This window comes from Cavia porcellus, unplaced genomic scaffold (genome assembly GCF_034190915.1).
Source record: "Cavia porcellus strain 051 isolate PalLab524CR breed Dunkin Hartley unplaced genomic scaffold, mCavPor4.1 scaffold_24, whole genome shotgun sequence".
NCBI classification, from domain to species: Eukaryota; Metazoa; Chordata; class Mammalia; order Rodentia; family Caviidae; genus Cavia; species Cavia porcellus.
The window spans coordinates 25,278,856-25,350,944 of record NW_026947507.1 but is presented as its reverse complement, the minus strand read 5'-3'; the positions used below and the strand labels follow the sequence as shown (position 1 = coordinate 25,350,944).

Below are 72,089 nucleotides of genomic sequence, written 5' to 3'. Positions count from 1 at the left end.
AAATACTGCCTTACTAGGTTGGGGACCCAGCAGAACTCACAGAAGAAATGATGTTTGGGATGCATCCTGAAGACAAACAGATGCTTGCTGGGAGAAATGGCCTATATCAGTTTTACCACTGCTGCAACCAAACACCTGACACACACAATTTTAGGAGGAGAGGTTTGTGGGCTGTCTGCAAAGCAGGAACATCATGGCCAAACAGTATGGTACAGCAAAGCTGCTTAGTTCATGGGGCTAGGAAGCAGAATTGAAGTACAGCCCCAGGGAGAAAAGAGCCAGAGACCATAAAACAATCACAATCTCATGTCACCCCCCCATGACCACCCAGACACACCTAGAAATGTGTTTTACTAACCCAGGGGTCACTGAAGCAAATGACATTGACAGTTACGTTTAATAATCACATTCCACCCCTTGTCAACTTGATGTGCAAATACAATTCCTTAAGCTATGTTTAATACCAAAATAAACACAGTTATATATTAATAATTCATAATAAATTCATACTGCATACAACCCAAACCACAATAATCCTTTCACTAAAGTTTCAACTGTTCCAGCATTGCTCAAAAGTAAAAGTCAAAAATCACATCTTAGATTTTAGGCAACCTCTTACTGTGAATCCCTAAAACAATAAAAAAAAAAAGTAAGTTACAAATAGCACACATGCGTCTCCCTTGAGCTAGCTCTGTTTGGTTCCTTGGAAGACGTTCTATATTCCTGACACCTTTGACTTCCTGAGGTCTCTTCTGTACCTTTGGTTTCATTCCCACAGATCTATGCACTTCCACCGCAGGAACACATTATTGGTCTCTTAGTCTTCCTTTGAAATCTGGGAAGAAGTCTCAAGTTCTTACAACTCTTGCTTCCTGCATATCAATAAATTCAGTATCATGTAGACAATGCTGAAGTCTGCTACCAGCTTGAGCAGAAGCCAGTCCTCTTTGAACCACAGCTACAGTGGCCTCTGAGTGCCTGGATGGCTGAGTGCCTGCATGAAATGAAAATGGAGAACCAATTTCATAGTTAGTCATTCTTGAGCAGAGTGCCTAGCATTTTCTTTTCAAATGAAAGGCTTATATTTTTGCACTCTTGAATCTGTGATAGGTGGGCTCTCGGTGATTCCTGAGATGCCCTCAAGGCATCTTTCTTCTTGTCTTCTTGTCAAAGTGCTTGGAATTTATTTATTTATTTTTTACTGGAAAAAGTACAGCTATATTTGTTTGCAAATGACATGATACCCCCCCCCAATATCTGATATTGGTTTCTTTTTAAAGGCACTAAAATCTTTAGCAATTCTATCTCTTTGACCCCAACTTTACATGTGGTTTTTTTGGGAAGGGCTAAAATTTAAGTGTTTCTGCTCTGATTTTTGCCCCCATTTCTCATAATGCATCTGCCTAAAAGCAAGCAGTATTATCTATGCCATAACCTGAACATAGGGCTGCCTTGAAATTTCCCCTGGAGGTTAATTAGTCCACTGTCCTTAAAACTCAGCCATCCTCAGAAAAATTGGAAAAGTTCTTGTGAGAGTGTAACACACATGGCCTCTACTCCAATTCTTGAAAGAGTCCATGTTCCTAAATGAAGCCTTCTATGCCCAGCTTTTATTGTCCCTATTCCTATCAGAATGCTACTGTTTTGAGTTCTGATCAAAATAAACCAGCAATTTCTGCTTACAGCACTCTGGACTTTCTCTAGCCCATTTCTTTGAAGTTTTCCAAACTTCTCCCACAAATCAGTTCCAATGGTTTCTGAACCACATGGTCAGGTTTAGGTAGTCACAGCAACAACTCCACTTCTTTACCAGTTTTCTATATTAGCTAGCTTTCCTGTTGCTGGTACCAATTACCTGACACTCATAATTTAAGGCAGAGAGATTTAATTAGGCTTACTGTTTTGAAAGATTTAGTCTGTGGTTAGCTAGCTAAAAGGCAGGAACGTTATGGTGGAGCAAATTTGTTTGGTCCATGGCTGCTGGGAAGCAGACCAGGAGAACAGCACTAGAGAGGAAGGGGTCAGGGGTCAGGGGCCAGGGGTTAGGTATAGACATCAAGGTCATGCCTTCATGATCCACCCAGAAACACACAAGGGTGATTTACTAAGCCCTTAGGTGGCCTCCAAACCAGTCAACCTGACAGGTAAGCTTGACATTGGTAAGGAAGTAGGAAGGAAGTGATTCTATGTAGGGAATAGCACCCTGTAGGTTCATAGATGCACGAAGACTAGAAATGCAAGAGAAAGAGATCCAAGTGTGACTATGAAGTGGATCAAGTATCAAAGGGAAGTCAGACTCACATATTTTCAGACACCTTGAATATATGATCATACCCAAACTAGTAATTCAACTCATCAACTGTCCATTGATTTTTAAACCATATATGGTCAAGTGCCACACTGTAATTCCATTAGTCCTGAATCTTAAATAGCACACTGGTACCATAAGCTTATAATGGAACTAAAGAATTCTTGTTACATAGTGTTTCTGTAGCCATCATAGTGTCTGAGAGCAACACATTATACATGTGTTTTAGTAATGAACAAACTTCTGGTTGAATAAAGATGTAACACATATAATTGTATACACTACATAATATTTGGTAATAACAGTGTTACTGGTTTAAGTACAGTGTTTACTATGCTACATTTTTTTTGGTAAGTACTGGAGACCAAACACAGGGCCTTGTGTATACTAGACAAGTGGTTTACCAGTGAGCTACATTTTCAACCCTCTATTAGACTTTTAATTTTGATCTTAGAGTATACTTCTACTTGCATTTTTAAAAGTTAACTGTAAGAGAACCTCAGGAAGCTTCCTTGGGAGGTATTCCAGAAGAAGACATTATTGTTATTAAGAGAGAACAGCTTCATGCATGTTACTACCCCTCAAAGCCCTGCCAGAGGGTATTGTCCATGGACTGACTTGAGGTAGGCCTAAGCTAATATGTGTGTTTTTGTCTTAGTGTTTTAAAAAAAAGATAAGAAAAAGTTTATAGAATATACACATAAAGAAAATATTTTGCACAATTGTATAATGAGTTTATTCCTTAAGCTAAGTGTTACATAAAAAGAGTGAAAATGCTTCTTCATAAAATTAAACACTTTACAAAATGAAGTTATGGTAAACTAAATTCAATTTATTAATGAAAACCATTTTTTTAAGTTTAGTGTAGCCTAAGTGTACAGTGTGAAGTCCACCGTAGTGTAGAGTAACATCCTGGGTCTTCACATCCATGTGCTGCTCACTCACAGGGCAATTTCCAGTCTTGCAAGCTCCATTCATGGCAAACGCACCCTCTAGCTAGACTATACTTTATCATTTTTATTGTATTTCTGTGCCTAGATATGTTTAGATATATGAATACTTAATCATCTACTTTACAATTGCTAGTGACTTGCTAGGAGCAGTCGGTTACAGCACGTAGTGCAGGTGTATAGTGGGCAATACCATCTAGGTTTGTGCAAGTACACTTTATGATGCTCACACCACAATGAAATCACATGTACAGTGAAGCAATGCATAACTACATTTATTGGGAGAAAACATTGTGAAGCAGGTAGGTTTTAAGTAAATGAAGGGGCTACTTTTCCTTGATCATTGTACTGTTGGTCAGGTGCTTTTACTAAGCACATAACAATTTCAACTCAATCCTCATCATAGTCATATAAAGTAACTATTGATATTGTTCAGTTCCATATTAGGAAATTGAATTCTGGAGAGATCAAAAACTTGCACAAGGCCATTGGCTGGTTGGCGGCAAAACCTAGGATCCAGTGGCAGGTTGTTTGGTTTTAGAGTCTGGGCACCACACCAATGCTATTGATTACCCTCAGATGACTGGAGCATGTCAGTGGTTGGAGTCGAAGCAGCACTGGGAGCTTAAATTTGATTTGTATTGTAGTTGGGAGCCACTTAAGCACATCTGAAGGGGTAATAATTGTGACCTAAATTGTGCTCACATAGCTAGTTATTGGCTGGTCCAGATGAGGAAACCAGTCTCTGGCTTCTTGATGCAGTGTTCTTCACTACTCCATAACCCTTTGGCACTTGGAGATAATATTTTTGGTTCTGCACAAATTCTGAATTTCTTAAATAATGACTGAGGATGGGGCTGGGGATTTAGCTCAGCGGCATTAAGTACCTGCCTTGCAAGCAGGCAGTCGTGAGTTCGATCCCTGGTACCGGTAAAAACGAAAAAAGACAAAAAAAAAAAAAAAAAAAAAGACTGAGGACATGGATTCTTGAAGTAACTAATTATCTGCCATTTAGGTTTCATCTATAGGGCACTTCAATACCAGTTACGATAGATCAGTTTTCTTACCTACACAATTGTCTTAAGGTTAGCCTACAACTGTGGAAAGCACACTTCTGCAGTTTGATGCTTGACGATGAAATACAAGATGCAGCTTAATTTCCCCAAAAGTTCAGCCTGTTTTTTACTGTCATGAGCTGCTGCTGAGCTCATATTTTCCTGCATGGCCCGGTTCCCTTTAAGCATCCATACTGACATCAGTCAGGACAGACAGTGCTAATTAGGCAATATTTCTGAATAAAAACACATTACATAATCAACATAAAAATGGTTATATCAACAAACTGAGTCTTAGGGAGAGAGGCTGAGTAAAAGAACATTAATTTTGCATTTAGTTTTAGTCTCATAAATCCCTTGTGCACTTAATATAGAGCTGAAGATTCACCCTCATTAACAACAGCCACGCACCCTATCATGGTTACCCCAGAGAAATGGAAGGAGCACTTGGCAGCGTATTTTCTGGAAATAATGTTAAATAAACTTCGTGTTGATCATTTTCTGTAATAAATTTAAACATTTTACTTTGGGATGACTTCATATTTTCACTAAGATACATTGGAAAGTGATAAGGATAATAATTACAATGAAAATCAAACTCCTATCTCAGAAATATCCGCCAAGCAGATTTAGCAAAAATGGCTGAGATAGGATAAGTTGGTCATTTTTCAAATTAAGGTAGTTTTAAAAAGCAAAATAATATGTTTAGAATTTATATGTGCAGTATATTAAGATATGATATGGGAAAAATCAGAAGTACAAACACTTGGGATGGAATGAAATCATTGAGAGTTGAAGTGGACACATAAGAATATATGAAATTGACTATCAAATAACAAGCCCTTAAAACTATGTTTCTGAAACAGAGTGTGATATGTGCTGTCATTGTAGCACTCAAGAGGCTGGGGCAGAAGGACTGTAAAGTTTGTCAAGCATGACTCTGACTCAGCCAATCAACCAACCAACCAACCAAGCAAACAAAAAAACCAAGTATGCTTCCTCTATGTGTGCACACATGAATAAACATGAACTCAAACTTCTTTCTCTGAAGAAATTATCTGTATGATCCTATCTCCCTAGCTCCATTATAACTGGCAACAGGATTTAAGAAAGGAAACCAATACTGGTTTGTAAACAAGACCAGTGGCTACAGGGGACCTCCTTTTCTTTCTGGAGCTCTTTATGCATGCTGTGGTGTGTGTGTGTGTGTGTGTGTGTGTGTGTGTCCATGTGAAGAGTGAAAGAAAGGCAGGAATACACATACACACATTTGTATGCCACAATTCTCTACAGACTATTATTTAAAAGAGGCATTCAAACTCACTATGTTCAACTTCTGGATAAGCTAATGAGACTGTTCACGGATTTCTAAGCTGTTACTTCAAAGACACAATGAGGGGAAATTGACCTATAAGTATTAAACCATTCTTGGTATTGCTGCATTAAGGTGACATGAAAAGATCACATATTCTCTTTTAGACAAGAATACATTAAGTACTTATTTGAGTCTATCATAGCCACATTTCTCTTTAGAATGTCTTTCTGACTGACACACAAAGCTAGTGTGTCATGAACAATAGAATATAAAAATTTCTACTTACATAGGCCCAAAGCATGTGTAAAAGGAAATACTGAGCCTTTCTATTTATCTATAAGTTATGCAGACAACCAGGACTTATGGAGAATGTTACCATGGCCAGGGAATTCAAATCACCATTGTTTCCACCACTCACTCCCCAAGATTTTCACACTTATAAACCTTGGTGAGCACTATAGTCATTCTACGCTGAGTCCATACATAGAATGTTCGGGAACATATTATTATTTAGTAGGTTGAATTTTGGGAATGAGTTAGTTTTATCTTCCAGAATGAATTGTTTATAAGAAAAATCGGCTATTTTTGGATTCTTTTTTATTCTATTAATATCAGCTCTATTGAAACTCTTTGAATCTTCCATCCTGTTGCTTAGAAACATTTTATTAAATGTTGTCAGTGCTTCAGTCTGATCTGATTTTAAATGTTACTTTTATGTGTCACTGTAGAATGATCTCTTTGCTTTGCCATTTTCCAGTAACTGTGTTCTCAGTTATTTATAACTATGAAAATGTTTTATTGACAGAAGAATGATAGGTTGGGGTGAAGCAACATTCTGGATTATCTATTTTAAGGGTATTGGGTGGGGTTGGTTTGGCAGGAGTTTGTAATAGTCAAAAACAGAAATGATGGGATATTTTTAACATTCTTGACCTTTGACACCTAGACACTAAGCCTACACAGAATGGGGAATGGTATTCCTTAATAAAATTCCCTCCAGTCACTCATTTAAATGCTGATTCCCATCTGCCAGAAATTCTCCCACTAAGAGACATCACTTTGATCTTCTTTAGTGAATTACCAGATTCAAACTCAATTGGATATTTGTTGAGTATTTGGATGAATACAAGATCTCCTGATATGGATATAAGATAAGAAGTGGGTGAAAGCAGAGGGCTCAGGAATGGTTGATGGGAGTAAAAAGGAGATAGCAAAGGAACAAAAGGAAAAATCAGCTGTTCAACTTTTTCTCCTTACCCTGTTGCACAGCAGGCCTGGTCCTCAGGCTGGGGAGGGATATGCTTCAGGGAGAGGGAGGAAGGGCAAATTTATCTGAGCCTTGGTGACTTCTGCTTACAGGAACACATTCTGTGAGGTCCGGCTGGGAAGTAGCAATTAGAGCTATTAGATTCCTGCTCTCGTGATGTAACGAAAGTACTTGTAGTAGGTGCTTAATGAAATTTGACTCAACTGTATGCTTTTACTGGCACACACACACACACACACACACACACACACACACATACACACACACGAACATATGCATTTTAAATTTGTCTTTTTGGTTTTGGTTCTGAGAATCAAACTCAGAATTTTGTGTTTGCCAAGCAGGAGCTGTGCTGCTGAGCTATATCCCTTGCAATTTGTCTAATTTCCACAAAGAAATACTTTATAGCAGGGGATTAATTTGACCAGTAATTCAATTAATCATGCAATGCTAGTCTGAGACAGCACCTAATGTTGTAAAAGTAACCCATGCATATCTTCTGAATAATGAAGTGACTTTGGTTGTTATAGCTCTACTTCAAATTAATGTATTATATTCACTAACAGATTTTTAGGTGCCTTAGGATTGTTGAATTAGGCCTTGAATCTTATGTCAAATGAATGGAGATGAAACATATCAAGCAATCACTTCAATTACACACTCACACACCCACACACATACACACACATACACACACAGTTCACAATTTAGGTAATGATTTCTGTATTTCATGTTCCCCAACAGATAAATATTATCTTCTATTATCACTATGGACTTGATTGTTCTGTATAATACATAATTCTCACTTCAAAACCTGTTTTCCTGCTGGGTGACTGGTTTTAATTTCAGAACTTTAGACCTAAAATAATAAACAATAGCTATGTCCAATACTAACATTTGTAGTAGCGAGCATGATACTAAAGGATACATTGTAACAGTGGAGTACCTGAAAGGTTTAAGTTTTATGGGCAAACTGATTGTGCTTAATTAAAGAAATTTTGTTTATGAAAGGATTTCTAACTCATATTGTGCTAGTAATAAAGGGCACAGACTAGAAAAAATTCAGATCGATTATAATTTGATTATGTCAATATAACTTCTAAAAACACATAAGTTGTAGCCATGATTCAGGCAGCAACAGCTAATAATAACATGCTGTAGAATCACTATTTTTCTACATATGCATCTGGGTGGTTGCAGCAATCTGATTGTATGATTAGGCATGAGTCCAATCTATGACAAATACTATTACCTAAAATGGTGACATGGGAAACCATTGGAAATGTATTTCAGTCTCAAAGAGATTTCAACCTGGTGAATCAGAACATTTCTCCTTGCTATTTGATATTTATACTTCATCTGGATAAAAATACACAAAAAGAGAAAGAAACAAATAAAAGGTATATTTCTTGGTATTCTATATTAATGGCCACAGTCATGGTTGGTAACGCTTTCTGGTTTTCTGAGAAGCTTGTGATGTTTGACAGTTGTATTTGCTCACTGATCCCTAAAAGACAGATATTCTTGAAAAGTATGAGGTAATGGCAAGATGCTATTTCCAGACAAAACATGAGCCATTTAAGTGGAAAGTTATTCATAAATAATAAATCAGTATATAGGTGAGATTTAAGAACATGATCCTCCCTGTAAAACATTGCTATTTGTATGGTTAACTTTCAACTTGTACATTTCAAAATGTGCAGCAGAATACACTCTGAGTTAGTTTAAAAAATAATTGTACTTTGACATCTCTAGTGACATGGCTTGCTTAATTGACCTGACTTACTGAAAATGGTTGGAGGTTTCAAACCTGGAGGGAACTTTTGGAATTTTTTTTCTCCTCAGCAGCACTGGGGAGGCAGTAAAAATACTAGGTCAGAGAAAAAGGAGAAATGCACATACAATTTTAACAGACACAAAGCTCTAGGATCACAAAAATCATAAGCTGATTTTAGAGACGATGATGGTAATAGACATGCATTGGAAGGAGAGAATTCAAGTATTTCCTAGAACACACAGAAAGTCAGTAATATGTTATAAGACCTTGAACTATGCCAGCCAAGATGGCACCATATGAGGAAGGTGCCATTATTCACTAAATATGCCTCCTGTCATTATTTAATTCCATCTCTTTCTGGTTAAAAAAAAAAAGAAGAAGAGTAAACCTCAGTGACTGAAGGACATTAGTGGTTTCACTGTGTTCTATGTTTGTTTAATCATAAAGAAGCCTGAGACAATTGAGTACAAGTTCAATCATGCACTGTGTCCAGGTTTACTAGAGGAAAAGATTTAATATAAACATATATGTGCACAAATATTATAATATATACAGTATATGATATGTAATGAATTTACAAGGTAGGCCTACAATGAGCCCCCCCCAACCCCCTGAATCAGGTGTGGAAGAATGCAAAAGGGCTGTCTGCTTACTGGAGAGCCGAAGGATCCTGTCATACATCTAAGGCCTGGAGGTCACTGCAGAGTTCTGCGTGAGTCAGTGTCAGAAAGTCTAGAGGTCTGCGCTGGAAGCCTGGAGATGATGTCCAAAAGTGGTGGTGAAGACTGGAGCTCCTCCAGAGAAGCTAGACTTCCTTCTTTCCCTTTTACTCCCTTCAGGCTCCAAGCCTATTGGCTGATGCCATCCACAACCAAGGTGACAGGGTAAACCCTCTTCAATGAGTTAATCATCCAGACACACCCAGCACTGTGCTACAGCAATCAGCTAGGTATTGCTTATTCGAGGTGACATGGTAGTTAACTACTGTAGACATACAACCCACTGCCTGTTTATGAACAGATGTAATATGCTAACCATATTCCCCGAGCTGTTCAAAGGAGAGGGGGTACCAGCATGGATTAAGAAGAAAGGGAAGGTCTCCAGAGGTGATCCAGAGTGAACAGGAGTTAATCAGAAATAGGGGGAGCTTAGAGAAGACAGGGGGAAGAAACTCCAGTAGAGGGACTCTCAGGAAAAGACACAGAAGGAAGGGGCACAAGGGTATTTAAGCTATTTGTTGGTCTTTAAGTATAAAACTAGAGACAGGTACAAGACTGGAGGGGGAGAGATAAGTTTAGTAGGGCTGAGATAAACATGGGGAGAGCGTTCAACAGGAGAAAGGTCCTTAGGAGCATTGGAGGCAGTAAGGAAGGTTTTAAGTAAATGGTAATATTGCTGAGTACATGTTTCTGTGAGCAAACTGAAGAAGAGACTTGAAAGGGACAAATTTCTAGGCAGGAAGGTAAGACATGGAGGGGAAATAAGTAATAAAGTATGGGAGATGAGTTTAATAAGAGCTAGACTGTCAGAAGTTGACCCCATGTGAGGGCTTGTTTTCCAGGAATGAGGGGGTTAGCTATGACCTATTGCCTCTAGGTCATTTGAATATGTCATATTTTATTGAATTATTTAGAGAGGGATAAATCTTCAGGTGATGTAGATTTTTGTGCTAATAAGAATATTTAGAGACAGCAAAAAATGAAACTCTGGATGATTTTTATCTATCTATCTATCTATTTATTCATTTGATATTGGAGATCCTTGAAAGTCTTTCAGACTTTCTAAGGGTGGCCAACTATCCAGATTTAGGAGCTGCATATCCAGGGATAACCTTATGACACCTGGTTTAATAAAGATCCTTGTGACTTTTAAACACAGCTCCAAAGAAGGAAGGAAGTAAGAAGTAGGATCTAGCCAGGCATGGTGGTTTACATCTATAACTCTAGTGTCTGTAAGGCTAAGGAAGGAGAAGCAAAATTCCAATCCAGCCAGGGCAATTTAGTGACTTAGTAAGACCCTGTCTCAAAAGAAAGAAGAAAGAGGGCTGGAGAAATAGCTCAGTGTGAATTTCTTGGGTTCAAACTCCATGACTGGAAAAAAAAAAGTAGAGCCCATTTGCTTTCTCCTTGACTCAGATGACCTTATGACTGATTTGGAAAATAGAACATGGCAGAAGTGATACTCTGTGACTTTCTAGACTAGGTCACTGAGCTACCATGTACAAACTCTGTGTTCCCCGAAGTTTTGCAGAGGTACTCCAAGGAGAGGTCCTATGACTACAGAGAGAAAGATAGGTGGTGAATCCTTAGATTTTAAGGATCTCAGCTCAGCCCCAGACATGTACAAGCAGAATCCTCCAAATGCTTGCAATCCCCAGGCATTAAACTCATCCCCAGACAGTATGGAGTCCCATTCAAGTGGCCAGATATCATGGAATGAGAACGTGCCACCCTCAGTGTGCTCTGCCCAAATTCCCGACTCACAGAATCTGTGAGTATAATGAAATAGGTGTTACTGAGTGGTTTGTTGTGTAGTGGTAAAAAACCAGCAATAGAAAGTCATCCATAGTGGCTGACTGCAGACACCGCCCCTTGTACCACTATAACTACATATGTGGCATGGGTGACGGAATCTCTAATACTGCTGTCTTGGGAACAGTGGAGGTGCTGCCATGCTACCTCATGGAAAAATAGATGCTTGATGGCCCCTGATTCCTGGGTCACTGTCCTCTTGTTTATCCTCTGGGGGAGAAAATGTCTTATTTGTGGAACCATGTGTAAATTGTAAGCGAAGCTGAGCTGGTAGGGTTATCAGACTTTCTCAGCTTCTAGCGAGAAGCAAGCTCTGTTGTTTGGGGAAGGGAATTCCTGAAACACAGGAAAAGGTGTTAGACACTGCACTGCTGAAAGAGGTCATTGCCAGTGCTAGTGGGAAAACAGGCATAGTAAATGACTCCTGGCAAGACTTCACACAGAACGGGGCAAAGATGCTGGGTTAGGAAGGCACAGGGTTCCAAGAAGGACGTGCTATGCTCTCGTAGGACCAGTTTAGTGAAGGCAAGACCTTAGGGGCCTTTTCTCCCACACTTTCATTTTAACCTTCCGACTAAGTCAGTATTCAAGTTATTTCCCATTCTGCAGACGTCTAGCTCATGTTATTTCCGTGACCAAAAAACTCTCCAAAGGTTTCTCATCTTAAAGTCACAGTTCTTAACAGTGAAGGCCCTGCAAGCTCTTCCTGTCTTCTGTTCCCCATTTTATCTGTTGCTAATTCCCTGTCACTGATTTCGGACCCTTGCTATTATCAAATATCCCATGCATTATTCTCTCCAGGGATTTTTAAATTTCTTGCTATTATTGAGACCTTCCTATGGAGCTACCATATATGAAATAGGGGTTGGCCCCCACCTACATTCTTTTTCTCTTCATTATCACCATCTAATATGCTATATATTTATCACTTTGTTTAATGGCTCTTTCTTCCCCCAGAATGTTAGATTTTTCTTCCCACTGGTATAGACTTTCTAGCTTCCACCACTGACTTTTGGGTCTTTCCAGTACAGATACTTGATATAGACTTGTGTGAGACATTGTTGTGAGCTCTAGGCCTTTAGTTGGCCTCTTGGAAGACATTGCCATGGACTCTAGGTCTTCAGCTTCAGAAGACCTAAGGATACTGCTGTGGGATCCAGGCTCTCAGTTGGATTCCTTGGGTCTCTAATGTGTGGACAGTTCTACATTCTTTTGCATTTGACTCCTTGAGTTAATATTATAAAATAATCTTATAAATTATGTGTCCTGTATTAAATTTTTCCCTTGTAAACCCCTAGCATCTAGTGATGAGAAATGTACAAATCATAGGAACATGTTAAAGATACCATATCCATTGATATGAAGGTACCAAGAGCACAGCTGTGTATATAATATTTATCTTACCCCCAAAACTATACACATATCAGCCATCCTTAATCATGTAAGGGAAGTCTTGGAGGTGAGACAAATGGAAATGAAAATCAGATTCGCAGATAAATATTTCATGAATCTGAGATGGATGGACTTAAATGAACCCAAGATGGTCTAATTTATCAGGATGCTTTTCTCAAAGGTGTAAATGGAATCCACAGGGAGAAAGCCAGTAGCTTTTTAGGCTTCAGAAGCTGCATTTCTGTTCAAAAGCACGACATCTTTTTTTTTCTTTTTTTTTTTGTATCGGGATCAAACTCATGACCTGGCACTTGGCAGGCAGGCACTTATGCTGCTGAACTAAATCCCTGGTCCAAAGGCACAACATCTTGATCATTATTATTCAAGACAGAAACCAATGATTCTACTTTTCTGATAGCATCTGCTCACTGTTTCCGGGACCTGCCTTTTCCCTTCCCTCAAGAGCCCATTTAGAGTTAAGAATTTCTCCCTCAGCTGTTTATTGTGCGCGGTTCATTTGTGGAGTGGCTGCAGTGTCCCGTGCCAGTTTGGCATCGTGAGGAGGGTTTGCTCTCACATTCTCCCAAGAATAAGCATTCACTCAATCTCTGGCGACTTGGAACTCCTTCCAAATCATGTCTGTGGCTGCAGAGGCCAAGAACTTATGCCAACCAATCCTAGTTTCTATGACTACAAAAGTACCCTGAAACAGTGACAGAAAATAAAAGAAAATTGTTCTTAATTTTTGATATAAAATATTAAAGAAAAATCCATCCTCTATGGCCTCTTATACTGGTTCCTTTTTTGTTCTCTCTCTCTCTCTCTCTCTCTCTCTCTCTCTCTCTCTCTCTCTTTACATTGATTGTACCCAATTACCATGTTCTTACTCTCCTTAGTAGCTATTGACTTCAGAGAGATGAGCCTACCTCAGGGTGTTTTTTATCATTTGAATAAGCCAGTGATAGACATTTCACTCGCTCTGGGCAATGTGATTTGAGGGGCTAGATATACTTATGAAATAGATTTCTCTTTCTCAAAAAAAGACAAACAAGAATAAGAAGGAATAGCCCTTTTATCTGTTCTCTTTCTAGATGGCACTTGTGAAGAGATGGTGTGCAGCTTTTTGTCATCTGGAGGTCATGAAGAAATTTAGTTGAAGGGGAGCATGAGACTGTTGAAGACTGGAGACAACCTTGGTACTTAATTATGCTGATGATTTCAGCTGCGTGAGAATCTTTCCATCTCCAGACTTCTTACATGAGATTTTTAAAAATCCCAATATATTTAAATCATTTTTAGCTGGAGTTTCTACTGATAGCTGAAAGATCTTTACTAAGCCATTTCCTGTTTGCTCAACGTGTCTCCATAATTCTCTTTTTTTCACTGGTTTGGGGGCTTTCTAGTCACTACTTTGTCATGATATCATAGATGGCAAGTCTTTATTTCTAACAGAAGACAAAATATTTGTTCTATTTTTAAGTGCTATAAAAGTCAATGTTTTTGTGTTTAACTTTCAGTGTACAAAATGCCATTACATAATTTCATATCCCAGTAGGCTCTTAAAGTCTTTCCATAGTGAAGGATATTTTATAGTTCCAAATGTTCAGAGGAAAAAAAAAACATTTCTGTCTGATTACAGGGTTCACATACACATGTATCTCAGCTTAAGTAGCTAAAATGCCTTTCTCCAGATCATACTAGTAACATCTCATTATTCTAAATGTTTTCTTTTCTTTACGTTACCCTCCCCATTTATTCTAATGGCACTATCATTCTCTTAGTCATCCAGGCTTAAAATTTCTGACTTATTTTTGGTTCCTCCCTCTCTTTTGCTCCAGCCTGTTTGTGTGCCAAGACCCTGATGGTGCCATTTTAGACTTTTCCCTTAATTCCTTCCTTTGGCTCTGCTCTTGTTGCCACCAACCTGGTTCAGACATTCATCAATAAACCATCACTCTTGCAGTCAAGTCACGAAACGGAGGAGGGTGAATTTCCCTCTGTGCTTCTGCTTTCTGTCCATCTATCTTTCTGAAGCAGGGATCTGTCATGCTCATCCTGTCCTTGACGGGGTCCTGTTGCCCAGGATAAAGCCAGGGCTCTGCACACTGGCCGACAGGGGCCCACGTATGGGCTCCAGCAGGCCTTCCGCTCTTCTCACTGTTGCCGCTCTTGCATTTTGTGTCTAGGCCAGGTATAATAGCGGTGACTCCCTGTGTTACACAGTTTACAAAAGTCTTTGAGGACAGTGACTATTTTTGTGCATTTTTCCATTCTCCTTGGAGCCTATTATTTCCTTGGTTATTGTAAACACCCGCTAAGTAAAGCTGAATTACTGAAGAGTGACTGGCTGTCTGTTAAATCTTCTTCTGTGGATCAAACTTCGTCATCTGATTCAATTAAATGTAATGGAATTTTGTAAAAAAGGAAAGATGATTTGTTTCAGCTGATGAGTCAGAGATGGCACAAGAATGTGCACCCAGCATGTTCAATCTGGAGCCTGGAACCATTTGCCCTCTTGCTCTTCTAATGTAATAAGAATGGGTATTAAAACTATTTTATCACTTACATACATTAACTATATTACGTATTTTTTATGTATGGCCCAAAACATTTCTAAACTCAGAGAGACTGAGGCAAGCCAAAAGGGTGGCCATGCCTTACTTAGTCAGGGGTGATGGATCCAGAAGGTGAACTGCAAAATAAGAGAAATGCCTTAGCTTTTTCTTCCAGAGAAGCTCTTATTTATATATTTGTTTGTTTATTAAATTTTGAGAAAGATTCTCACTAAATTTCACGACCTTGCACAGTGCTGGGATTACTGGCATGTACTATCACCCTTAGATCAGTGATACTCTTTCTAGTGGAAAAGAAAACTCAAAAACCAGACAAATGCTCAGGATTAGTCTCTAAATTCATACATTCTTTCAGGCCTTTCATCTGAAGGCCTGAGAGCTTATTGAACAGTGCCACTTCTTGAAAAACGAAGAGTTCCTATGCTCTAGCATCATAAGGATGGATACTTATGCAAAAACCAATGCCTGTCCTTACCCCTGGCAGAATATATTTATTGAGATCAGTGCATGTGTGCTCGTTTGTAGGGATCCTGAGGAGTTACATAATCACTGTTACCAATTAACCAAGAAACACCCACAAAACCTTAGAAATCTCAAATCAGCTGGTCTTCAGAAGAACAGAAAAATGTATACCCACGCAGGAATTCTGAGAAATATGTAGAATTAGTTTATATGTTATCTTGTCTTTAAATTTCCCCCCAAACTGTTTATGTTAAATCTGATACACAGCATAAAATAGAAGTAGACCCAAAGAATTAGATTAGGAACACCGAATAGTAAACACACTGTGTTCATTTTGATGAATTTATTGCTTGCTGGATAAGAAAATAATGAAGTGCTCTATTATAGTAGGATTTGTTCCGATCCAGGAAGAACAGATTACAAAATAAGTACTTTCAATAACTGGCAAAATTTTCTAAGATTTTTCTTTTACTTACTGAGGATTGAACTAAGGACTGAGCTACGTCCCAAGCCTTTTTCAAATTTTGAGACAAAATTTTGTTACATTTCTAAATTGCCCAGGGTAGGACTCAACCACTGTGATCCTCCTGCCTCAGTCTCCCAGAGTGCTGGGATTATGGCAAACACCACTTTGCTGGGGTTGGGGTATGATTTTATTTGCACAATATTCTCACAAAAATAAACAGTGGCCACAACAACAGGGCCCTTCAGCCTATGTCTGGATTAATCCATTCCTTTATCATTGGTGATAAGAAAGAAAAAGGTGCTTAAGGAAACACAGCAAATGAGCAATATTTACAAAGATGGTTAGAAAGGATTTCCACCATTTTAGATAATCAGTGTCTCAAAGCCAGCTCCTTGTGATTCTGGGGCTATCAGAGAAGATGCTCTGTGATGCTGGGTTGATGTTACACCAGAAGGCAGCATGAGCTGCATTGCCAGACACCAGGCCAACAAGAGCTCTGTGGTCCTCGATCCTTCTCAGACTTGTGAAGCAGTGGGTTAAGAACTCAGCCTTTCATGACAGTGCGTCAGAGAGGCGTAAATGAGCTTTCTGACTCCATCCTCACTACGGCCTCTGGAATTTTTTAAACGTTAGCATGGGAGTGTAGTTTTAGAACAAGACCAAGGCATGGCTGGTGTAGTGGAGAAGACATTTGTCTTGTACAAGGATGAGGAAGAGGTGAGAGGGGAGAAGTAGAGAGTATTCTTGCTACTGAATACTTAACTGCGTATTCAATACATTACATATTTAATCTCTGTGTGTCATGGCAATGTGCTTCTGCCTTTATAAGACCCATAATCTTGGTTTCCCCATAGTTCCTCTTCCTGAGAATAATCAGAATGGGTAGTAACCCTTTCAGTGCATCATCTTCTTCTCCTGCCTCAAGTTGCCACTGTAGAGCTGGGTTCTGTGGGATGTGTATATGTGTGTGTGTGTGTGGTGAGGGGAAGTGTAGAAAGGCACATGGGTGTGTAAGCAGTCTGTCACAGAGAGAAGCAGGTCATATGAAGCAGGCCTCTAAGATGAGTCTGTTCAGTGTCTCCAAGTGTTCGGTGAACAAAGACAGTGTTCTAACGATGTTGACAGTGGTGCGGTGCAGGTGACTGGAGAGTAATCTCAAGAAGAAGAGGATAAAGATGAGCTTGTGAGATCCAAGTTTCCTAACAGTAAGAAGGATTCAGGCTAAAAGATAAATGAGGCTGAGGGGGAAAGACCCACTCAGCCTGTGGGTGGCACTGTGTGATAGGCTGGAGGTTTGGGTAGAACAAAAAGACAGAAGGGCAGAACCCCCTGTGCACAAGCATGATTCTTCTTAAGCAGATGCATTTGTTATCAGACTCCATGCATTTGAACATGGACTTCCATCAGCCGTTCTCCAGGGAGCCTCTAGGCTGAAGACTAGACCTCACAGGCGTGGGGTTAGTGGGGTGGCTGTGTCATTTTCTTCTGTTGGTCTGAGACTTCCAGTTCCTTGGACTGGCAGCCCCCGGCATCCCTGGCTCTCCAGCCTGTGGACAGCCATCATGGGGGTTGTTTAGTCTCTGAGCATGTAAACTATTCTAATGGATATGCATTCTACTGCTTCTGTTTCTTAGAGAATGCTAACACAAAAGCAGAAACATGAGAATCAGAAAAGGTCAGTATTCCCTGGGGTGGGTGTTAACCTGTGTAAGTGCCAGTTTTCCGTGAGCATCTGGTCAATTTCCAGGCATCAGGAAGGCGAGGTGTTCATTACTCAGAAGCCTGAGGAGGTCCAGCCTGCCTCCTAATCAGACTAAGATGGAGGAGTTCAGGACAACAAAGGAAAACTGACTTTTGTGAGAAAGGAGGGGAAACGTGGTTTCCCAGAAAAATGAAATTCAAAAAGCTATAGAAGCCCTTTATCTTTCCACTGATGGTATAAATCGAGGCCCTACCCATGTAACACCAGACTGTGTAGGCTCAGAACTTTGGGTCATTACATACTTAAAATGTGCATCATGCCACGTATGTTCATGTCCTTTCCCTTCTCAGTCTTGAAACAGTTCCCTCACTTCATGGAATCATATTTTCCGTGTCTTGCAACAAGAAGAACCATGCACAACACAACTTGTTGGCATCCTAAAAGCAAGTCAGGAAGGATAATCGCAACTTCCTTTAGGAAAGGAAAGTTTAAACTCACACTGTGTGTGAATTAGTTTTCCATTGGAGGGAGTTGGCCTTGGTGAAGAGTACAGACAAGGTAGACCAGGCTCCAGGGAACAGATTCTTCACTTGTGCTTTTTGCTACAAATTTGTTTTATTTCTCTTTTTTCCCCAATTCCCCTCCTTTTTCCTTTCCTTTCCTTTTTTCCCCCCAGTATTGGGGATTGAACCTAGGACCTTTGCACTGAACTACAATCCTAGCCTGTTTTTTAGTTTTTTATTTTGAAATAACATCTTGCTAAGTTCCCCAAGTGGGTTTGAACTTGCAATCTTCAATCTCCCAGAGCTCTGGGATTACAGACAAGTGCCACCATGTCTGCCTTGTTTTCTTTTAGAGGGAAAAATAACCTGGCATTAAGCCAGGGGACTGTGGCCCAGTTCCTGTGTCAACCTGTGACTAGGGTACATTTATTGCCAACTGTATCTGCACTGCAGAAAAGAGATGCTTTTATTCTGCTTGACTGTCCACTGACTGTAAAGTGCTTGCTGAGAACATGATATATATAATGATGTCAGTGTCGCTGTGTATTTCTCTTGAATTCACCGCAGCCTTCTAATTGTGGAAAACTGTCTTAGGGTGACAGGACTGGAGTGGACAAGTGCCTCTTCAATAGTCTTTTCAAATATCGGGTTAAAGTGGAAAAGAAAATAGAAAAAAATTAAAGGTATATTTCATTCTTGAAAAAAGAAATCTATTGAGAAAAGCCATTGTCTCAGTCTGTTTAGGCAGCTGGGTTTTCTCCCAACTCTGCAGGCAGGGAAGTCCTAGATCCCAGAGACGGCATGGGGGTGTTTGGTGAGGTTCTACTTTCTCTAGCTTCCTTAGGCCTCTTTTGTAAAGGCACTAATCCTATTTAGAAACCGACCTAATTACCACCTAAGGCCCCGCCTCCTTAAGGACATTTCACTGAGGATTAGAGTTTTGACTAGGAATTTTAGGATCACAGAAACATTCAAATCATAGCAAACGTACAGGGACTGGAACATATTTTTAGGTTTAAAGAGATTCCTCAAAATGTGGTTTTGGGCCTGGTGCTATAGCTCAGTGCATGCATGAGGCCCTAGATTCAGTTCCCAAGAAAAAAGAAAAAATATTTTTTAATTAGCTGGAAAACACACTACTTTTCTTAGCACTTTGTAAAAGCCAGTTATTTTTAGGATTTCCCAGGACACATTGTGGAGATCTGGATGTGAGTCTGGTCTTTATACAGTTCACAGTCAAGTAGCTGCAGAATCTTTATCATCTGATTATTGTGATATAGAGAAAATCATTTAATTTCTTGAGCTGTCTGCCTGTGGGATTGGAAGGTGTGTGTGTGTGTGTGTGTGTGTGTGTGTGTGTGTGTATGTGTGTGTGTGTGTATGTGTGTGTGTGTGTGTGGATTGTTAGGGAGAGAAACCAGAGAAAAGATGTGAGGGCTTACTCAGTTTTACCTAAATATTCTTTGATTTTAAAAAAATGATGGGAAACATTATATACTGCCTTGATAAATGAGTATAAAGAATTTTGCAAGACTATGAAATATATCATGTACAGAAAAAATAAGGTAATAAAAACAGAATCAAGTCGAGCCTCATAGTTGGAATACAATATATAGATTTTTCACTTAATCCTGAATTTTGAGTAGAAAATATAGAATTGCAATGTTTTCTGATGTGGTAATTGTAAAGGACATTTTGAGCTGAGTGAAAACAACATATCCTAATTAAATCATCTTTTCAAAATAAAAGGCATTTGATGCTTTAGTAGGTGCTATTTGCCTTCAAGTCTATCCTCTATTATAGGTGAGAATCATTTCTTGAGAATGGTTTGACACTTTGATTTTTAAAACAGGAGGCAAATTTAACTTAGACCAAGGTGATTTAAGCATTGAGGTTCTATTTAGTGAAAAAACCATTACTAACATTGAAGAAATTTCTTGACTAGTAATTAGGTAACGAGTATGATTTTCTGATTTTTCTTTTTTTCTTTTTCTTTTTTTTGTACTGGGAGTGGATTCTGAAGCAAATGCCTGGGCTGGACTCAAAATTACAGTCCTATCTCAGCCTCAACGAATGCTGGGATTACAAGGCCTGCGCTATCCCACCAGGCTATATGCTGCGACTTTAATAATTAATGTATAGATGCCGATGCATAGACTGCAGGTCGTATTTTGCACTTCATTGTCCTCTGGGCATACATAGCTGGTTCTGGGTAACAGTGTGATGTTTCTTGCCAAGTTTCTCGTGCTTCTTTCCAGCAGCTCCTGTCTCAGGATTTCAACACCCCAGTGAACATGATGCTTTGTGGCCACTCAGCCCCTCCATCCACGCTGGCCCTCTTGAAGTCTCTGTGGAGTGACCAGCCTCTTTTCCACCCTCTTCAATAGTTGTCTCTCTTGATGCTCACATTGCAGTGGGTTAGGTAGAATAATAAGATTAAAATTAATTCACGCTAAGAATTAATGATTCCTGATTGGGGCGAATGGTGATTGGAGGCCTAGGGTATTTGCATAAAATGAAAAAAATTACTTTGCAGGAATGAATCATTTATGGTGGCCTTTCAGAGTTTTATGAATTAAGAATCTTTCCAGACTCATCAAGTGATCCTGTTTAGGAAATGAGTTTGGGCCAAGGCTTTTATCTTTGAACACTGTGAGCAGTTGTCTTAATTTCAATACTTGAGAAGCTAATTGGCATTACGTTATACTAACATCCTTATTGCATTCTTAATATTGAAACTGAGAGACAATTCATTATAGCCCAGGTGTTAGACATTTAATATTAAGTCCTGTTTTATTCAAGGGGAAGCTTGCAAGGGTAGCATAAGACCTCCAGTGTTGCTGAACCTCTGCCTGTGATATTTTTTGTCTTCCACTCCATGACCGTGGTCCTACAACTTCAGCAGCAGTGATGAATGCTGGACATTTTAGATTCTGGACAGGGTGCTCTCTCTTTTCCTTGAGACTTTGAAAGACACGTGAAAACCATGCCTTTCTTTTATGCTCTGCATTGCTTAGCAGAGGGCAGTTTAGAGCTAGCTAAGAGTTCTATAGTGTGGCTCATCATTGTCTCACAGCTCCTGCTCTTCAAGGGTTCCTTGCTAGGATTTAAAGTGTGTAAATGTCCTTTCTTCTCTGTCAAAAACCATCTCTCCATCTTGGTTGCATAAAGTACTCTAAAGTGTTGGGAAATCAGACATCCAAAAAACAAAAGGAAAAAACACAGATAAATTAACACTTATGGCAAAAGACACTTTATTATAATTGGTTCCAGATAAGCTTCAGTTGTCTAATTAAGCAGTTCTGTGATTTAAAAACCATGTTCTGGGTCTGGGAAGGAGATGTGTTTGGCAACACAAGTGATCCTCATTATGATGGTAATACGCTATGTCTTGACTGTGGAGGAAAATACACAAGTTTATAGTTGATAAAGTTATATAGAAAACTAAATACTTAAATTTGAATACCTATAAGACTTGGGAAAATCTGAGTAAGATGGAGCATTTGAACCAAGGTCAATATTCTTGCAGTGATATTGTATGAGAGTCTGCAAGATGTTACTATTGAGGGAAATTGGGTAAGTGGTACACAGGATATCACTGTATTATTTTTTAAATCACATGTGAATCTACAATGACCTCAAAATAAAAAATTTAATTGTTCTATTAATTATGTATTCCATTTCCCAGAAAGATGAAATACCATGAGACATATAAGCAAACACCCATGCTCACAAGGTAGTCCAGACCAACACTGAGCATGTGTACGTTTTTGCTACCAATTGGGATGAGACAATTTTATGTTTGGATTGTGGACTGAGTCTTAGGTATCATAGAGTATAGTCACCTTCTTTAGATCTTGTACAAACAGGAAGATCCTTATTCCATCAGAATTTTTCTATACTAGTGAATGTAAATATTTAACAAATAATAAAAAGGATCTGAAGATGTATAATTCTGTACTTGTAATGGTTTTTATACTGAAGTGCTAAAATGTCTCAAAGAAAAAGTTTAAGAGGGCAAAATCCAAATCTATATTAAGGACTTGGAGGAAACACATTGAATGTTTATTTGTTCTTGAACTCTGTTTTCCATAATATACCTTTTTAGTAATGGTGTCTTATTCTTGAGTAATAGCAGAAACTTACTTCTACTGTAGATAAACATTTATAGATGTCAGCTTATCTGCTTTTATAATCACACTGTAAATCTCTCACTGATTCAAAATTATTGAATATGGATTTTTTTGTCTTTTTGAGACAGGATTTCACTACACAGTTCAGGCTGGCCTTGAACTCACTTTCTAGCCCACGCTGGCCAGACTTGCAGCAGTCCTCCTGCCTCAGTCTTCCCAGTGCTGAGATTAGCTTCATGCACCATCACGCCCGACCTGAGTATAAAATATTTTATTAACACAATCTAGTTATTGAGATTTGTGCGGCTGTATAAAATACAGCAATTATCAATTTCAAAGAATTCATAGTCAGTAAAATATACTTAATTCAATCAACTCTAGTTCAATATGATAAAAAAGTATATATGTATGTTTAATTTTGCATTATCTCCACGATCTAGCAGGGTTCAGAAATATAATAAATGTATCTCATTATTATTGTGAATACAAATAACTGATAAATTGGTGATATGGAAAATTATAGTATTCTCAGCATATAAACTTGACATCACATTTTCTTATCAGCTGTCATTTTTTCTAACATTGGATGACTACAAAATTAAATTTTCTGATTGATAAGATTTTCAAATTTCCTCATTAGATAAGAACATTTCTACCAATAAAATGCAAGGTCCTCGTTTCTGAAGTGGTTCAGATTTACACAATTTCAGAAATAAAGAACATTGAGCTTCACCTCTTTTATGTTCAATGGATAAAGTGTCTATGACCATTTACCTAACAGTGTAAAAGCAATGAAGTGCTGACTCTAATTTGTTATTTAAAAATACAGATAAATCATGTCAAGGAGTCCATTCTATAGGCAAGCATTTAACATCATACATACTAAGGTTAGTCTGTTGGCTAAGAAACGGAGGTAATTCCCACAGGGAAGAGAAGAGAAACACTGTCTATGAGGGCCACCTATAAAACTTTATAGTATAACTTTTATCTTGTTTAGAAAAATTTTCTTTGTTCATTTTGCATAAGAACCCTGGTGGTTAGAATTACAAATCCTCTTGAAATTGTGTTCATTCACTTCACCAAATGTCTATATCAAAAAGTATGCTGTACCAGTGGATACCGTATAGACTTAAACCCAGAGGCACTAGTGCAACACAGTGGCACATCTCTGTAATCCCAGTCACTCAGCAGGCTGAGGCAGGAAGATCTCAAGACTAAGGCTAGTCTGGGATATGAGACTGTCCCAACACTGCTTTAAGGTGTTGAAGAATTAGCTCAGTGCAAAGACCCTGAGTTCAGTCCCTCACATCACCACTAAAACAAAACAAATACAAAAAAATAAGCAGCAGCAAAAGCCCAAAGCAGAGGCATTCGACAGTTTAGCGAATCTCCAATATATATCCTCTTTGTATGAATCACAAAAACCTGGAGAAATACGTGAAGTATAGCACTTACAACGAGTAACAAGAGTCTCTTAATTTTGCTAGCATTCTATGCTCAGTGATTTTTTTCATGGTTCACTGAGATTTCTACTCCACAAACTTTGTGACATGCTCAACTTTGGAAAATCCACTCTGTTGACTTTCAAGTACTCACAAAATAACTCACTTATTCAACAAAAATACATGGGTAATGAGAAACAAGTTTTTTCCTGAGAAATTCATACTGTTACATTAACATTCATTCTTTTAAAAAAGCTATTGTCGTTAGTATTGTAGGAAAATTATTTTACTATCACCATTTTACCTAACAGTGTAAAAGCAATGACGTGCTGACTCTAATTTGTTATTTAAAAATACATCAATATGCCACTTTACATATATTTTCAGGTTAATTCTAGTGGTTCTTTAAAAACATACACCTACTGAGGCAATGCACCTATTCTGTTCCCCGGGGCTGTAGAACAAACCCTTTGTTTAATGAATCGTAGGTGTAGGAGATCAGGGAATGTTCAGGGTTGGGAGAGTACTTGATTTGTTTTCACCTTTTGCAGTGCTGGGTACTGAACCAGAGCCTTTGCACTGAGCAATATGCTCAGTCCTTTTGAATGTTAAGTCATGGTCCTTCTCCATCGCCTGGACAAGTCTCAAATTTGTGATCTCCAGCCTCAGCCTCCCAGCATAATAAGCTTATAGGTGTGCACCATCATGCCCAGCCCTGATCTAGCTTTAAGGTCTACTATGACTTCAATGTGATTTGTCTCCCAAAGTTTTGGGGCTTGGTCCTTGCTGTGATGGTGGCAACTTTCAAGGGTACGGCTTAGTGAGAGGCCTTTGGTCATGGGGTACACCCTTGGAAGGAAGGTGGGGCCTTGGTCTCACTCTGGCTTCTTGTTTTTAGTAATGACTTCTATTTCACTGTTGCCCTCATGCCATTTCTAACCTCCATAAAGTCACACAGCCATGGGAGTGGGGGTGGGTTCCAAGGTTCTATGCCATACTATTTGGACTTTGAGCATCTAATATTGAGCTAAAAAACCTTTTTTTCTTATCGTTAGCCTGCCTCTAGGAGCTCAACACAGTAATGAAAAACAGACTAACAGGACATCTTTGTTGGCAAAATCACTCATTGCCATGTTTGCCTCCTGGCACGTGGTGTAGTAGTATCAGTAGTGATTCTTCTATTGTAATCCTCTTCGATTGTGAAAGGATGAAGTCACACTTTCAGCTCACCAAAACCCAGAGCAGGCCAATGTTTTAAGATTTTTGACCCAGCACTTAAAACCTAGTGCATGAGGTCCCAATAGGGTCTCAGTGTATGCATAGCTTTTCAGAGTTAACGACTTATCAGGCACACTGTAGGAAATATTGTATCAGATAACCTTACACTTTTGACTCTATGATTATTGTCTTTGAAAGTCGCTCATTAATAAGAAGCCCTACCTACTCCCTTTGACTAAAGTTTGTGTAGAACATAGCATTCCAGAGCCTGCAAAAGTAAATCAATAAATCAGCAGCTATTTGTTCTGGGCCTTGAAAATATTCATCAACCAAAATTTCCCAGAAAGGAGAAAACTTTCTTCTCTTTGGTGATGACACACTGTTAACTAGTTCATCAATGCGAGCATAATATCTTTAAATCCTTTTTGAGAAATGTTGAGGCGAAAAATGCATATGGACCCTACATGCCTAGTTTATTGGGTATCTTGCTCTGCTGTTTTGTTTGCCTGTTTGATCTACCCTGCAGTAAAACATTGACTTTCTGTCCTTTTTCTTGTTACTTTTCCACTTTCACACTCCCTTGTTACAGATCGCACAACTAGTCTCACCTAAAAGAAGCTGAGCTTTGGCTGACCCTGACCTCATCATGTTCCTGCCTTAGCCTCCCAAATGCCTGGATTACAAGCATGTAGTACCATGCCCAGTGCTAAAAGGTATTTCTTGATACAGATAAAAGTAAATTGTTCTAAAAGTTATCAGGCTAAAATTAAAGCTTTAAAGTTAGAATAAAATTTTGTGGTTTCATATAAAATTATTGTCTTTTCCCAAAAAATGCTTCGGATGCCAAATGGAGAAATAAGAACTGAGTACAATTTTCATGTAACTGGGAAGATCACAATTCCATGCTCTCTGGGTAGGATGTGACACACATTCCACATACCTGTGCAAAATCTTTATTTAAGCAACAATCAAAATACAGGATGGATTGCATGTGTTTTTGTTTTTTTTTGTTACAGCAATGTCAACTTATATATTAGTCATTTGTTTACATTTTTAAATTATTTTTAGAAAGTGAACATTATACAGTTCACCAAATCAATAGATTGACATTTTGGCCCAGATACACTTTCATCATATTTTGCAGTTTAACAAAGGATATTAAGAACTACTGAAATATAGGAGACCAAACATAAATATACACATCTTTGACCCTAACTCACTGTTAGTGGGTCTGTGATGTCAAAAAGATACACATGGAGACACTTATGATTGGTTAAATAAAAATAATTTATGCAGGATATTCTTAGAACTATTTACTATTTTTATATTCTCTAGCTTTGATTTTGATTGTAGTATTTTTAGTATTATCCCCTTTATAAATTCCATCTCTAAAAAAATCTTGTAAGGAGTATCATCATCTTTACATAACATTTCCCTCTGTACCAGAAAAAACAAAAACAAAAACAAAAACATAGTCCTTTGGAAAATACAAAAAGCAATTCATTCTATTTGATTATTTTCTTCACAATTGATTTGTTTAATCCAAACCTGTTAACCATTAAAGAAACCATACAAAAGTTATTAGGAAAATGAACTTTGTTATCTACTGAAGAGTATTTAATTGAATAGCTCCATGTAAAATTGACCAGTCTCTTGAAAATTAAAGGTACTCAAAATATACGTGTGACTATGCACTAAGGTTTGGTAGATAATTAAAGAATACCAGCAAGCAAGAATGGAAACAGGAATTACTTTAGAAACTGCCAAAGGACTGTGGGAAGATAGGTAAAGGAAAATAATCTGAATCGTGCTGAGAAATGAAGTATGTGAAACATTAATGCTTCATTTCTTACCAAAACACTTGAAGGAAATTCCCAGTTATCAGAACCATAGTGGCCACTGTTGTTAGAGTTCTAGCACTGACACAATGTATACTCAAGTGATATAATTATAGGTAACTGATTTGCCTTCCTAAAATACTTCCTCCTTCCTAAAATACTTCTGGTGGCTAGGACGGTGTTTACATAGTCAAGCTGATCTGTGTTGGATATAGATGTGTAGTGTGTGTTGCTTCAAAAACATACAAATATTCTGTGTGCATTACATTTTCTCCATGTGCCCAGAGCCAAGCAGACTGTACATCAACAGTGAGTAACAATCCAAGCAGTACATTGAAAACATGTTATAGGCTGTTAAAATGATACATAGCCATAGTCAAATTCATCCTCTCTTCTGTCAAGTTGTTTTCTTGTTTTTTCACATTTTCCCTTCAAAAGCAAGTCTAAGCAGCATGGACTTGTACAATTAAAAAATGAAACAAAAGAGTTAAAGAAAGGAAACAGATTTTTGAATCTATTGTGTGGGATGTCAGGCCTTTTAGCCTTAACTGTTACAAAGCAATGCTCATAAGCATCCAAGATATTCTGGATATAATGACATGGCACAATACTGCTTAAGATAGCTAAGAACATTCATATTTTAGAGCAGTTTCTTTATGTCATATATTACATATATTACATTTGGTTCCTAGAGATTTTAGTCAAGTATTGGTATTTTTTTATCCAGTATGATATACAAAAAGATGAGAATAGCAGATGTGTCCTAAAGATATGAAAATATAATTTCTAAAACAAAAACATTATAAATTACATAGATTTTCCATATAAAATTCTCTTTTATCCCACATTTAGAATAAATACCATTCAAGGTTATAGATAATCTAATGAATTAAATATGCACAATATGAATCATTTTAATAATTTCAAGAAAAAAATTGCTAGCAGTATGACTGGGATCACTCAGGAAACAAAATTTTAAGAATGACTACATATGCCCCGAAGGACATGGTTTGGGATTTAGCATTAAACTTTTAAAAACTGCCCAAATGAGCTCAATATACATGAATGCGTGTACACAAACACACAGCCACAGTTCTATGAACTTCTAAGAAGATAAACAGTTCACTTTAGTTTTGAAAAATTGCCTGAAAATCATGAGGTCTTCTACATTTCACATTCTAGCAGGAGGGGCTCTCTCATTTTATAAAGAAGCTGTAGTATGGATAGGAAGAATTTCTAGAAGGAAGAATTCCCAGTACAAGCCAAGCTCCCTCTATAGGTTGGCTATTATTATATCAAAAGCATTCTGATGTCTTAAAGAGTTTTAAAAATCTACATGATCTCTATCTAAAGAAGCAAAGCCAGTCTGGATACATTCTTTGGTCACATATTTTAGCTCTTGCTTTATGTGAAATCAACCCAGTTTTAGTTTATTGTCCCGAGTCAATCTCTACATGGAATGGATGCTTTCTGTAGTTTCTACGTGGAAATCTGCACAGGGTTTGGGTGGGAAGAGAACTGAATAGAACACAGAATCACAAAACAAGCTTTGTTAGTTCTTGTTGTTGCTTTGGGCAAAAAATCAAAGGTATGAATTTGTTAATGTCTGTAATAATTGGAAATTTTTTATAAGAACAAAAAATAGAACTTTTTGCAGGCTAAATACATAAAACCTGAGTCCAGAGAGCCCAACAGACGTCATGGTTTTTCTCACAGCTACTAATTTCTTAGATACTTGTAGCTGGACATCAACAATTAATTCCTTTTAAAAGGATGTCTGGTCAAAGTCCTTGTCTTGTCAGATTTGCCTATAAGTCCACTAAAGTGACTTCTCGTATATGTGCTGCTAAAACAAGCACTCAGTCATTTCTAAAGCCACGCCCACTGCCCTCCGTGACACAGCCAGACACATTTGCTATAAAGTTTGGATCATAAAAGCACCCAATATCATGTATCCATTTTTTTGCTTCTGATTTTGCTTGTCTTATGCAATAGAGGCTATCATGGACCACAAACTTTCCATAAAACTGTAATTGTTTGAGCCTGACAGGCTCCTATGGACCATTAAGTACTGCCTGCATATTTTAAAAATGAGAGAGATTAAGCCCCAGGTGGGAGCTGTGTGAGGTCACTTTGCCAGATGGTGACCAGAGGGGCAGTAACGATCTGGGTCATTTCTCTCATTACTAACATGGACTGTGTAACCTCTGACATGATAACCTATTAGGCTCACCACACTTGATGTGCTCATGACCCTGATAAGTACTTTAAAGTTATGGTCTCCCTTGCTTATAAATGAAAATGAATCAACACTCAATTATAGAGGTGGTCCTAATCATTTTTTGGAAAGAGGAGGAGCAGTTCCACAATTGATTTAAAATGCTATGATTTTTCAAAACTGACCCTTTCTGAGCAAGTAATGCAACATATAAATGTTTGGGGGGAACCAACAGATGAAAGCAAAAATCTGTACAGTCATTGTTGAAAAGAGCAATGATGTTAATGTTGGCTTTGTTCTCTGAGAAAGAGCTGGCACTCAGCACTCATTTAGTTTGCTCCCTCTCACGGATAGAGAAACTAAGGGCCAGAGTAGCCCAAAGCCCGACAGCTGGTGATTGGCACAGGCAGGTAAGTATTAAACCTCTGGATGACTGGGTTTAGTTTTGCCTTCTTTCCATAATATCATGCTGCCTTGCTGCATTTTTGTGGAACTGAATAATTCAGTAATTTTGACATAAAATTTGATGGCAAAATTCTCTGTGCACTACCCTGACTTTTTTACACTCCCTTTCAAAAGCTAACAAATCAGCAACATGGTTTACAAAACTGGCCTTGTTTATATTCTCCACAGACCCTTCTATTTGCTGCTTTGTATCAAGTGTGGCAGCAGATGGTGTCTGTAACTGCTTCTGGGAAGCCAATATCCTACAGCCTATAGGAATTCATTGAATGCCTGTCTTTGGAAACAATACATTTTCAGTCTTTGTTTAGTGGATGATGTTACTTAAATGCAAACAGCAGTTTTCATGAAGAGTGTGTACAATTATCCTTTTACAATCTCCCTCCACACCTTGGTTGAGCTTACTGAGAGGCTCTCAGAATTGGACAGGTAAACACATTTTTATTTCATTATTAAAGTGCTATTCTAGGGCAAAGGTTTTCTCAGTTTCACAACAGCAGCTTCACTGAAAATAAAAAAAAGAAAGCAATGTATGCCTGGGAAATGAAAAAAAATAATGAGCATAGTAACTACTTTGGAGCATTACAAATGACTTGTAGATATCAGTTCTGAAACTGGTGACTGATACCAAAGCCTCTGAGGTAAATGTTCTAGGGGGAAAATAAGGACAAAAGTGGAAAAGGGGATTCAATCAGAAAGAGCAAATTAGGGTTAATATAATAACTACGTTATAAAGAAACAGTGGAAGTAATTAAAGAAGAAAGTGCAGCAAACCCATATACGTGCATTTGCTATTATAGCAGACTTACAATTTTTAAAAGGAAAAGCAATACAGTATGCATTGGACAGGGCTCTTGAGCTCAGAATATCTTACAGTAGTGTACTCTTTACCAAAGCGGCATCACCAATGAAGGGATTTGGCAGATAATGGCCTCTAAAATTCATATCACAAGGACAGACACCTTCTGTCCAATATCAGTTCTGCACCCTGATGTTTCTTACATCCTTTTCTACTGAGGAGATGCCAGTCGCATAAGCTGCGCGCAGGTATGTTTCCTTTTCAAACAGCATTATTCCTACCTACGGGATGAGAGTCTCCTGGTAAGGCTTAGCGGCAAGTGCGTACTACATCTGTATTACAATGAGCAGCCCCTGGTTTTCTTGATATGCATAGCTTTTCGGAGTGAATATTAGACATGGCTTTCATAAATAATGCAGGTGTTTTTGTCGCATGTCACTGCTGGCTCCATCATTTCCAAGTGAGCTGGTGGAGGTCCTCGATCTGATACCTCTACAGGCGATGGCTCCTCAGAGGTCAGCTCCGTGGATGTTATGTCTGTAGAAGGCTCTGCAGTTTCTGGAGACTGACCAGCCGATGGTTCTGTCTCCTCTTCATCTTTGACTTCAAATTGTGCACCTTCTTTGTCATCCACGTGATCTTTTTTGGACTGGGGGTGAACAGACACCTTGATGGCGATCTGCTGAGGCTGTTCTTGCAGTGATGAGGCATCCGAGTCAGCTGTGGAAGAGTCACTTCGCTTCAGAGAGTTGGGGATGGTGTACACCTCATCCCTGTCTGCAGCCTCCTGGCCTTCTGGGGTATGCCTTACAAAATTCTGCCCCTGTTCCTCCAGCCCGACTACTTCCATGATTTCCTCCATGATAGTCCTGCAGTTCATGATGAGAGGAGGCAGAGGCACACTCCTCGCAAGCTCCTCAATATAACGGGCAAATTCCATGGTTTTGAACTGGGTGACTTTGGCAAGCTCTAGAGTTTTGGCTGAGGTGATGATGGGGATCCGCTTGGCAATCTCGAAGGCCTTTTGCAGCTTCTCGGCACCTTCTGTCCTAAAGAACTCATTGATGGCTTTCTCAGTCTTCTTCAGATGGCTGCTCATCATACACAAGCGGGTGATGTTGAGGACCATGACGATGGTGAAGGCCACGAGGCAGACCACCATGTAGTAGACGCCCATGTCTCCAGAGGTAAAGATGACTCTCAGGGTCACCGTGTTGTTCACAGCGCCATAGATGTTAGAGGCCACACACGTGTATTTACCTCGGTCTGAGAAGGACACCTTGGTGATGTTCAGGAGGCCACCGTCCAGCATTTGCCACTTTCCTGTCAGGAGGGAGAGAAGAAAATTCAGCTAAGGATGTTCAAGACCCTTTACTACAGACTTACACATTTCTAAAAAGATCCACCAAGAATGATGAACATTTACAAGCACTTATGTGTCAGTGGCACATATTAATTAATCTCCACTGTAACTCCGTGAAGTAATATTGATGCCAGCCCCACATCATCAGGTAAAGAACACTGAGGCGTGGCTAAGCAACCTTTCCAAAGCTACTTGTTTGGAAGTAATAAAACTAGAACGTGAACTGGTGCTTAAGAATGTACTTTTTTTTTTCTTCATATTTTCCATGCTGAGCACTGAACCCAGGGCCTCATCCATACCAGGCAAGTGCTCTACCCTTGAGCTACATTCCTAGTCACAAGGCTATACTCTTAACCACCAAACTGTATTGCATAACTTGCATCCTACCGGAAAATGGAGAAATAATCTGAAAAATGCTGCTCTTACGAAAGAACTCCTAGATTGCAGAATCTGATTTTCTAGCCTGTCTGCGAGCATGGCTCTCAGAATATAAAGTATTTTAGATTTAACATAACTTTTGTAGTGAATGAATTGCAATTGTTTACCTGGCTTCTCATAGTCGAGATTGGTGTTATGCTTTTATGACCTCTGGCTAATTAATACATAATTTATGTCATTAGTTTTGAGACTATAATGAATTATCTAAAGTTATAACCCAACAATGTGAAGAATAAGAGGCTTGGTATGAATGAGTATCAATTTGTTTTAGTCTGGCAAATAAATTAGGCCAATTGAGATGAAAATCAGTTTGACATGAAGGCAAATGCATTTGATGAATGTAATTCTTCTCCTCGCACTTTCCTGTCCTGGGAATGCGGTTCTGAATCCAGTGAAACTCTAGATTACTTCACAGCCTGTCTGTCTGTAGCTCAGAAGACCTCTGTAGAACATAGTGCTATGTTTGGTTTCAGGGTCTTGGCTCCAAGCCTTTCTAAAAATCCTACCTCCCTAGACTATCCCAATGTGTAAAGATACTCCGGCCAGGACTCCTGGGAGTTTTATAGAGCAGGCAGTTCTGTGTTTCTTGATAAAAGCACTTTAATTTCCTGAGACAATCAGAGAAGCCTCTCCCAAGTCCTGGGACAATGAAACATGTAGTTTTTTTTTTTTCTTTTTAAATTATTACTGCATTTTATTTTACTTGTTTCTTCCCCTTCTGGCAGTGGCTTTTACTTCTAATGAATAGCCTGATGTTCCCCACATGGGCATGCTTTAAAAGAAAAAAAATCTCCCAAGTACAGAACTGGGCAGGGTCACAGTATACTACGGAATGAGCAACAGAGGGCCTGCTTTATTCTAGTGCCTTCTGCATCAAGGGACAATCTTAAGGCTAATGTACCAATGAGTACCAGCCTGGGGCCTATGTTTCCTCACATTTACTGGCTGTGGTGAATTTGGCAGGAGGCCTCTCTGTAGATCCTGTCATATTACTTTGCCTTCTGAAAGAACATCTGTGCAGAAGGTTCCTTCCTTGTGTCCCTGAATAACCCTTTTCTAACAGTTTAACCAGTGTGTTTCCCCCATGAGTAGAAAAACTGGTCAGAAAGTTTAGTGACTTTTCAGTTTTTTATGAATGTGTATAAAGACAAAGCGAGCACCTGGCCTGTGATAGTCTCTCATTTTGGCGAGACATGAGTAAGGATTCCATTTCTGTCATTTCTTTAGCTGTAGTCTTATATGAACATACAATGTTCTGAGGCCAAGGTAACTGCATTATCAATTTATTCTCTTACAAGCTGCATGTTTTATAAAGTAGACTACAGTTGACATGGGGGAAAATACCCATGGCTGGTGGAAAGCTTATTTACTAAAGAAGGTATTAGATTCCACCGCTTAACTATCGAGATCATGACAAATACAGATACATATATTATGGTCCTAAAACAGTTATTATCAACACCCTGGTTAAATGACTAAAATCACAGTCCTTTGACAGCAATTTCCTGTTTCCATCTTGGACAAGGATATCAAAACATCTCTTTTACCAGATTCTTCTTTAAAAATTCATTATTTTATGGATTGAGGTCATATTAATGCCACTTAGAATTCTGCTCATGTGTAATATAGTGAAACAAGTATGTGACTTGGATTAAATATTCTACAGTGAGATCACAAAGCAATTCCAAGATGTTGGCAATCAAGATACCAATACCAGTGCGTGCATGCATACACACACACACACACACACACACACACACACACACACACTTTCTCTTAGCCTGTACATTCATTGCTTTCTAAGAATGAAAGTTCCAAAACTTCCTCTCCACCTCAGCTTCCCCTCTGATTAATGAAAAACATATTTCTGTATGGTCTACCAAAAACACAGAACTCTGAAAATTAGAAAGAGGCACAGATTTCATTTAGGGTCTTTAGTCACCAAGTAGGTCTAGCCTGAAACAGGACCTCCAGATATTACCTGCCCAGCTGGGAACATCTTGAGTACATTTGCTTCAGTCTATTAATACCTGGTCATGAATCTCATTCTGAAGGGGTCTTGACTTTGGCTGGCAGTAAGAAACTGAAAGATACAAAATCACCCACGATGACTGTCACAGGAAGTCTTCTGTGCTAAGCACAGGAGGCAGGTATACACAGTGCTGTTCCTGAGAAGTTTAAACTGTAATTGAGTGGGAATGTCAAAGCTTGGCTTTGAAATTTCATGAATCTGCATCACTTTGGTACAAATAAAAAGCTGAAGTGTTAGTAGCTGATGCCAAGTCAGTTCTACACGCAATGATTTTGAGGACAATAAACAAGGCAAATGTTCCACCGACTTTCTGGATGTAATTAAAGCATGTGTAAAGTGTTTCCCTCACATTTTATGCTACCTCCCTTGTTCATTCCATGCCTGGCTCAGATTATACCACCTCCTGGGCTTCCTTTCCTCCATACCGTCTTTCCAGTGGTGTCCTGGAAGATGATACACATGCCTGAGAATGTAGACTAAAATACTGACATGAATTATTGCAAAACTGGAGATCACAGTCTTCCCCCAGAAACTCCAGGCATGGGAGTCGTGTGTGAAAGTCTCCCACATGTGAATGTAAGTGCGGTGGTGACAATCTCTTCTTTGCAAAGAGAAAAGCTAACAGATGTTGTTTTTTGAGCTACACCGCACTGTGTGTGCTCCGCTGCACAACAAAGCTGACATTTTTAGAAGGGCAGTGATCTTTTTTATCTTGCTCCCTCATTCAGCCATCAGATATCATTGAACAAATTGTCTGTATACCAGGCTCCCCGCTAGATGATGAGAATACAAAGATGAGTAACATATGATTCCTGACTTCGAAAATCATGCAGTCCCAACAGAGAAACCAGATTCCAGCAGACAGCCCCAGTACTGTGGCAAGTTCAATGCTATGTGGGAGGGGTGGAAGAGGAAAGGGCTTCTTAGCAGAGGGCAGTACTAAGCCAGGCTGGGAGTGGGGTTCCAGGAAGGAAGAGAAATGGGAGTCAAAGATAAGGATTTATAAGGCCAGAGGGGGACGGTGGAGGAAAAGAACATGGAGTGGGAGGGACAGACGGACAAACAGACAGACTTTACAGATCCTGTACTACTGGAGCTGACAAACCATGCAGAAAACCAAGCAGAACTGCTGGAGACCAGGCTGGAAAGGAATCCAGAGCCAGACTTCAGGAGACTCAAGACTTGCAAGAGCTTTCTATTTCTCCTGTGGGAAAATGACTTTACCAGACTGATCCGCTTTAGTCCATGGCTTAGCGGACAAAGGCCCTCTGACTGGCTTCCTTTGCTTGAAAGGCTCTTCTTCCTCCCCAGGCCAAGTGCCCTTCCTGATACATTCTTAGGTTAGTTCAGACCTTACCTTGCATCTCACCTCATACTCTGACAAAGTTGTCTCTAGTCCCTGATCACATCAGGGAAGAGAACCTGAAAGTCTGGAAGCTGAGGTAGCTAAGCATGGGAATTTTAAAAATGAGGAAGCTGGAGAAAAGTGGAGAAAAGACTACCGGAACAAATGAGTGGCCACTTGAAAAATAAATAAACAAAGATATATGCCTATTTTATGCAATACATGCAAATAAATTCCAAGTACCCTGAATATACAAATGTAAAAGCATAAAGTTATTAATAGAGAACAAAAGATATTTTTATAACCTTGGGATAGGAAAGCTTTTTTTTTAAAGCACTGTAAGAATCTCAGAAGCTGTAAGGAAAATGCTAATGGATTAGAGTTCCACCCAAATTAAGAATTTCTGCATATAAAATGTCCTACTACAGAAGAATTGAAAGAAAATGATTGGGAAAAATTATAGGTATCTGACACAGAGATGCTTCATGACTACAAAATATAAAGAATCCCCATGAATTAAGCAAGTCAAGACAAAAAATGCAAAAGAAAAAGCAGGAAAAGGATTATGAATAGGTAATTCATAAAAACAATGAGTGCAAATGGCATCAAAGTATATAAAATCATTAGTGATTAAACAAATTATAATTTTAAAGGGATTAAAGCAATGTTTTAAAGCATACTTTTCACCTACTAGATTGCCAAAACAAAAGAGAGGCAGGCACTGATTACACGTTCTGTTTCTGAGAATGCGGGGAAAGGATATTCCCACAACATACACGCAGGCTAGAGTTTATTAGGTCAAATTCTTAGAAGTTATTTTAAAGGCAGCCATTAAAATTTAAAATGAATGTAACCTATGACTCATTTTTGAACTTTTTGAAATTCACAAAATCAGAAAAGCTTAGACTGATGGGGAAATATTAATGAATGCAAGGAAATCAAAGTAATGATAAAAACCTTTTCAGAATAATATTTCTCCCTGGGGACATGGTTCCAGGGTTTTCCTCTCCTTTCAGCTGTCTCTGGGAAAGGCCATAGCTTTGTCCCATTCCAGGAAGGTGACTAACCTGGGACCACTGTGCTCAGCATGGTGATCTGTACACATTAAGGAATAAGGTCACACCAATCTATAGACCATGTCAAGGAGATCTACCAGCATCACAGGACTACAGATAAACTTCCAAGCAACAAGAAATTCTCTGGTATAGGGCTTACTGCGATTCAACATGGTACAAATATACGGCACCATCAGAACTATCACTTACTGTTGCATAGGAATGAGCAGCACCAACCCACTCTAGACCTGAAGGGTCACGTGGACAGTGAGGGTACAACCTACGAAGACCTTGTAATTAAAGCTTTTGCTAAACACCATGTCCACTAAAATCCAAAATCCTAAATCCTCCTGGCTCTGAGGATCACCGAAGCATTAAGAATTAACAGTACACCAAAATGCTAAGCTAGAACTTGTCACAAAGTACATATTTGAAGGAAAAAAATTCCTTTTTCTCAGATACCATTCTGTGATTCTGGAAACCAACTGATGCCTCATTTGTCTATATCCCCAATGAGTGGTGTAGACAGGTTAAAATTTGTTTGCAATTTTCTTTAGATACTCTTAAGCTCCACACACCTTTACTTTCCAACAAGGAGAGTCCAATCAGCCAAAACAAGAATGTTACTCTTTCGAAACCACTTAGATAAAAATATTCGGGTGGTGAGAGTTCCAATCCATGTTTATGCACACACAAATGGAACATCACTGGACTACTGCACTGAATCAACACTCTTTAAGTACACACAAAATGACAGTGCTTATGCCCATAAATGTAGCACATATTTTCCACTATGTGAAATACAGGCTACTGAAGAGAAGGGCTTCATGCATTTTTATAAAATATAATTGAAAACAAATTTAGCACTGCATGGCTGCACCTGTTACATGACTTCTGCAGGAGACAGATCCTTATAAAGACCACCAGCTTCAGGGCTCTTGTGCTCCTACCTCCATCCCCCAGTGCTCCTAAGAGACCTCTTCAGAGGTCTAGGGCAGCTCTGACCAGTTATTTCCTGCATCACGTGGAGCAAAGGTGACTTGGGATAATACAGGCTTAGCTCAGCTTGCAGCTTGGGAAGGGGTATGTGTGTGTGTGTGTGTGTGTGTGTGTGTGTGTGTGTGTGTGTGTGAGAGAGAGAGAGAGAGAGAGAGAGAGAGAGAGAGAGCAAGAGCGAGCAAGTGAGCAGATTTTGCTATTTAGAATAGGCAGTTCTGCTGTTTAATAGCATTAATATCCAAAAGAAAAGAATCTTCTGCCTTTTTATATTCTGGAAAAGGAAGTATCTAATCCTCTAGCTAATTTGATCTGGTAACTTAATTTTTAAAATAGTACCAAGTATGTAATTCCATATAGACTAACAGCAGTCTTTTTTTGCAAGCAGTTACAGGTGGTCTTCCAAAATAAGAGCACTTGATGCATTTACACTTTGTGCACATGAATAATTCTTACTGGGAATCTCAGCTGTCATCCTAACCTGACATGGATCTGGAAGGGTTTTCATTGCTATCACGGAAATTTCTCACATCCCGAGTAGAACACAGTACACTTAAGAAACACACAGAAGCTTACCAGGTTACCTTTTCATATGGTCTAATTTTGAAAAAAGAATCTAAGTACCATAAATTAAACCCTTTTTATGAGGAAATACATTATGGGTTCAAAAACTTGACTCAAAGATCTGCTTTGGAAGGTTTTGTTAGCAAGCCAAGGAGTGCTTATTTGGGTTGGAACAAAGTTTCACTTTGGTACTTGTCTTAGTCACTGTCTTCAGGCTGGGAAAAAAGACCCAATACCAAATGGCTCAGAGGAGGAGAGCTTTATTTTGGCTCATGGCTACAGTCCATAGTCTGCTGGCTTTAAGGCAGAAACAGGGAAGCAAGGGGTAGAACAGAGGAAAGACGTTTGCACCATGGTGCCCAGGGAGGGAGGGAGGGAGAAGGGAGGAGGTTTACACCTCAGGTGGTCAGGGACCACCTTAACCGCACATCCACTGTCAGTGGTAAACAGAGCACCCTCATGGTCTAATCAACTTCCAAACACATGAGGCTTTTGGGGACACCTCAGATCTCAACTGTTAACGATACTGGTATACTCTGGGCTGGATAAATCTGTGTTGAAGGGTTTTGTCTTGTCTATTGTAATCTGTTTGACAGCAACCCTAGAGTATACCCACCAGATTCCAGTAGCATACAGTAGCACTACATCCTCCTTTATGAAAATTAAAAGTGGCTCCAGAATTGACTATGTGGACTCCAAGGGATAGATTTCAGCTTAGAACTGCTGGGTTAGGCAGATATAGTTTATCCAGTGCATGATAAGCCTTATAATTTTCACATACTTTCTTTTTCAGGGGCAGAAGCATACTGGTTATTAAAGGGCCCAATGTATATAAAAGTGATTAAGTGAGGAAGGGAAAATCCCAAACTTGTTACCAAAGCATTCATAACATTACTTTGAAATTCTGAAATAGACTTAAAGGATATTAACTATTTTGTACTTACTAAATTTTTAAAGTAGAAAAATTGAGGTAGAGAATAAGATATTACTCAGAAAACTTCTGCTTTCTTTACAAAATACACTACATCAAGAAATACGGATTTTAGCATTTGAAATTTATTATTATGAGAAATAGTATGATATTAAGAATGTTAATAGTTTTCATTTACTGAGACCTTGGTATGTCTTAGATAATGTGCTAAGTATTTAACAGACAAGGTTTTTCAAGATTCACAACCCCATTTGGTAGTGGAAAAAAAAATGAACCTTCTCTATTTTACAGGTGAAAAACTGATTCACAAAAGACAAGGGACTTGCTCAGAGAACTAATGTAGTGTGAGTCTTCTGAATTTCCAAATATATACATTTATATTTACATAAATTTGGCTTAATGCATTTGGGTAAGTTTTTATTGAGAATACTTCATATACTAAATGACGAACCCGTTACAATATTTCACAATTGACATATGACTTCAAACTGATTTTAGAATTAACACCTGTAGGGGAGGGAGGTGATAATCTACAGTCTTAAGACTGGACTGTTGCCCCTTGGAGAACTAATTAAAAGGCATTTCATCATCAATTAAAAATTTATAAAGTAACAGAGTAATGTAAAGTAATGGGAAATTTTATAGTAATTCCATCACGCTAAAGCTTGAGCACTGTGACCATATTTATGCAGCTTAGCTCAGCTTACTCATGTGTGTATTTATTAGAGAAAACTCTTGACTGTTTTTGGTGACAAGATACAAGTGTATGGAAAACAAATCCATGCAAACGTCAGAAAACCTAATTTAAAGGAAGAATTGCAAACTTAATCTCTAAAAAGCAAGATATGCCAACAAGGGCCCAAACCAGTTGACTTTCTTGAAATTATCTGCTAAAGACACTAGTGTGAATTTAAATGGTTTAAAGGCACAGTAAGAAGTCAAAGCAAAAATATGTTGGGTAATTAGTACCTAAAATAAATGCCTCCCCATACTTACTTCCTGGTAACTATAATTTCAGCTCCCTCCTAGGAAAAGAAAAGCCTAAAATAGTTCATTTTGTGATTTGTGGTTATTTATGTTGTTTAAATTCTGTATTATATTTATGATATGGTTGATGGACCATCCCAAACAGGTTCTTTAGTAAATTACAAAAAAATTTTTTTTTCAGTTATAGATTTCCTATTAGCCTCTTCTGATCCTGTGGAATTCCCTGCCAAGGACCAGGGAAGCCAAGTAAACCAGCAGATCCTCCTGCTAACGGCAGAAAAACAGGACTATTCTTACTAAGTCCAGTGGGGCTGGCGTCAATAATAGCTATCTCATTTTTTCAGCATAAAACAAGAAATGGAATTGTTTCTTTCCAAGCTAGTCATAGCAAAGGACAGTGTGCTTTGAAAACAGCTCAGCAGATGTTTTGAATATCTTTGTGTCTACATGTGTGTGTGATACGTGCACACATACACTAAAGCACCAATCCTAACTGTCTAAACTTGAAGGGTGGTAGCTATGAACCATCCTCTATCCAGAGTTTTTTCCTGCATTGACTCAGGCTAGGTGAGGAGATGCTAGTTGGGTAGAAAAGGGAGAATCAATATCAGCTGGCCACTTCTAGCTGTGTAATATCCTGCCCGTTCACCTGCTTTCCTATCTATATATGTAGGAATTGCTAATAATCCATTGCCATGCTTTATGTAAGGATGAGAAATAACACATGAAACTTGATATGGGGCTTAATAAAGAGCGGTATTTGTTAATGAAGATTATCTTAATTTTGTTGGTTTGGTTTAATCAGCAGTCCTAGGATATTTAGGTAAGGTTTTAGAACACTAGAGGTGAACCTATGGCCTAAGTGCCACAGTGGGCTGTTTTTATCACTGAAAGCTCTAAAAGGTTTGCCATCACTATTATAGGATATTAGCATCAACTTTCATCCTCTATTTAACCATTTCTTTGTTGAGTTATAAATGAAACACTGCTCCATTTAAACTTGTAGCCTGCTGGTTTGAAAACTTAAATCTATGTCTATGTCATAAAATGGGCATTTCTTCCATCAGAAATGAAGTTAAAAACTATGCACTTTCTAATAGGCCAGGACAGCACTAGTATTTTATGATGAAGAAATCTCTCATCTCTATTTTCTGTGTACCGCTTGGTTGTTAGGTACAAGGCTTTGTCTATTATCCCATTTTACTTATGCTCTGACATTACATTATAATTACAATTTTACAAAAGCTGAGCTAGAACATCAAGTACTAGCATCATGAATTCTTTTTAAAAATTAAAAGTGTATCTTCTTTATGAGATTTAAAATAGTTAACAAATTTATCAGCAAGGCTGCTGGCTACAAACGAGGCATGAATGATGCATCCTGACAGAGTCATTCTCTGTACCAGGGGCTTTCAGACAGCTACCAGGAAACCTGCAGTTTACTGACAGGCTACTACTACAGACCACCTGAAGCATCTGCACACAAAAGACATAAAAATATGATGACTGTATATTCAACCCTCTCAATATACAGACAGAAATGGCAAAGTACAGCATCTACCTGCCATGACCAGTGCGTAGTTACAGAAACCATTTCAATTAAGCTACCAAGTATTTCCCATTTGGGACAATGCTCAAAATGTGATGAAATTGAGGCCTCAACACTATGCTATTCTCATGGTTTTATTCTTCATAGGACTCAGCAGTTCACAGCCCCAGACTCAGCTCTGTAATACCTGGGGATGACCTTTGCTTCAGGATCCATGTGAAAGATTCGGGTCTGGAGTGTGCATTCCCCTGAATTCAGCCACCCCGTTATTAGTAGCAGCTCACAGTCCTGCGGAAAGACTTGATAAGGTGCAGAGGCCTGAGTGTGTGTGTTACCATGGCTACTTCCCTCCCTTCACAAGTGTGACATCACATCCTTCTGGTTTTGAGTTGTGGATGAAGGAGCTGTAGGAATGAAACCAGTGTGGGCTAAGAAGTGGTGTTCTCTTACCTCTCCACTGTCAGGAGTGAAGTCTTCAGCCACTTAATTAGCAGCAGAATGGGGAGTAAATTCCAGTACAGGGGATTTGAATTAAGGTGTCCATAAAGTCCCTTCTAATTTATGGTCACAATAGTGTTACTTGGTGGGGAATGACTTCGTTTCTCCTAGGTTAAATACCCATATGATTTATAGCTTATAATGTTATGACTTAAGAGGGGAAGCTTTATTGTTCTGCATAGCCTTGGGGGCTAAGCTAGAGAACCATCAGTGACAGCTCTCCAGAGAACACCTACATCCCAGGCAGAAGACTTCCAGCAGCCACCACCATAGGGAACACTGTGAACCAGAAGTATGTAATTGTGAGAAAAATCCATTTACCGAAGTCCTAGGGAGTCATGGGGCATTAGCCTCTGTGTCTTTCAAAGCAATTAAGTTAAAAGGAGGGAAAGAGATTAGAAATGTAGGTTTTTCCTGAAGCAGAAACTCTTCTGGGGATTGTTGATTGGTTAAAGGGTTAAGGAACAGGGAGGGCAATGGGAAGGAAAGAACTCAGTAAGCGGCTACTTGAGAACAATGGTCTCTTTACTCCCCGCCCCCAGTGCCCTACTTGATCACACAGTAAAATGCTGGGAAAACAGATTAACTCCTTCGGCTAAGTCAGAACTTGGATGCACTTTTAGACAGTTACTTCTCATATTAAAACGAGAAGTGTACTGATCACCAATGTTCTGACACACACTCTGCCTGGAGTCTTTCCCTAAGGAAGCTCAGGGCTCAGGACTGTGATTCACACTTTTGCAGGAAACTCATTCATTACAAACCCTACTGCTTTCTCCTACTGCCCCTGTCATCTCTTACTCCTCCATCTGTTCTCCCTCTTGGCTGCAGTCTGGAAACTTCAGCTCTGTCTCTGGAGCACAGAATGATCCTAGCTGGGGGTTGAGAATCTGTGCAAAGACTTCTTTTAAAAAGGGTGGTGTTTAAATCTAAAGTGGGTGAATTAAACTGACATTTATGATAAACAACTGCTATACTGTTTATTTGAGTCATTTCCATGAGAGAAAACAAACTCTCTAATAAGCAGAACATATGCTTCTGGGAAAAACCATTTTACATTTGTCTCTGTAATATTCTGAACGTGTTATATTAGAAAACTCCAAGAGGCCTTTGAAAAGACTGTATGCCCTTTGTCTGCACAGTCAATGGCTAAAACAATGAATTAATTAGTACTTTGAATCCTTAATGATATATATTCTTTCTCTTGCCTTTGGGGGAAAAAGACAAAATTGAGATCTTTAAACGACTTTCATGAGAAGAAGAAACATTAAGGGTGCTGGTTCACAAGTCCCCCTTCATCTTACATTTGACACAACTTTGTAACCTACCTCCTCCTCTCTCCTTCTCATCCTCCTCTTCTTTCAGCAGTTTGCCAACAGAATTATACCACTTAAACTGTGGGTCAGGGATGCCATAAACACTGCAATTAATCAAGGCACTGTTCCCTTCCTTGACTATGATATGATCAGTTCTGGCAATGATTACAGGCACAGCGCCCAACACCACATCAGTGCCATTTAAAGTGCTGTTAGCCACACTCTTAGCATTTGCCAGAGTGGATGCTAGGATTAAAAAGGGCACAAAAGGTAGAAAGCACACAGTCAGATGGCTCTTCAACAGATCCATCTTCTTTGCTTGCTCTGTAAGGCAGCAGCTGGTTTGCCAATGGAATCTTCTATCCGACCACAAACCACTCAGAGCAGGCCATGGGACAAACCTGTCCTGGATCCATGGAGTTGGTGTTTGATTAAGACTCTGTTGAAAAACAAAAACCATCCATATGTAAGTATTAGCATTTATGCTTTAAAGATACTTTATAGCATTTTAGCAATCTGTTTACAATACCAACCCACACAAGTTCAGAAGGTCTTCCAATGTTAAATGACACTTTTGAAAAAAACATACCAGAACTTTGTTCATTTTTGCTACTAAATCATATAGCGCTTAGTAGGAACAAATATATTTCTCATTGTTAAACTGATGCCCCCTTACTGTATCGGGTTCAAAATTGATTTACTTCTTTTACTTAGCATTAAGTCTGTCTTCACTGTGGATAGCTTGAGTGCTCACTGGAACTGACCTTCACCTCTTTTCTTCTACAAAATGTGAATTCCAGTCTGTTTCATTGGTATTAGCTTGGGCTCGGCCAGAACTTGGAAGGACTTTTCCAGAATCAGTCTGGGATTCTTATAACTCCATGGTACCACTTCAAGGATATTTTTTTCTGCTACCTATGATCCTATGACCCCCACTGTGTCTGTCTTTATACACTATGGTATTATTTCTTGACTCCTGACCACTCACTGGTTTCCCTCATTTCCATCTTCATGTGCCTCCCAGAAGCTGGAGAGCATTGTCACGATGGTGAGGTGACATTTGAGTGGCTCAACTTCAGTGCCCAAGGATCTAACCTTAACCAATTTTTCCTCTCCTCTGTTTTATTAACTAACCCTATGGCTATACTCAGCTTCTAAATTCTAAATTCTGAAGTTCAGATAATTCTGAAGTTTTAAGTAAGCCACGTTAAATTTCAATCAACCATTCTTCAATATCTTACTTCCCTCACTGAGCTTTTTAACCCTTTTATATTTCCCAGACTTTCTATTTCCATCCCCACCTCCACCCTTTGATCTGCATGTTTTATATCTGTCTCAGTCTAGAGCCAATCACAAAAATTACAATCCCCAACATCCTCTCCCGTTGTCCCTGAGCCACATTTACTCTGCCAATAGATAACCTCCATCAAGCCAGTAATTTATTCCATACCCAGAGGGTGGTGCAGTATACTGGAGAGACTCATCTGATGACTCATTATTGCCAAAATGAAGGCTATCCTCCACCCCTCAGGGATTTCCGGCAAACTATTTACCAGTGCTCAATCAGTTCAGCGTCCTCTTTCTGTAAAGTTTACAGGCATCTTCAGCTTGCAGATCAACCATCTTAGCACAATGGTACTCCTACCTTCTCAAAACAAAACAAGAGAGACCACCTCTCTCCAGATAAGCCCTGAAGTATAAATTCTATCTGTTCATCTTCTCACTTTTTGGAAAGCATCCTGTATCTTATGTTCAATTCCTTACTACCATTTACTCCCCAAATTTCTACATTTCACCTGCTCCTTTCTGTAAAAGCTCTTGTTCAGAGCACCAATCATTTCCTGTTGCCTATTTTAGGGCCAGGGATAAAGTTCAGCAGCACAGCGCCTGCCTGGCAAGCACAAGGTCCGAGTTCTATTCCCAGAACCAAAGAAGAAAAAAACATTCCTATTTCCTGTTATCTATTTTTCTCTATCTCTTACCAAATGCTTATGGTGATTGATAGGATTAATGGTTCTTTCTCAAAACTCTCTTTCCCTAGTTTCTATACTCTTTCCTCCCTCTGCCCTTTTTTCCCACTCTTTAAAAATTAATTAAGTCCTATAGTTTGACTGTTGGTCCTCTTCTCTTTTTACACATAGCTCCTTCTAAGGTTTCCTCCTCCCATGCCTTCATTCCTACCTACAACCTAAGTAGTAACTCCCAAATCCATGTCCTCAGTTCTGACTCTTTCTTGAGTTTCAGAACCTGGATGTTGTGCAGACAACTTACATTTAACATTTCACAACCAAACTCTTTACTTGCAAAATACAACAGTTCTTGGATCCCTTATTTTAGCACAGAACACCACCATCTATGGAGGTAAGCGTGGGCATAGCCTTGATTCATATACTGGCCTACTCTCCCAGAACTTCAGTAGTACATGCTGTTGATTTTGCTTGTTAAATATTACTTAGATCTGTTTTATTTTTGTGATCTCATCTTACCAGAAATCGTGCAGCAGTCCTCTGCATGATCTGCCTGACTTCACTCTTTCTCTGAATCCTCATCCAATCCTTATAACCACTGGTACAGTAACAACTTCACGACTCAAACTATGGCACCATTCCTTTACTTAGCAACCTTTCATGTTTCCCCAATGTCTACATTGTGAAATCTGAATCCCTTACCTTTATGTTCGCTTAAAAAGTTTTACAAGAATAAACAAGAAAGATCTTTTATGTTAGGCAAAGCTTATGCTCTCATGAAGCAAAGCAGACAATGAAAAGTATACGTATAAGCAAGGATTTCAGCTATAGCTGCACCCCTGATAAACACACCATGATGGGCTAAGTGCTTAGTTAAGCAGCTGGGAAGAACTCAGCTGAGGTGGCCCCCGAGCCGGGTCAGCAAGGCCAAGACCTGGGAGAATATTCCAGGAATAATCTAGATGAGGAAACAAGAGAAGTGTTACAGAATTGGTCAGAGAAGCAGATATACCCGGATCATCTAGGGCTTTGCAGGCCAGACTAAGAAGAGTTTGTGTCATATCTAATATTCAAAGAGGGCCCAGGATGTAGCCCAGCAGCACAGTGCCTGCCTAGCAAGCATGAGATTGTGAGTTCAATTCCTGTCAGTACTTGAGAAGCTGAGGCAGGAGGATGTTTAGTTGGAGGCCAGCCTGGGCTACCTAACAAGTTTAAAGCCAGCCCAGCTTAGACAGTGAAACTGTCTTCTTCAAAAGGATTACACTGACAAGGACAACCAAAACACACACACACAAAGAATAAGTAATGTTCATTGGTAAATTTTAAGCAAGAGAGTTACATAATATTGTCTCTTAAAAAATCAACTTTATTGTGCTATAATTTACATTATAACATAGTGTACCTATTTGAGGGATTATTTTTAATGAGTTTTGACAAATCGGTGCACTCATGTACTTACCACAATAAACAACATATTCCACAACTGCAGGTGTGTTTAGGTGTGTAAGACAGATGACCATATTATTAAGTTTTTGTTGGGTCATTGAACACAACTGTTTGCAATCTGTTTGAACGTCCACTTTGTATGCTTTAATTTTGTAACTTGAACAACTATTTCTAAGATGACAATATGTAATCCATTAACTAGTGATTCTTACTTTTTTTTTGAAATTCTGTATTACTTGTACCCTTTTACTGTCTTTTTTCTTTAAATAAAATTTTAAAAAACCATATTGAACATTTTCATCACTGCAAAAGTTCCTTTGCCCCATCCCAGTATTAGTGTTCACTGCAATCCAGTTCTTGACTCTGTGTATCCCTCTAACCAGTTCAGGTTCATTTTTTCCCCATGTGGATATCTAGTTATTTTGGCCCCATCTGTGGAAAAGACTTCCTTCCTCCAAAGGCTTACTTAGCCTTCTTGTTAAAACAATCAGATAGGGTGGGCCTATTTTTAAAGTCTTTATTCTCTCTCACTGATCTATATGTCAACCCTTATGCCAATACTGTACTACTCACATTGTCTGCCTCTTTTATCTTTGTATCTTTAGTCTCTGACATTGTACCTGACACTCAGGGTGCTTGATAAATTTGTCTGCAGGATGAAGGGAGATCTGTCCAAGGGAGAAACCATTATTCCAGTTCTGTACACAATTAAAATGAAGAGGTACCTAGCGATGATAAACTGGCTTTAGACCATGATTTCCTCAGTAGGGAAAAAGAGTTTTCTCAGTGTGTAGATTTCCACAGGGTCCCGCTAGCCCCAGTAAGCCCAGCACAGTTCCCCACTGTGGTGAGGGCAGATAGCACATGTTGCAATGGGACCACAGATACTGCTGTGACTCCGGAAACAGCTGAATGTGTGGTTTCCTTTTCTTAGGACAGCTGCAGAGCAGCCATACATAAGAAATGAATTGTCAAGAGTACTGTCTCAAGTTTTAGACACATTCTTAGCCACTTTTATTTTTCTTTGGCGGTGGTACTGGGGATTAAACCCAAGACCCTTGAGGAGTAAATATATTAAAACTTTTTCACAGTTAAGGAGACTATAACAAATGGAAGAGCAAACCATTTTAAAATGCATTAAGTGAAAAATTATTTCAAAAAAAGGCTATTTGTTCTACTTTCAAGCACACTGTGGTCTCAAGAATAAAACAAGAGGATACTGCTAAGCTATGATATTTTCATATTAACAGGTGCTCTAGGCTAGAAACCCACTGACTATTCTGAAGCTGCAAGTAGCTTCTTAAAGTCCTTCTAATGTACAAAGACAGATTTGCACTTTAATGAGGGAATTTTAGCAAGCTGGTTCTTCTCCTCTCCCATTCCTGCTCTCACTGTCCCACCTTGAAGTTATTAAGGGGCAAAAAACAGTGTGTAATTTACAGGTTGCTTGTATCAATGAGTTTTTACACTGAGCTAAATGACACTAATAGACCAACAGTTTTAGTAAAAATTCACTACTATCACATACTATGCTCTTCAGGTCCTAATTTGTGATCTTACACCTGTCTTGAAGAAACATATTTTTAACCTCAAGGACAGTTCCTAGATGGCAGAGACTCTTTAAGAGGTCTGCCGGATTTCCTTAATGTGAGGTACCTGTAACAACCTTTATGTACTTGCTATAGGAAGCCACACTTCTGTGGACTTTAATGGCAATCGCTTAAGATTAAATTACAATGTGCTACCTAAAGAACCTAAGATAGGGTTCCGGATTCAGCTCAGCGGTATAGCACCTGCCCTGCAAGGGTAAGTCCTGAGTTCAATCCCTGGTACCAAAAACAACTAAGCACCTAAGATAGCTTGTGCCTTTGGGATGTTCGGGAAATATTGTACAAATGTGCTATTTTTTTTAACCTTTAAGACCAGGATTTTACAGTAGACAACATCATGGTAACTTGGGTTAATAAATCACACTCAAACATTGTTTAAGACGATTCAGCCATTAAAGAGTAAACCTGAAGTACTGCAATCCAGTAGATTAAATTGCAGTCCTTCAAAAATACAAAAACAAAGACCAAAGAATTCAAAATGAGGGTTTAACAAAAGCTACAATGGACAAATTGTTAAACTTCATGTCTTTGGTCATGGCTTTTGGGAGATTCCATGGACCGCTTTGCTTTTTTTTATAAATAGGACAAAACAGAAAAATATTTAACAAATAACAAATATTCTTTAATTTGACTTCTCTACTTCCCAGCACTTGCATTTTGTCTAAAATGTTTAATAAAATACTTTGCTGAGTCTTTTTTCTTGTCTATCTGGGGTCAATAAGACTTTGTCCATTTATTCTGGAGCCGGGAGAAAAAGAGTGTTTTGAAGAGTGTGTATACATTACTGTCTTTTCTTGGCAGGGTTAATGCTGGCATTTTCTCATTCACTGTGATGAATAATTTGTACAGTTAAACAACTGAGCTTTGTCATAATATCTACTGAGAGTCATTGCTATTTTCATTTGCACATGCATGATGCCACAGCACAAAAGCTGCCTCTTAATTGAAGACACATCCCTGAGAGGGTTACATTCATGAAAGAAGGAAGGAAACAGTTTCCTATGAACTGCAGAGAGCCAATACAATGTTCCTTAAATCATACATGGTACTGAAGCCACTTTAGTTATATAATTTTGCAACTTTCTATGCATCATAAGTAGTTAAAAATAATCACATAAATCTTTAAAAAACATAATTTTAAATGATCTGCTTTAACAATTAAAAATTTCTAACACAAATTTTCACTGGCCATTCTGTCTTACTTAATATCTTTCAAGGTCAACATAATACTGAGTTTTGAGGTAGCGAAGGTGATCTCTGGATATAGGTTGTGGAAATCCAAAGTCAAAGGCAAGAAATTTGTGGGATTTTAACTATTAACCCCCTAATCTCACTCAGATGACAAATGGGCCCCTCTTATGAAACTAAGAAAAGGCACTGCTATTAGTTTACTTTTAGAAGCATGCAGAGGGGTTTAAGTCAATCCAAATCAATGTACATCACCTGAGAAATGACCCTGTGCCAGGCACTAATGAGGTAATCTAGGGTGAAAATTACAGGGGAGAGGCAGTCCATGGCCTTATCATTCAAAAACCTAATAGGAGAGGATGGAATCAGAAGCTGACAATTACAGGACAGTAAAACCATGGTGGGAGGAGGCGTGTTTCTTTTTTTTTTTTTTTTTTTTTAAATTTTATTTAAGGAGAAAAGAAAAAAAAAGCAGAGAAAGGGTACAAGTTATACAGATTTGCAGAAAAAAAATGAACAGTAGGAAATTACTAGTTAATGGATTACATATTGTCATCTTAGAAATAATTGTTCAAGTCACAAAATTAAAGCTTGTAAAGTGGACATTCCATCAATGATACTGCAAACAGTTCTGTTCAATGATCCAATAAAACTCTGTGATATCATATTCTATCTTATACACTTAAACATACATGCAGTTATATAATTTAGAGCACTTTCTTTTCCTCTCTTTTGTACAATGACTATTACACATTTTGGGTTTCATTGTTCTCATGGTTCTTATTACTTTTTTGGAAGAGAGTAAAACCAAATGTGACATAACAGAACAGAATCGGTCAAGTCAAAAGGGTGGACATAATAGATAATGTGAAAACATAATACAAGGTGATCAACAATGGTTACCATAATGCCTCCCGCTATCTCTAATAGAATTGCCTATACCATTAGTTATAATACAATTGAACAAAACAGTAAAGAACAAAACCGACAAAACCAAACCATTGGAGACATTGTAGGTCTTCAAAAGTAGATAAAAGTCAACGAGAATGGGCATTATAATGAATCTCATTATCTTCACAGCTGATGCCTAAATTTTCGAACCTGATACTATCCAGCAAAACAGAATAGGGGAACATCAGTTAAAAACCAGATGGTGAGAGTAATACAGGGCTTTAAATCGAGGTAATGGAAAGTCAAAGTGGGTTACTATAATATATCCTGTTATTTTTTTTTTCTTTAATTAAAAGGATAAAAATAAAAAAAGTATTAAAACAGTAAATAATGGAGTGGAGATTGAGATAAAAGAGGGCATAACAACGAAACAGCACAGATCAAAACATAACCATTTAAGCAGAACAGTGTTTCACCACCAGATAATCCTGACCTAAAAGTAGTTACCATATTGTCTCTTTCCTTGAAATCCTTGAGTACAACTTCGTATACTGTAGCATTAAGTATATCAAAACAATGTAAAACCATTTAAGAGAATGACAGCATTACAGAGTATTTAGAGTCGACTAACAGAAAATGAATAATGGTTTCTGTATAATCTCCTTGTCTTTAAAAGGTTTTTGCTTATACTGTCGTACATAATAAAATTCAGTAAGATACAACCTATTTAGACCATTGGAGACAGAAGGACAAAAGCTAGATGAGACTTCAAAACAAGATGATACTAAATCAGTATTACCTATTAAGATGTCATTTTCTCCAAAATAGCTGTTCCTATCATCCAATCTTCTCTGCCTCATTTCTGTTGAGCTCTTATTCTGTCAGTAGCTGTCAGTTTGTCTTCTTCACTTTGTTCTCTGCTCCATTAGTTGTGGCCTCCACTATTTCTGGATTCTTTGTATTTTTCTTTTTTTAGAATATCCTGCAATACTCTCTGTAGAGTTGAATTGGTGGTGGCAAATTCCCCCAGTTCCTCTTTATCCTGGAAGCACCTTGTTTTTCCATCAATTTCCAGGGACAGTTGTGCAGGATATCTCAATCTTGGCTGGAGATTATTATCTTTCAAAGCTTGAATTATTTCCCCCCACGCTCTTCGTGATTTGATGGTTTGTGCAGAGAAATCTGCTGTAATTCTGATGGGTGCTCCCTTGTAAGTGGTCTGTTTCTTGTCTCTGACAGCTTTTAATATTCTGTTCTTGTATTGAATTTCTGGAATTTTTATTATTATATGCCTGGGTGTTGCTCTGTTTGGGTTGTAGGTAGCGGGGGTCCTGTATGCCTCATACATCTGAGTATCTTTACCTTTTGCTAAATTAGGAAAATTCTCCTGGATTATTTCTGTGAATAGCTTTTGTAGTTCATTTGTTTGTGTCCCTACTTCTTCTTTTATGTTCTTAATCCTTAAGTTATGGATCCTCTTATCATCTTCTTGTCTTTGTATTATTGCTGTTTGTTTCTTTGTTATTTTTAAGAAGTTTTTCATTTCATTCTCCCATATTACAATTCTGCCCTCCAGTTCAGATAGTCTGTCCTTAGTTTCTTTCAAGCTGTTATGCCAGTCTTCGATAGACTTCTTAGTTTCTTGGTAGTCCCTTTGAACCTGCTTCACGTATTCTATGCTTTCCCTGTTTTCTCCATCAAACAATTCTCCCCTCTTTTTCTGTTCTTCCATTCCACCATCTGTTTTTTCTTGGGTGGGGCTTAGCATTTCCCTAACTATTTTGCATACTTCTAGCTTCAGGTCGTTGATAACTTCATTCCTGAATTGGTCTATGAGGCTCTCTATATGGTGCTTTATGTGTATTGGTGCGGTGTCTACTATTGCCTGTTTCTCAGAATTGGGGGCCGAGGAGCCTTTCTTGTTGCTGCCTCTTCCCATATTCTCTGTTCCTTATATATGCAAGCTTATATGAGAGGCCCAGCTTCTCTCCCTGTCAGCCACAGCCTGATCGAATTGCGCCGGTTAGGTGTTCCCACTCACCGCTGTGCACCAGGCAGCCTACGCGGGGGCCCGCCCCTCCCGGCCTCCGTCAGGCTCTGGGATCTGGTTTGGGCCAGCCTAAGGGGCCGCCGGCAGCGGCGTCACGTAGGCCAGGCACTTTTCACCAATCCCGCCTGAGAGGGGAATGTGTGGCTGGAGTCGCCAGCGCGCCCTGCTCCCGCAGGACTGCTCTGGCCCAGAAAGTCCGTTGGAGTCAAACTGTGGTGGAGTGTCAGTTTCTGTCACTCACCTCGCCACAAGTCAGAACATGCCTCCCTGCCCGTCCTGTTTTCGACTCCGTTCGCAGACTCCCGTTCTCAGAGCTTCCGCGCGTCTCTCTCCTTGCCGAGCTGATGTAGAGGCAGCCAGCCGCCGGGCGGCGGGAAACCCAAATCGCGGCTTCCAATGGCGCAGGGTCCAGCCTCAGCAGCGAGACTTTTCTGTTCCTGTTTTAGCACCAGGACTGCATTCCAAGTTGGTTTCTCTCAGCCGAGGTTGTTCCTGAGTCAGCAGAGCATAACTCCACCTGCTTATGTCTCTTTAGTCCGCACCATACCTGGCTTCTGAGCCTAGTTTTTCAGAGAGCCTCCGGTAGTTGCTGTTATCTGTCCGCCATGTTCTCCCGGAAGTCTGTCCGCCATGTTCTCCCGGAAGTCGAGGAGGCGTGTTTCAAGGATCTTGTGGGAGAGGAAATCCTAATAGCTTAGGAAAGCCAGGGAGAGTTTTCTAGAAGAGATACTTCAGTTTGAATACAAAGGAGTTGCCAAGTGGACAAGGACAGAGAAGCCAGCTTTGAAAAGGAACAGTATATTGAAAGAAATGCTTGTTAACTGGGGATCTGTGTAATTAGTCATCACTGGGTGGCACTGGAAGAAGAGGGGGGAAAATGTGCTAGTCCAGATACACACGGGAATGGTGTGTACCACAAAGGAAGTGATGCGTTCACAGGCTGGTAACTGGGCCATGACATGGCTTGTTCTGTGCTTAGAAAGATCACTCTGATCCGCTCATAGCATGGGTGGTTGTGCAGAGGCAGCTGGGAGACAGCTAGTCTAGAGGAAAAAAACGAGCAGGAGCCTGAACTAAAAGTAGAGAGCAGGGAAAGAAATGAGCAAATATGGAAGACATATAGGAATGAGAATGTACAGGACTTAATGTACATTACTTTATAGCATGCTGAAGTAATACCAGCCTTTCCAAGCAGTGCTGTATACAATTATACTGTCAGCTTTCATGGGGTGTCTCATCTTCCAAAATCCTATGGCTGGCACGGTCAGTGGAATCCACACGCATATGTGCAGTAGAATTTCAACTAGCCGTGCCCTGGGCATCACTATCTCACACGGATGAAACCATGTTTAGAAGCTGTGACCTTGTGCAGTCACAGTAGCTGTGGCCCAGTCCCTTTACTTCTCCTCGCCTCTGTTTCCTCTCTCAATGCCTGCTTGATGGAGCACCAGTGTTACAATGACAGGCAGCAGTCAAGACACTCAAATGTATAAGTTGTCACAAAATGAAGGCACAGGGCAGCTGGGGTGAGATGAATTAGGGTCTATCCTGCTAGGAAAAGAAAGACACCAAGGAGAGATCTCATAGCATTGTGAGCATATCATTTACTTATTAACCATGCAGTAAGATGACACTTTCCAGCTACTTAGTGGACAGAATGAAATATATCCCCTGAGTTGCTGAATTGCTGTGAATGACCACCGGATGGGCTGTTTAAACTCTGTGAACAACTGTGACACTAAATAAAGTCTGTATTATTACTTTACCAGCAACACGAATGTCAACATCTTTGCAGAATTTTATACTTTATTTTTGCCCCACAAAAGGTATAAACTTCTCAAAAACAAATCTGCTTTATGTCAGGTTTTTGAATTAAATAAGAATTTTAATTTCACTGATGTTATGTTTGTAATACTTTATTTTTGATGATGTGTAATGCCAAGAGACCATTCTTGAATCTTTATGACCTTTTTTTCATACTGTTGTGATTAAGAGTAAAAAAATGAACACAAAATAAAGTTCTTAGAAATGTAATGTTTAAGTTGTCCAGTCATCAAATTATTTTAAAAATCACTCTAATATGCAGGTGAGATATTACTGATACCTTACTAAATAGGAATATCAGTTAAGCTTGATCATCAGAAGGGATATATTCAACAGACAGTATTTTATTTTTCTTGGCTTGAGACAGGGACTTGCTATGTACTTCAGGCTGGCTTTGAACTCACTGTGTAGCCCTGGCTAGCCTTAGGATTTGTAGTGATCCTCCTGCTTCAGACTTCTGAGAGGTGCTAGGACTATAGGTGTATACCACCACACCTGGCTATTTCAGTATTTTAAAGAGAAAAAAGAATCACAAAACCTTATAAAGGAGGAAGATAAATATTCTATAAAGATTTTCTCTGAAAAATTATTATTAGACAAGATAAACACAGGCCTGTCACACATATTTGTTTAAAGAACTAGACCTCCAAAAACTTGAATTTCTTATCTTATCATGAAGGCTTTTCTTTGTATCAGATAAGAAAGGGAAGCCCAGAAAAGGTAAGCAATTGCTCAGTCACGCAATTTAGTGGCTAGAACTAGAATAAAAAGCTTGCAACTGCTCACATCTATATTGGGGCCTGGGATTTTGTTAATATCTCTAGAAAGGCAACTGTCAGACAGCTGAGACATGGATGGAGGCCAATACAATCATACATATATCTTTTACAAGAACTGATTGATGTATTTAGAAGCACTTACTGATATATTAGTATATCTTTAATATCCTCAAATTTTCATTCTAAACAAATGGGCTCTAATTGTTTGGGGTCCAATTAACGTAAATCTTTAACTGAACAGAGGTATTTCACATTTTCTCAAATATCTGATAGGAAATAATTCAGAGCCAGGAAAGAATCAGGACACTGCACTGGTTCATGGTATCTTCTTGCTCCTGAATCAGTCCCTAAAACAAATTACCATGCAGAGATATTTTTTTAAAAGGTGGTGGTTGGCTAGGATGCTGTCACAGTGTTTTTCTCTAATCTCTGATGTCATTCTTTACCAGGTTCTACATTCAAACTACAGCTGGCTCAGAGGTACCTCTCTAGTTGTTGTCTTTCTCTGGGTCTCTCTACCATTAGAATAATATTCTAGGACTAATATCCGTACTTTCAAAATACTATCTGTTTCCATTTGGAATGCATGCATAGGAAGACTCAAATTTTCATTCTGGTCCCAATAATTTTCAATGTCACTGACTAATGTATAGCATTATTTCTTGCCAACTTCCAATGCTTGTTTTGAATTTGATCACAAGCCCATTTCCCAAGGATTTTTTTTTTTTTTTGATACCAAGAATCAAACTCAGGATCTTGTGCTTGGCAGGCAGGCACCTGTGCCACTGAGCTGTATCCCCAGCCCTCCCAAGAAGCTCTTGATGTGTTCGGTATAGCTCTTATATTCCAAAGGAAGCCATGTGGAGGTTGAAGAGTATCTGAAAAGTTGGATATACAACGAGTCAGAACTTCTCAGGGCCTGAACATGAATCAGAGGATCCCACAGATCAGGGAAGTGTTTTACTGAGGGCCGATTCCTACATGCCAGCCCATAGATTCAGGCTGCTAACTAGGACTCTCCTAGATGGAGGCCAATCCATCTCTCCCATGCTGCCTGCAGAATAAATTACCCACAAATCATGGAGCAATATTCTTAATGCACTTCCCTAAACATGAGGCAAGTAATAACACATTTACATTTTCTTGCCATTTCTGGATACTTTGTAAACTTCTAAAGCCTTGATCCCGAATAGGTCTTTGTGTACAGACAGATTCTGAACTGGCCAGGAACTGAGAAGGCAGTTTCTCACACAACCTTACAAAGAGTGGTTGATTACTATGCAGAGATAGCCATTATAAAGCTACTGAACTCATTATGAGCCTGAAGGATAGAAGTCAATCAAGACAGAGGGTAAGTATAACACAGACATATCCGGTGTTCCAAACTCCAGGCAGTGTAAGAACTGCTGCCAGCGAGGTAAGATTACTGCACAGGCAAGGAGTAAATGAACTCCTGTGCTAAGAAATGGGATGGGCTCGGAGGTTAAGATCAAGAACAGACATTTTGGGATGAGGTGTGAAGCACTGACCAGTTCAGAATTTCAGGGTTAAGACCCACAAGCTGAAGCGTAGGTATTAGTTTCCTGCCTCACTTTTGTAATTCCCAGGTAAGTGACCATTGTGAGTTAGCTGATCCCTCTGAGCTGCAGGTTGTTCCCCAATTTACCACTCAGACCACCACAATCAGCGCTAAGACTGGGACTGCAGAAGGAAGAAGTGGGAAGGGGTGGAGAGGAGAGGGAAAGGGCAGGGAAGCTATTTCTGTGCAGATGAAAAATCCCATTGCAGAAACTATGAGCAGGGCAAAGTGCTGAAATCTTCAAGTCATTTGTGTCTTACATGATGGAGACCTTGTGCACACCAGAAAGCATATATGATATATATATATATATACGCGCATATATATGTGATTTTAAAACATGAATTACCAAAATTTTTAAAAATATATATTACCATTAATCCCCTTCCAAATATTGCCACCACTTCAAACACACTCATCCCATCATTCTTGCCACTTTTTGAAGCACTTTGGAAGTCCTCTTTTGTGTCTTTATATGGTATGATAAAAAACACAGTAAATGTTGCTGCTGAATACCATCCAACAAAAAAGAACGTTTGAGAGGACATTATTGTGTATCCTCATTCACCTTGTTCACGAGCTCTGGATCTTCTCCAAAGTCAAACCGATCATGAAAGCTAAATGTTTTTAACTGATTCAGCACATTGTGATAGCCATGACAGTCAGTTTAAGACACTCATGAGAGAGGGCTTCCAGATTTGCTTTAGACAGTAGCAAAAACTACAAGTGTATTTGAAGTGAGAGGGATTAATGCGTCTTTTCCTAGAATAAGTTTTTTTTTTTAAATTTAAGCATTCACTGTAATTTTTACCACATATTTTAAGTATAGGTATATATGCATGCACATAAATACACACACACATTTTCTTTCTGCATTCAAGAGGATGTATTTTTTTTTTTCATTAACAATATTCTACCACAACAAACATACAGTTGGCTCTTAACTATCTGGTGACTTTGCTTAGTAGCAGGAACTTGCTATCTTTTTCATTACTTTTTAAATGATTAGTCACAATCCGTATGGGTAATACCTCCAAGACAATTTAAAACACAAACTCTCAAATTCTTACAATGAACATTTTTTCTAGCAGTTCCTTATCAGGAGTACCCGTCAGAGAACGCCTTGCTGTGACCTGAGAGAAGCTCCTGGCTGACTCATGGTTTACAGTTCCCTCTGGCTTACTCTCCCACGGCTGCCCTGGGCTCTGCTAGTCCCGAAATGCTCACCAACTGTTGCTTCTGCCTGATCAAGTTCTGGGATCCCAGGAGGCTTACCCCAACACTTCCTTTCTAGCTCTGCCCAGGCCTTGCTCAAATGCCACTTGATCAGGAAGGTCCTCCGTGGTCACCTTAGGTAAGCCACTGTCCTCCCCTATCACTACCCACCTTTGCCTTGCCTTTATCTTAGTGTGTATTAACTACTAGGTGTTCATGTGTTGTGTCTGCCCCACTGAGGCATGAGACCCTGGAGGGCTGGTGGGGTCACTGCTGCTTCTGCTGCTACGCTTCACTCTGTTATGCCCAGTGTCTATAACACGCCACGTGCACAGCAAGTGCTAGAGTATCTGCTGACTTATACTACTGCACTTCTATGGCTTCTAAATTAGACTTATTACTAATTTACGGTCATCTATACTACACTATTCCTGCAAATGCTACCCATTTGTTAGACATTTTAGGTAAGTATAGTTATTCTTTATTACAAAACTAAAATACAAACTAAAATTTCTTAAAAGTTAGTTTTCAGAAAGCCTTCCTTACCTTGCAGTGAAACCTAAGATGCTGATGTAGCCTGGAAGGCTCTGAGAGCAGAGGCCAGGTAACATGGATGAGGAGGTAGAGGCTGCAAAAACAGGAGTGAAGTTTTTGGGGAACTATTTCTCCTACTAAAATGCACTCTTAATTAATGTCAAAATGCTGAAGCATCCCTTAGTCCCTGCATCTTTGGCCATTTTGATTAAAGTCAGATTCATAGCAAAGGAGCTGGATCAGCTAAGGTTTCTTCTTTTCATTAGAATAAAACTTGATTTGGAAAAAAATGGACTCACTAACTGGAGAGGGTAAACAGCTTTTCCTCCTTCCCCTCCCCGTTTACCACCTCATTATCACAAAGTGGAATTGCATAACCAACATTCCTGAGTCCCACAAGCCGTTTCAGTGACTTTCACTAAGACCTGGATCTCAGTGAAAAATAGATCAGAAGAGATCTTGTAATTCAAGCTCCACATGATTTACTTATTAAGAGCCGGGCAATTACTTCCTTTATAGTTACTGTGCATTTACAGTTTATAAAACACTCTCACATTCAGATACTGTGGCCACCTGGAGCCTCACTGCACTCTACTGAAGGGGTGGGCCTGGCAATTCTGCCCACTGGGCCCTGTGGGAAGCAGGGCCACACCCCAGCCCATGTAGGGGAACCTGCAGAGCCCACATCTCATGGCGGCTTGCAGTCTGGGCCTAACCTGAACAGTGATCACTCGGTGTACCAGCGTGGGCAAACTGCCAAACATATCTAATCCATTACGCTTGAGGAATTATTATTTTAAAATTTTGTACAGAAGAGCAATACTTCACAGAATTTGGTTGAATCTGAATAATCTTCTCCCTGACTTTAGTGCATATCTTAAGACCCATTTTCCACCAAAGTTACATGTTTTTCAGTTTTACAGTATAGTAAATCATGATAATTAAACAAATCACCAGATCAGAGTTGAAAACAGGGATCTGCACATTTCCACACAGAAGGCAAGAAGAAACTTGCCTTTTCTCTTGGCTTTGAACAGACTGTGAGGTGGCGCACACTTCCAGGTGTTCTCAATGACTTCTCAGTTGTGCAGTCTGCTTTACATAGGTGATAAAAACAATAAGCACCCAGTGGTATCAATTAAACTCAATTTAAGATAGTTATGAGACCACTATTATCCATTTAGTCCCAACTACTGTGAGTATTAGAACAAGTTTATGACCAGGTCTTTACCATAAAGGCACTTAGAATTTTGGTGCCACCTGCATCCAAAGCAGTAAATGTACGCTAGCCAAGGTAAAATAATACCACAGAGATGCAGAGAAGGATCAGCTGGCAGGTAATAGATGTTCCCAGGTATTGACCCTAGAGGTCAAACGAAGGAAACAGGACAGTTTTCCCAGCAGAAGTAATTTTAGTTGAGACAAGTAAGGGGAAAAATAAACATGCATGGCAATTAGTAAAAACCTGTTACATTCTGTTTCCCCAAAGCTCATGACCACATCTGCTGGGTGCGCCCATCTTGGGATATGAGGGCATTCTTCCAGGAATTCTATTTAATCATGGGAAGCCTCTGGCTTCTTAGGCGAAGTAATGAAGTGTCCTGTGGGACAGTAGATCCATTACTTTGAAAGCAAAAACTGATACCTCTGGGGGACAAAGGGGAGGCCATCATAACCAGGAAGCAGTGATGAGATGCCCCACAAAGGTCAGAGGGAACCAAAAGTTCACTGTAGGGCCTGGGTACTCCTGTGCAGAGAGAAATGCTGGGTGCTAGAGAGCCAAGGATTGGTTATACTCATGTTCCCTTGAAATGAATTTCAAGCTCGTTAAAAAGTATTTGGAAATGGAGAGAAATATAGTCCCTCTGGGAAGTCTAATAAGAACTGACTCAGAGACCAAGACATCTAGAGTTGCCCAAACTTGAAGAAGAAACATTCTTCCCTCCAATTTGGGATTGCTGGAAGAAAGATGGGCAGGGAGAGGACGAGTGTAGAAGGACAGGTCGGGCTGGTAGCAGGATGACAAGCCCAGGGCCTTTGTGTAGTGGGGAATCAGCAATCTAGAAAATGAGATTAATAATAGCAGTTGAGAAGCAAGAAAGTACAAAGGTTACTACATGTTTCAGCTACTCAGAGCCACCGTATGGTGACTGCGAAGAAATAAAAGTCCTGCGTACAGGCAGGAGCCAAAATCTAGCAGTCTTCACTCCAATACCTTCTCCTGCTAAGGACGAGGGAAAATGGCTTTTGTACTTTCCACCTTCTTCCTTCCTTGCAGGAAACCTGGCATTTGGGGAAGAAAAGCATTAGCTGTTTTTATTCCACGAATAGAGACCCCTCACCAATTTCAAGGAGGTACAGGAAGGCATAGACGTGAGGAAAGATGCACCCTATCATGTCTGGGAGAGGGACTGCTTTAATGAACCCAATGGGCGCTCCAGGCCTGTCTACACTGGGTGGGCCTGTCATCACACAATTCTAGAGCATTCTGCTCCAACCCCTTTATTTTCCTCAAAGAGCAAACCTTGCCTTTCATGCTTTTTCTTTTGCCATCAGCAAAGTCAAGTCCTCAACAGAAGGAAAGGGCTGGGATTATATTTAAATATCTGCTCAGGGTACTTTTCTGTTTCTCACTGATTACAAAGAGCCAATTTCAGGTGATCTGATCCTTTAAGTAAAGTTACTAGAGAAGTCCAGCCCACACCATTTTCTTTCTGTTGTTTGGGCTAGGCCCAAATGCTTCCATCCGGAGGCTGGAAAACTAAGGGGAATCGATTGCTTTCTTTTACATCTCTCTTGCAAAGTCTGCGACCTGCAATGGTAAGGTTCTTCCCCAGCACATGGTTCTGGGGATGGGTTTTAATGACTCTCCAGTGCTTTAATCCTGCATGAAGTGGAACCTGGCTTCTCTGGAGCTGCCTTGGGTAGCAGAGTTCAGAGGAGCTGTTCTAAGCCCTTAGTCCCTCAGGGCAGGTGTGCGCCTGCATTTCTCCAGCACCTGACCCAGATAACCCAATTAATTAAGAAGAGCTTGTTTAAAGTGCCTCCTTCCCTTTCCTGACTGACTGTACAAATCCACAGCCAAGTCCTAGTGATTCTCATCTCTAAACACCTGGCTACCAGGTTCCTGGTTTTCCCCTGGTGCCATTATCTCGAACCTGCAATCATCCTAACTTCTTCCTCCTTGACCTCTTAACGTGCCTGCCTCCAATCTCCACTCCACATTGTTGCTAAAGGCTGCTGACTGGACAAGCTCTGATTTAAAACACATCCCACGTCTTCATTTTGTCAGCAGCATAAAACTGAAGTCTTTAGCTGGAAATGCGCGATCCTTCACGGACTGACTCCCACTCACCCCCTCTAATGCTATCTCTGCAGCTTTGCCCCACTGTGGCGGGCCCCTGCTGGCTCCTACTGGTTCCCACAGCCCCTCGGCGGCTCCCCAAGCTGCCAACCTCACCTGCGCATCTGGCAAAGAAGCTGCTTTGAAGCTTTGACTAGAAGCCTCCAGGATACCCTTGCAGCCCCAGGCACTCCTTTCTCACCGATTTTATCCCTCACTTCCTAGCTTTGCAGTAATTGTCCCTCTTGATTGTCTACCCCTCCATTAGACTATAAAATCTCAAGGTGTCAACATGTGTTGAATGAATCAATGAATGAATGAACAGACAGAACACAAACTTGAGAGAAGTTAGTTTGAGACTTGGAGACACTAGCGTATAGGTAGGTGGCTGTTGCAGTCACGGGAAAACAAATCACCCAAAAGGAACATTGAGCTCAAGGTAAGACCCACATTAGAACACTGGGGAAACAGAGGACAACCCCTCAGAGAAAGAAAAAAACTAAAAGATACCTTAGGGCATAGCACTCAAAGACCAAGGAGGAGAAGATTTAAAAACAAGGTATGGCTTGAAGAAATATAAACACTGTCAGGATGAATGTAGTAACTTTTGTCGCTCTGAACAAAAAACAAATAAAGCCAGAAAGTTATGAGGAAAGAGTTCTTATGCATGATTGCCTGATAGGAACTGTCACAAAAGACTGCCAGGATCTCAAATGCACACAAAGGCCACCACAGTTTTATTATACAACGTACTTCTACGACTACCAGAACATCTGCCCACCAACTCTGTTCAATTTCAGACCAGAACCACTCTTGTTAGTAATTACTGTGGCCAAGGATTATTTTTTCAAAATATCTGACAGAATCCTCATTTGTTTTTAAAAATGTCTCCTCGTCCCAAGCTCTCTAAATATGCCCACAGTTCACTACGATGTGTATTTCTATAGCTGTCCCCTGCTGTTCCTAAATGTCATTATCCTTTGTAGAATCTCTCTCTGTTTTAGACTGACAGGTTTATACTAAGACTGTACCACAATGGAGAACAAGAATTACTACATCATCCTACAAGGATATTTGGGTGAAAAAATCTTAGTCTTATGTGAATGGAACTACACAGTCAGGATAATTACCTTCTTATTTTCATTAAGGTAAATTTTAGTCAATTCTTACTGTTATTTCCAGTACTAGGTATTGCTAGCCTAGGACTTCCTTTAGCATGCTGTCTGAAAAATTTGTTTTTCTTTTCCTAACTTTTTCACGTGTAGTTTTTTCTGTGTCAGTCTTGGAACACAAAAGTAGATTTATTCAGTTTAGATTTTCCAGACATATGCAGTTGTCATCTCAGCCAAACTGTTATGGTTTTACGGGCTGATATTGAGGCTTTGTCTACAGCAGAGACAGAATACACGTGGAAAGCATGACTGGTTTTCTTATACTGTAGATATACCTAGAAGTTAGGTGATCCTGTATTTAGAGCTGTCATCCATCTCCTACCAAACATAGAGTCAGCCCATGGCCAACACTGCTGATTGTGGCAGTTCCCCAGCTGAGCCACTGCATGCTCATGACATTGGAAGCAGCCATTACCCACTAGATAGAGTTAGCCCATCTGAAATCTCCTCATTCTTAAGTCAATTATATTAAATTTGAGCACTCACAGCACTGGGAAGAACAAAAGACTACTGCTAAGAGGACAATGAGTGGAAACGAAGTACAGATGATCCTTGATTTACCACGGGGTTAAGTCCTGACCACCATCCTAAAATCAACAGAACCTACAGTGAACCATCTTAAGTGGGAGACATTTGTTGTTGAAATGTGACTCAGTCCTTCTGCTTTAATTTCTATGTCCCCCATCAAGAATGGTGGATTTTTAAGACTTTTTAGTCTTCTTTAGCTACTGATTTCACAGACACATACATATGCCATTTCAAATCAGTTCAGAGACCTGAACTAAAGCATGTTGGTTTCAGAGCCCTATTGGCTACTGACTCCCTCTGGTCAAACTACCCTATGAAACTAAGGGTTTCACTATACATTGTGTATTTTAAGGAAAATAAGCCTGGTAGCAGTCTGTCCACTTCACGTGCTATCAAAACCCCTTACCTGGTTACCTACCGTTTATCTCTAATATAATAAAAGCCAAACTGCTTCGCACAACATGGAGTTCATCACAATAAAAGCACCACTTTGCTCCCCTCATCCTGCCCTTGTCCGTTATTCCATCCTACCACATCTGTCTTTGTATACCATGTATTCAATTTCTTTGGTTCCTGTAACAGACTGCTACAGACTTAGTGACTAAAAGCCACATGAATTTATTACCTTGTAGTTCTGTAACTTAGAAGTTCAACATGGGTCTTACAAATCCAGGAATTAATAAGACTGTGTTTCCTTGCCTTTATCAGTTTCTGGAGGCTGCCCATGTGGTTTTATGGCCCCTTTTCATCATCAAAGCCAGCAATAGCCAGTCAAGTCTTTCCCAAAAGCATCAGCCTGACACTAAATTTGCTTTCCTTACTTTTTTTTTTTTTAAATTTGGTACTGGGGATCGAACTCACGATTGTGTGCTTGCAAGGCAGGCACTTATGCCACTGAGCTAAATCCCCCCCAACACACACACTTTTTTTTCCTTCTTTACCTATGAGGACCACTGTGAGTTCACCGAGTCTTCCTAGGTGGCCCAGAATAATCTCCCCAGTGTCATATCTGCAAGGTCTCAAAGTACATTGGCGGGGCATTTTCTTGTCTGTCATAATGGTGCTTCTCCTGCCTAGAGGTCCGCTGATCTCTGTAGAAGACTGCTACCCATTCCCCAGGCCATCCTTACCAGCTCATGGAAAGATCACCCCAACCCAGGAGGTTCTCTCCTCTCCCAACCCAGCCTCATTCGTCTGCCTCTTCAGGCCCATGTGAACACACGAATTGCACTGCAGCACTTATTTTGTCCTGTAACTTACTTGTCCTCAAGCATGTATCACTTCAACTAGATAGTGAGTCATGATGTCTTACTCATTTTTGCAGGCAAAGACCTAACTAGAAACTTTTGTAGGAAAAAATTAATGTGATCTTTTAATGCATAAAGACCTCAGGAAGAGGCAAACAAGAACAATACCTTCATAGGACTTCTGTTTGGAGTACAATTTAGAAGTTACTTCCGACAGCTCTCAGCTTATTTACCACAATTGATCAAACCTCTTAATCTTTTAACTATTGCAGGGAGGTACTACTTGGATTATCAAACATTGCCAAAGCTTTAAGTGTTCTCCTGGGTTCAGACAGACAACGTACACCCCAAGGGCTGGGTTAGATGCCAAGTTAGGTATCGTATTATCTGCATGAATTTAAAAACAAAACAAAACACTTGTCTAACAAATCCAACTGGCTGGTTGAGTATTAAAGGCAACTTGACTGCAGTGTTTACTTGGTGCTTCAATATCTGCAAGTTCTTGAATAAAAATTATTGAAATTCCAAGTGAAATGAAATTTAGGTAAACTCAAGTATTTAGATATGCTCCAGTTCAAAGCTGTTAAATAAAATAAGGCCCCATAAATGGAGAGAGATTTATTTTTAAAGTCAGTGATTTGCTATGAATGCATAATGTCACTAACACCACACAGCATAGAAATCCAAACACAGAGTAAAACTAAAAATCACCTGTCTAGCCATTGAGCTGAAGAAATCCAGTTGTGTATAAAAAAAAGAGATTATTAGTGAGGCATGGTGGTACATGCGTGTAATCCCAGCACTTGGGAGACTGAGGCAGGAGGACTGCTGAGTTCAAAGCCAGGCTGGGCTACATGGTGAAATCAAAGCTAGCCTGACCTACATAGCGAAACTCTAAAACAAAAATAAAAACGAGAAAGAGGGGGGGGGAGAGAGAGAGAGAGAGATTATTACCTGTGTTGTAACTTGAACATAAATCTTTTTTTTAAAATTACCAATAATAAAACTCCTTCAATTAACTCATGTTGGTTTTTTAGATTTAGGTAAAGGAACTGTGGAGTTTTTAAAGCAAAGGACAGTATATGAATAAGCCTTTGGCTGCATTTCAATTGCTTTTCCTAGTACTGAGAAAATAGGAATCTGATATCCAGGAGTGGTACAGATCTGTATCAAATGTAACATGCATAAAAGGTAAACTGAGGCTCAGCTGCTTCCTATAGATCAGAAAGACCCAAGGCTAAGGGAGACTCCAGCGCCTAAGAACATGAGACTTGCTGTACACAGTGAGTCATGCCTAAATGCTGTTTTGCACTGCAGATTTTAAACTTGATGCAGTTTTACACAAAGGAAAGAACCATCATCCAATGTGTGTTGGGTTTCTCAAGCTGCTAGATTCTTCTGTAAACTGGGTAAAATGGAGTCGTGAAGGTCTAATATGTACAGATGGTGATCATGTTGATACCATTATTTTACATGGCTATTCCAAGCTTTTTCTGCTATTAAATCGAGATTATGTATAAACACAGCACAGAGCCAACCTGGAGAAATCACTGAGGATCTGGAATCATCTCAAGATCTAGAGCTATCTCAAACTTATAAGCAAGCACCCACCATACAGGCTATGCTCACCCAGGGGCACATCAGTGGATTTCTAAAGTCTATTAAGGTTAATTCAAAATGTGAACAAAGCACACATCTGTAACCCTGGCATTCTGGGGGGCTGAGGCAGTAGGATTACATATTTGAGACTAGCCTGGACAACTTTCGAGACTCTCTGTCTCAAAATTTTAAAAAATGATGATAAGATGTAGCTCATCATGAAGGCCCAAGGTTCAATCCCCAGCACGCGTGTGTGCACCCACACAAAGTGAACAAGAAGTGTGTAATAAGCTTAATAAATAAAACAGTTGAACCCACTAGCAGTAAACTAGCTCTCACTAGAACAAGGATTGTACACTTTGCCCCTATGCAGACAATAATCCTAAGAGTAGTGGTTTTAGGAAAAAGAGTAGAAACATTAATGAGATACAAAATTACATTTTCAGTATTAGTCAAATGTCTGTAGAACTACATCTAACTTTCTCCTGAAGCCAAATCTTTTCCCACCCTGCATTTCGTCCTCAACATTTTACTATGCTCAGCATAGTAGCAACTGAAAAAAAATGTGTTTCATCTAGAAACAAAAGTGAGAAAACTTCAAAAAACACTGCGCTTCTGTACTGTTAGGTTTCCAAGTTTTTAATATAAAGCTAAAATAAGGCGATATAAAGACAGTTTTACAGTAACCAAACTTTTAACAAATGCCCTTTAAAAAACCACAATCAAACCATAACATTATTTTTTACAGCGTGAGCAATAGTTGACCAACAAATATTTTTTTTTTGCTAGTTCGCTTTATCAATCATGCAATTTGCAAGCTCACGATTTTCTAGAGGTAGGCAGGCTAATGCTCAATATTAAAATAAATCGATTCTGCAACGACTTTGTTATTGAAATCAATAAGGCATGTTTTCTCATCCCGGCCATGAAGTAATTCCATGTCAACTTGCTATGGTGTCAAATGCGACAAACTCTGAGAGCTCCAGTGGAGAGGCGGTGGCTCCTAGCACCAACTGCTTCCCACACTCCCGCAGCATCAGGACGCGGCGCCCGCTGGGTTCCCGAAGCACAACCCGCACTCACAGCCCCGGGAGCCTAAGTCTGAACATCGTCCCCCCAGCCCAGGGAAACTGAGGCACGATGACCCGAGCGATTCAGAGCCCAGCTAAGGCCCCGGGTCGGCGTCCTCTTTTCCGAGGCGAGTCCGGAGGCTGCGGGCAGTGTGTAGTGGACCTTGCACTCCCCGCCCTCGGAGGTCACCCGAGCCCCCAGCCCGCCCGGATCTGAGCATCCTGCGCCCCCGGAGCCTCCCTCCCAGCACCCCGCCTCTGCTGCGGGCTCTCCCCGCTCAAGCGCCCGAAAGTTCCGCAGCTCCGCTCGGCCTCCCACCCGCGCCCCGCCGCCCGGGCGCCCTGGCTACCTGACAGCGCTGCGCCACAGTGGTGGTCGCCGTGGCCCCCTCGCCATGGCCAGCCGGACAGCGGCCGCCGCGCCGCGCTCTGCGCCCGACGCCCGGCAGCGCGGCTGCGGAACCGCCGCCTCCTCCTTCGCCTCCTCCTCCTCCGGCGCCTCGCCTTGATGCGGGCTGCGCCGCGGGCGGCCCGAGTGCGGCGCTTCCCACCTCCAGCCGCGGAGCCGGCCGGCGCCGAGCATGCCCAGTGCGGCTCTCCGGGCGTGCGCCGTGGCCTCCGGGTTTTCGCTGCAGCCGCGGGCGGAGGCGGGGCGCGCGAGCCGGTGGGGTGGGCGGGCGGCGCTGCCGCGGACGGGCGAGGCCGGCTGCGCTAAGCCGCGGTCCGCGAGCGCAGCCTCTTTCCAGGCGTGACGCCGGCGCTGGGCTCGTGCTGCACGCCAGGTGGTTTCCCAGCCGACGGCGCTTATTGCAGACGCTGTCTCGCGTGGGGCGCGTGAGTGGTAATTGCGGGGCACGGGGCGCTCCGCGGGCTTCCGCCGCAACTTTCCCGAGCGTCGCCACGCTGGAGTCAAGGACAGCAGGGAGAAGCTCAGCGTGCAGCCTGGACGCCGCAGCGAACCCGCCCGGCTCCTTCCCGGTGACCCCCGCGGGGTGGACTCCGGGATTTCAAAATTATAATTTCTGTGTTTTTATTAATAAGCAATTAAATTGGACTTTAATTGAAAATAATTATTTTCAAATTATGTTAACACCTGCGGAAGCTCTCGCTGTGTGATCCTGCAATATTGGTGGCTCTTTTGGAGACTTAGGACCACCACTATTTTCGGGACCGAGTCTCGGATCCTCCTCCCCGACCCGGTGCCGCCCTCTTCGCCGCGGGTTGCCGTGAAAATCCGGAAAGGGAGATTTGGAGAACGAATGCTCCTGGTGGCTCCTTCTGTTGGGCTGGGAATGTTCCTCCGCCCGGTCAGGAAACGTTGTCAGGACGAGAAGAGGCTTTAAGCGACTCTGAGTCTCGGTCCTTCTCTGGGTGTCTAGCAAACTACACAAACTAGTGTCTCCGCGCCACACCTCCGGCTCGGACCTGCGGGAGTGCGCCAGCTCCCGACTGAGCATGCTCCGGGCAGTGCCCGCCGCACGCGGCCGCCACGGGCGCCCAAGGTTGATGTGGCTGCGCTGGGTAGTGGCACCCACGAAGCCCGGGACGGGAGGGGGTGCCGAGGGCGTACCCTGCACCCCGCACGGACGGGTCACCCATTCTGAGGGTCAGAGGGGCGGGTGGCTGCGTGGGACCTGGCTTCCAAGTGAATCAATACCTGGTCTTTCGCTAAAAGGTGACTGTTAGAAATCATCTTTTAACGTTAGTTTTGTAGCATCACATTTTAACACGTAGAACTTTTCGGTTTGTTTTTCCTTTTAAGAAACCTAATGTTTCTTTTCAAATTAGTCAATAAGAATTCTTTACAGTGGCCTAAACGTAACTGTGTCCCAACTCTCAAATAATTCTGTAGTGTTACATTCTTTTTTCTTCTCAAGTACTTCCGTATTCACTGTTTCCTTTCCTTCTTGTTCCTCTTTAATCTCAAAAACCTACAGAATGTCCTCATATCGTCGAAATATTTGTGGTAAGTGTGGGGAAACTTTTAATACTCGTTTGTGAAAGAAAATACTGAAGTGGAGAAAGGTTACATGGAAAACATTTTATGGTTTTGAATTAGTAAACTCACAATGGAGATGAATAGAAATAGATGAGATAGAGATAGAGAGATAGAAGAATAGAAATAGATGAGACAGAGACAGAGACAAGAGACACTGTGCCAGGAGGATAATAGAGTTTAGTTGTGTTCTTGTGTGAGAGAAGGAAGACCAGGGGATTTGGTGTGACCTGTATCAGGAAGCCAGTCAGGAGTCCCGATTGGCAATATCAGGAAAGCCTCGAGAAAAATAAAAAAGAGACAAGTATCATTTTCTAACAATGGCTGGGAAGTCAGTGTCTCTGGATCTGATCTCTGTTCCCCAAAACAGCCACTGTTTATTAGCTGTATACAGTGAATAGCTGGGGCCAGTAAAGGAACTCAGTTCATCCAAATACTCGCACTCCAAAAGGCGTAGAGAATTTTGTTTAGAAGTATTTTGACCTGAGTATAATCCTGAGGTGATTTAAGAAGGCATAGATGATCTTATGCTTGGGAGAGTCAATGGGATGCGTGGCACCAATAATCCTAATCCTCCCGCTTACCTCATAGGGAAATATGTAATATTAGCCACTGTGAATTTATGATCCCCAGCAATAGTGGGGAATATCTTGCATTCCAGTTTTAGTGATTCAGTTTCACTGTGACTGGAAACATGATGTCTTGTGGAAGCTCACTTTTGAAAGAATAGATTTATGCCTTGAAAAAACATATTTATGCCTCAAATCCTAACTTGTGCTAGGGTCACCCACATTCACCTCCTTATCTTTAAGACTCCATTCTTGCTGGTAGCCCTGGAACACTGCTCCTGAATTTGTCCAGGTTCCCATGGACATCCACACTACACATAGCTTGGAAAAAGGTGACCAAGATGTCTCTTCAACAGCCTATACTGCAGCTGCTCTCCCAATCTGGAGCCTTCTTCTCCCCATAAGAGGTTTTATGTGACCTTTTCTTGGTTCTTTGACCTCTCTGTTTCTTCTAATCCTCCTTCTCCAGGATCGCTTCCTTTACACCAAACCACTGTAGCCATTCTTGGGCCTCTGCCCTTATTCCCTGTGGCTGCTAGCATGGTTATTGGTATGTCCGTCTACTCAGCCACTTGCATCTGGCTGTTTCAGTCATCCACCTGTCTTCCCTCTCATCGGGCTGACCTTTGCTGCAGTCTTCAATCCCCACCATCCTCCCTCCAAACATAGAGCAGTAACCTCCTAAGTGGGTCCTGTCTCTCTGTCTCCTCATGCTTCCCATGTCCTCAGACTTTTCCTATAAAGCAAATTATATTATGATATGTCTTCTAAAAATTTATGAGTGAATTTGCAGTGTCTTTAGTATAAAGCCCAAGTTTTAAACATGAACTGGTGCCTATTGCCCTTCCGGGTCAATCCAACAGGTGTCCTAAATCCCAGCCAATCCAAATTACCTGTAGTGCCAGTCCACACCTCATGTGTATGGTAGTTTGTCTCTCTTTCCTTCTTGGTCGCCTGACAGATATTACACCTTTAAGATCGTGCTCAGACTGTGTGTCCATCGGCTTTCCTGAGTGACTTGAGTTCCTCCTGAATGCTGTACCATGTCCTTTGTCTTCATTTGGACACCTGATTTTATGTTCCTTCATCTCCTCCTCCACACTTGAGGCAACTTGGTAATAAGGGTTATGTCTCAGCCCTCTCTGTATCTTTGTTCTAAGTATCAGCAAAATTTTATAGAATGATGAACATACACTGTATACTATTTAAAGTTTATTAATTTTTAAATCTATTCTTTAGGACTAAGAGCTATAAATGTGTTGAAAAGACAAGATAGGACAAAGCCACATCAGATGCAACCAGATTGCATCAGATGCAATCCTTGGTAAACTCCTTTGAATAATATAGGTAAGATCTCAGGTTTGACTTCCTTAAAACCAATGAATATTTTCACCTTAAGAATTCAGGAAGTGATTTGTGGGCCAGTCTCATACACCTGTTTTACCGGCCTGTCACTGCATGGTACTCAACATTATACTACTAATTAATTAATACATTCCATTGTTCTCTGTCATTGTGGTTCCTTTTGTAGTGTAGCTATAATCTTCTAATTATGTGATGACTCCTTAGGATAGATTTTCTTTTCTCTGCTGAATGGATATCACCCCAGAAGGACAGATAAACCAATTAGGAGTTACTGTAATTTTTACAGTTCTCACAGCTCTTATTGTCAGCTAACACCTAGAAATAACTGTGGATGGAGGACCACCTGCTTCAGAATCACCTGGGGAATGATGAACTCACTCCAGAACTCCTGGATGGAATGGTCTAGGAGGTGATGACTTTAACAATTCCTCCAGGTGACTCTGCACACAACTGTTAAGAGACAGTTCCAAGTCATGATGATAAAAAGAAAAATGACAATTATTGGTACAAAACTTCCAGGAATCCCTATCTTAGCTTCCTTTGATAGATATGTACATAGAGGAGGAGTATCAGTCTGTAAAAGTATTAGCCATATTTGTATTTGTTAAATAGCCTCAGCTTATATTAGAGGC

The 72,089-nt window shown here is 40.1% G+C and overlaps 1 protein-coding gene across 5 annotated transcripts; it reads right to left on the bottom strand.

The window, feature by feature from the left end:
- Nucleotides 1-26,031: 26,031 nt before the first annotated feature.
- Mfap3l (microfibril associated protein 3 like) lies at nt 26,032-68,258 on the bottom strand. Of its 5 annotated transcripts, XM_063234755.1 has the most exons (4): nt 67,878-68,258; nt 58,581-58,662; nt 43,498-43,924; nt 26,032-31,734 (listed from the first exon to the last, which is right to left on the bottom strand). In XM_063234755.1, the coding sequence occupies exons 1-4, from the start codon at nt 68,108-68,110 to the stop codon at nt 30,803-30,805; spliced, it is 1,674 nt and encodes a 557-aa protein (XP_063090825.1). In that variant the 5' UTR covers nt 68,111-68,258; the 3' UTR covers nt 26,032-30,802. The 5 variants fall into 5 exon arrangements, with proteins under 5 accessions (XP_063090825.1, XP_003469181.2, XP_063090826.1 ...); XM_003469133.4 differs by lacking the exon at nt 58,581-58,662 and having other exon boundaries at nt 67,878-68,012; XM_063234756.1 differs by lacking the exons at nt 58,581-58,662; nt 67,878-68,258 and adding an exon at nt 65,570-67,719.
- Between the last annotated feature and the right edge of the window lie 3,831 nt (nt 68,259-72,089).

What these genes read in the sequence shown, in the direction of transcription:
- Mfap3l (XM_063234755.1), bottom strand. Translation starts at nt 68,110, where the DNA reads ATGCTCGGCGCCGGCCGGCTCCGCGGCTGGAGGTGGGAAGCGCCGCAC. An exon ending in ATCTTAGGTTTCACTGCAAG is followed by an intron (nt 43,925 to 58,580) that starts GTAAGGAAGGCT and finishes GTTTTTCAACAG; the next exon opens with AGTCTTAATCAAACACCAAC. An exon ending in TGAGAAGGAGAGAGGAGGAG is followed by an intron (nt 31,735 to 43,497) that starts GTAGGTTACAAA and finishes CCCTCCTGACAG; the next exon opens with GAAAGTGGCAAATGCTGGAC.